Below are 72,089 nucleotides of genomic sequence, written 5' to 3'. Positions count from 1 at the left end.
ATAACACAGAAGTAGGGACTTATACTTTATAGCCACTGCTCAGGATAATCTCAGTGTTCAGGAAGCAGACATCCATCTAGAAATGTCAGTGAGTATCTTGACATTCTACCACTTCGCAAAAGAAATTTCTTGGATTAAATATGTTCTTAGATTAAACAGATAGTTGGTAAAATTGTGCTTAAGATAAATCCACTTCCTTTTGCTCACTGAATGGTTTTTAAATATGGATGAGGAGTGAGAGGTAGGTAATGTTTTCACAAGCTGAAATTTTATCAGGAAATACACAAAGACACTAAAATCACAACACCATATCAGAACGTGTGAAAAAAATACAGTATATACGAAATGTTTTAAAGTCAGACTTTTTTATATGCAAAGAAGACACACATTTTCTTTAGAAAATACACTTAAAGTTAACTGTATTTCTCAATGCCCAAATTTTATTTCTATAATTGGATTTATAGCTGGAAAAAAAAGGAATGTTCCTTAAAATGGTCCAACAGTAAACACTGCCAAAACCACTTTTATTTTATTTTATTTATTTATTTTAAAGATTTTATGTATTTATTTATTTGAGAGAGAGGGAAATAGAGAGCATGAGTCAGGGGAGAAATCTCAAGTAAACTACTCTGTGCTGAACGTGGAGCCTGACACAGGGCTCCATCCCGTGACCCCGAGAGCATGACCTGAGCCGAAACCAAGAGTTGGATGCTTAACCGATTGAGCCACCCAGGTGCCCCTTATTTTATTTTAATGTTATTGTTGTTATTCCCAAATGTTCTTCAAAATAAAAACCCTTATCTTATTATTTCTTCCACTAAATTTAGAGTGCTGTGTTTAACATATCTAACATAAAATACTTTACAAAATAAACATACATTGTATTTATCTAGTTGATCTGTACAACAATCTTTTGGAGCAAGTGTTATTAATATCCCCATTTTGCAAGTAAGAAAATCTGAGGCTCAAAAAAGGTTAAATGATATGCCTAAGATTATATAATCAATTGATGGTTTAAACTAGGCTACAGTTTGGTTCTTCAGATTCCATATCCTGCTGTTGTTTTGCATTTCCCCTCCTCCCAATGCACAATATCAGTTCAAATTTCATCCATTTTCCTTTTCCTTGAGACAGTAACTTTTCTATTAATAGGAGCTTTTTCGAGAAAATACACACCACCCTTGCCAAGATACTTACCCTTGCCCAGAGTGAAAGAACAATCAAAGGAAAGGAAGAGCTTGTCTGACTATGTCTTTGTCCCTCTTTCTCACCGACTTCCTTCTACCTTACCTTATCCCATCCAGATCTAGGTTAATGGCTGCTTTAAAGTTAATTCCAACATCTGAGTCATCTCAGATCTGACCTCTCTGGTTTGCCTTTCTCTTCAGAGTGACTGACATTTTTCTGGTTCTTTGTATGTCAACTAATTTTAGAATGTATCCTGGAGATTGTTGTAGAATGTTGTAGAGACGCTGGATTTTACTATATTTCTCTTAACAATGTTGCCAGTCTTGTTGTAGCAGGTAATGAATTTGGTTAGACTCAAGCTGCAAACTTCATCTCACCTGTGGGGGGTGGCAGCTCCAGTCTCAGTTCTGTTCTGTTCTTTTATCTTTAGCTGCACTGCTTGCAGTCTGACACCTTGCATAGTTTGGGAGTCAACGTGAGTCTTGGGCAAAATTTATACGCAAAAGTTGGGGCTCCTTTCTCTAGCTCTTCCCTTTTTGGGATTCCTCCCTCATGCTTTGTGTGCCCCCTATTGGCCCCAGACTTATTCTTCATATCAGAAAGATGGCTAGCTTTCTATTGGTGTTTCAGCTGCTCTGTGCCCTGAAATGACTATGGCCCGAACTCAGGGAAAAGCTGTAAATAAATAGGAAACAAGCTGACACAGTCTCTTCCTTCAAGTTTCAACTCTTATACAAAAACCTACTGCTTTTGTCCACTCTTGACAGGTAGTTGTTTTTTATATTTTTTTTCCAGAGTTTATAGTTGTCTGCAGGAGAGTTGATGCATTAGTTTGCTATGCTATACCAGAAGCATAATCCCCATATAGATCTCCATTTCAGTTATCTGTTGCATCAACCTAAAATTCAGTGGCTTAAAATGACAACTATTTGCTCACAAGTCTGCAACTTGGGCTGGACTTCACTCGGTGGCTCTTCTCCATGCAGTGTTGGATGCAGCCATCTGGAGGCTTGAATGGGGCTGAAAATCCAAAATAGCTCCACTCACATGCCTGACACCTCAGATGGAATGGCTAGAACAGCTTGGGGGCTGATCAGATGGCTCTCTTTCTGCTTTCTTTCTAGCAAGATAGCTGGACCTCTTTATGTTGTGGCTTAATGTTTCAAATGGAAGTATTCCAAGAGCAGAAGCCCCAATATACAAATATTTATAAAGCTTCTGTTTGCATTGTACTTGTTAATGTACCATTGGCCAAAACAAATCACATATCTAAGCTAAGAGTCAATGTGGGAAGGGACTACACAGGAATGGTATGGCCCATTGAAGCCACCAGTGTAATAGTCTAGCATAATCTCTCAGGCACCTTTCCTACGTTCCTACGTTCAAGGAGTTCAAACACTCCACTATCCCCCAAATTATTTCTCTTCTTGTGATCTCTCTCTTCATGGCCGACACCAGCAATGGCTCCAGTCAGATACCTGAGTATCCTTTTACCTCCCTTTTACCCACTCCTACCCCTATCCAACCAAGAGTGCTCCATCCCCAATTTGATCAACCACCAATGATCTCACTTGGATTTCTGCTAGACTCTTATCTGATTTCCCTGAATACACTGTCAGGCTTCCTGCCATACCCCATCCACATCCCAATCCCCCATGCACACATATACAAAAGCCGTTTATCACAGAAAATCCAGAATGATCTTTCTATGTGAAATCTATTCACTTGTTTTAAGTCCTCCAGCAGGTCCCCAACACCTGTAGAATAAAATCTCAACTCCTTACTTGGGTGACAAGTTCCTTACTGATCCGGCACCTACCACCAAGTTCCTTTTTTAGCTCTCTTCAACCTCCTCTCAAATCTCCCCCCTTCACTCATTTTCCCTCTGCTGTTTTTCCAATGACACACAGCCTCACCACCACCACCCCCCCACCCCGCCCCTGCACTGGAAATCCAACATGCTATCTCTAAAGTTAAACTAATTGGCTGTTCTGTCACTCACTTAGATGTGTGACTTTGAGCAATTTACGAGACCTCTCTGTGCTTCAGTTTCTTACCTGTAACATCAGAATAAGAATAGTATCTCCTTCATAAAACTGTTGTGAGTATAAACTGAGGTAATGTGTGCAAACTCCTTGGCATAGTGCCTAGCATGTAACAAACACTCTGTTAACACTATAGCTTTTATTCTTTTTCTCCAGCCACACTACTACTTGTAGTTCTTCAAACTGCCTATTCTTTTTTTTTTATTATGTTATGTTAATCACCCTACATTACATCATTAGTTTTTGATGTAGTGTTCCATGATTCATTGTTTGCGTATAACACCCAGTGCTCCATTCTTTCCCTTCCTTCTGAGCCATTTGTGGGCTGTTCCCTCAGCCTAGAACATTCTCCTTCCCCCCAACATTCCCCTGACAACCTCCGCCTCCACCACCGCCATCCTGTAACTACCCTTTGCCTGGCCAGTCCTTACTCATACTTCAAGTGTTAGTTTGGATATCTCTTTCCACTAGAAGACTCCCTTCCAAACCATTGTATTTCTTTCTGTTATAGTATTTATCACACTGAATCATCATCTTCTGTTTATTTCTTTGCATCTCACTAGATTGGAAATTCTGTATTTTTTCTTTCCCACTCTCTTCCTGTAATGGGCTGAATCATGTGCCCCCCAAAATACATATGTTTAAGTCCTAGCTCTCAATACCTCAGAATGTAATTGTATTTAAAGATAAGTTCTTTTTTAAAAAAGTAAGTAGAGGTGCTGGGTGGCTCAGTCAGTTAAGCATCTGCCTTCAGCTCAGGTCATGATACCAAGGTCCTGGGATGAGCCCAGGGAAAGGCTCCCTGCTCAGCAGGGAGTCTGCTTCTCCCTCTCCCTCTGCCCCTCCCCCCACTTGTGCTTTCTCTCTCTCGCTCTCTTTCCCTCTCTCAAATAAATAAAATATATATATTTTTTAAAAAGGTAATTAATCCAATATAACTGGTGTCCTTATAAGAAGAGAAAATTTGGACACAGAGACGTATGTGCACAAAAGAAAGATCATATGAAGACAGGGGAGAAGACAGCCATCTAAGTCATCTACCTTAAGGAGAAAGGCCTCAGAGATATCAACCCCGCCAACATCATGAATTTCTCCAGAACTGTGAGACAATAAGTTTCTATTGTTTAAACCACCCAGTCTGTGGTACTTTGTCAGCAAACTAATACATTTCCTCATGTAGCATCTAGCAATATGCCTTGCAAAAATAAGAGCCCAAAAATATTTGTTTCATGAAAACAAATCATCCCTTTTTCTCCAATCCTATTAGAAAATGCTCCCCTCCAAATCGGGCACCACCTCCTTCAGGGTGCATGAGACCATATTAAATTTTATTTGCTATTTCTTGAATTATTTTTCATTCAGTTATGTAAAATAAATTCTTTTTCTTCCCCCTCATCATTGCCATTAAGCCTTTAAAGTCTGAACAAATTGTAATGTGTCTATCTAGGAATTAGATTTGGCTGTGTTATGGTATGGATATCAATAGAAAGTCCACATGTTTCTGGTCCTTCTGTAAAATACAAAGAAAAGTGCTCTTAACATCCTTTGTAAAATTTTATTGTTAAATATATGTGTGCAATCAAAAAAAAAAAAAAAGGAAAAAGAAAAAAAGAAAATGCTCCCAATGTGGAATACTACTCAGCCATCAGAAAAATGAAATCTTGGCATTTGCAACAATGTGAATGGAACTAGAGGGTATTATGCTAAGCAAAATAAGTCAACCAGAGAAAGATAATTATCATATGATCTCACTCCTATGTGGATTTGAAGAAACAAAACAGAGGGTCATCGGGGAAGAGAAGAGAACATAAAACAAGACGAAATCAGAGAGGCAGACAAGCCATAAGAGAGTCTTAATCAGGGGTGCCTGGGTGGTTCAGTCGTTAAGCGTCTGCCTTCGGCTCAGGTCATGATCCCAGAGTCCTGGGATCGAGCCCCACATTGGGCTCCCTGCTCAGCGGGAAGCCTGCTTCTCCCTCTCCCATTCCCCCTGCTTGTGTTCCCTCTCTCACGGTGTCTCTCTCTGTCAAATAAATAAATAAAATCTTTTTTTAAAAAAAAAAGAGTCTTAATCATAGGAAACAAACTGAGGTTTGCTGGAGTGGAGGGGGTGGGGGTATGGGGTAACTGGGTGATGGACATTAAGGAGGGCATGTGATGTAATGAGCACTGGGTATTATAAGACTGATGAATCACAGATCTCTACCTCTGAAACCAATAATACATGATATGTTAATTAATTGAATTTAAATTAAAAAATAAAATTAAAAAAAAAGAAAAAGAAAATGCTCCCGATGAATTGGAATAACAGTAATGAGCTAAGCCTTCTTTTCCAGACCAAAGATACTACAGAAATGTGAGATTAAACCAAAATCTCAATCTAAACACCAAGTTTCAAACATTTGCAAATCACTTCCCTTTTCTTCCCCTTTCAGAAACAGAAGGTAGGAAATCTTAAAAGTTGTTTATAAACAGCTGAAGCAAAAGAGAATATTTACAATACCTACATTCCAAGCAACTTTGCTTTTGGTTGATTTCATCACTGTTATTTAGCTAATGGGGGTGTGTACTTGAAAAAGTCACCAAAAGTGCTAAGGTTGCCTGCAACAGTCATCAGATACCCCCAAGTCCTTCAGGTACCCAGAAGTAGCATGAAAATAGTGGGGAAAAAATAAATATTCTAATAGATTCTCTTGCTAGGAAACAACTTTCATCCCCTCCTTAACTTTCTCTTGATGGGCTAAGACAACCCAAAGCAGAGAATCAAATAAAATGATTCTTTTATTTTCAGTGTGCTGCTATGTTAGTATGTAAAGGTTATTTAATCTTTCTCTCAAGCAAAAAAATGAGGATCCCTAAAATTTACAGAGTCCATTTGAATATAATATCTGCTGGAAAATTACAGAATGAATGGGAACTCAAAATCTGCAATTAAACAGGTTTTTTAAAAGATTTTATTTATAAATTTATTTGAGAGAGAGAGAGAAAGCAGGGGGAGGGGCAGAGGGAGAGGGAGAGAATCTCCAGCAGACTCCATGCTGACCGCAGAGCCCGATGCAGGGCTTGACCTCATGACCCTGAGATCATGACCTGAACTGAAACCAAGAGTCTGGTGCCCGACCCAATGAAACACCCAGGAGCCCCACAATGAAACAGTTTTATATTGTTTTGCATTTAGTTTAAAATCCTCAATCATTTAAGATTTCTATAAAGGCAACATTAAAGAAAATGGTTTTAAAGAAAAGAATGTGTAACATTGATTTCTAGACAACACAGCAAACTTACTATTTCCTAATATTATAATTTTATTTATTTTTTTTAAAGATTTTATTTATTCATTTGAGACACAGAGATACAGAGAGAGAGAGCATGAGCAGGGAGAGAGGCAGAGGGAGAGGGAGAAGCAGGCTCCCCGCTGAGCCAGAGCCCGATGTGGGGCTCGATCCCAGGACCCTGGGATCATGACCTGAGCCGAAGGCAGCCGCTTAACCATCTGAGCCACCCAGGCGCCCCACCTAATATTATAATTTTAAAATAACTTCAGAAAATTGAAAACATTTTCTCTCATTAGAAACATTTGCCTTCCCTTTACTGTTGTTTTATGTGTATGTGTAGTGTGGGTATGACTTTGGTGTCACATACGCTTTAATTTATGCTTTGATGTAGCTGTGTGACTTGGTCAAGTAATATGGCTAATCTGGGCCTTCGTTTCCTTTTCTGAAAAATGAGCATACTTACCTCATAAGGTTATGAGCTTTAATGAGATAATCTTTATAAATAACAACCTAATACCTCTTATATATTGGATATTTAGTAAATATTCATCTCCTTTCCCGTTTTCCTTTTTTTTTTTTTTTTTAAAGATTTTATTTATTTATTTGTCAGAGAGAGAGAGAGAGCACAAGATGGGGGAGCATCAGGCAGAGGGAGAAGCAGGCTTCCCGCTGAGCGGGGAGCCCGATACGAGACTCGATCCCAGGATCCTGGGATCGTGACTTGAGCCGAAGGCAGACGCTTAACTGACTGAGCCACCCAGGCGCCCTCCCTGCTTTCCTTCTTGAGAAAGGAAAATGAAGGCACCCAGAATATCTCTTCTCCTACAGTCAGAGAAATTTGGTTATATTATCTGGCTTCCTGCTCCTGCAGCCTGCACAAAGAAGAGAGTATCATCTGCCACAGTTTAATATAGTAAGAGGCTGGCCTTGGTGATGATGATCATAGCTGAGGCCCATGAGTAAAGTCTCACACTTTAAAATTCCATCTTCAGATATTCAGGAATGTCAACCTCCTAACACAATGCTTGGTGCATACTAAGTGCTATTCAAATAATAGTTCACTTTACTTTTTCAGTATCCACTTAAGAGCCTCTTCATGCATGTCACTAAAAGGAAACAAATACCTATCTTTTTTTTAAGATTATTTATTTATTTGAGAGAAAGAGGGAGTGCGGGTGCGTGTTTGATAAAGAGAGAGAGAGCAGGGGGAGGGGCAGGCAGAGGGAGAAGCAGGTTCCCCGCTGAGCAGGGAGCCCAATGAGGGTCTCTATCCCAGGATCCTGGGGTCATGACCTGAGCCGAAGGCAGACCCTTAACCGACTGAGCCACCCAGATGCCCCCAAAAGTCTATCTTTAAGAGCTTAGCCAGAAACACTTTAAGTGCCTCGCCAGTCCCATTTGCTGAGGAAGATTATACTCCGTGGTCTCCACCTTACAAATAGAGGCACAGTGCTGCTCTGTGGGCTGGTTGAGAACTGCACCTCTAATTAAAGTGTGGTTTGAAAAGCGCTGTGAATTGTGTAAGACTGATGAATCACAGACCTGTACCTCTGAAACAAATAATACATTATATGTTAAAAAAAGAAGAAGAAGAAGAAGAAGAAGAAGATAGTAGGAACGGAAAAATGAAGGGGGGGAAATCGGAGGGGGAGACGAACCATGAGAATCTATGGACTCTGAAAAACAAACTGAAGGTTCTAGAGGGGGGGGGTTGGGGGGATGGGTTAGCCTGGTGACGGGTATTAAAGAGGGCACGTTCTGCATGGAGCACTGGGTGTTATACGCAAACAATGAATCATGGAAACACTACATCAAAAACTAATGATGTAATGTATGGTGACTAACATAACATAATAAAATTAAATTAAAAAATAAAAAAGAAACTTCCACTTGTTTTGGTATAGTATCAAAAAGGAATGACCCAATCATCTGAAAAGGCTTCTAAAATACATCTCCCTTTTCTAACTACAAAAAAAAAGAAAAAAGAAAAGTTTACAACCATATTTTTTTAGCTATTATGAAGCAAGTCAGTTTCTTAAAGTTTCTGGATAGTTTGCAGTCCTAAAAGCATTGGGATGGACATATCATCCTGCCCCAACCTTATTGCTTACTCCTGGGGAGCAGCTCCAGAGCAGTGTAGGGGATGTGGTGTGGAGCTGAAGAGGAAGGAGGAAGGGGTGATGAAATGGAAATTTCATACCACAGAATCTATCCCAGGGAGAGCTCTAAGTTTGTTGGGAAGAAATTCTTTGATAAGCTACTTGGAGAGGAGGATAGGGCATCAAGATCCTGCTCAGGCAACACAAGATGTAAGCTAAGTGGATATGCATGAAGCAAGAAAAAATATTTTTTGCTCCTGAAAAGGAGGAAAAAGCAGAAAAGAGGAAAAGGACTGAACCAGGACAGCAGAAAGCCCTACCTTCCCCAAATCCTCAGAAAATCCCATAGAATCCACAAGCACCTGGTGTAAATTGGTTTCCTGTAGTGATCAGTGAAGGCAGAAGGGCAAGGAGACCCCAGCTAATATCTGGGTTCCTTTTTTTTTTTTTTAAGATTTTATTTATTTATTTGACAGAGAGAGAGACATCGAGAGAGGGAACACAAGCAGGGGGAGTAGGAGAGGGAGAAGCAGGCTTCCCACCAAGCAGGGAGCCCGATGAGGGGCTTGATCCCAGGACTCTGGGATCATGACCTGAGCCGAAGGCAGACATTTAACGACTGAGCCACCCAGGCACCACTATCTGGGTTCCTTTTGAAAGCCACATCTCTTCCTGACTTTGGAGGGGTGGGTGACGGTAACAAGAGATAAACCACTTCCTCAGTCTCTCTGACTAGTCCCCATCTTCCCAATCTCTTTGCCTCCATGTTTGGTAATTACGTTATTGACCAGAAGGCAGGCCCTCAACTTCTAGACAGCGACTGTCCAGTGACAGAGAAACAGAGTTGTGAGACAGGTGTGAGAATGATCATCCCATCTCGGGGAGAAATGAAGTATCATTATGCGATTTGCCAAAACAACACTCTGAATTTATCATTGGTGCCATCTGAATTTCTGCCAAGGAAAAACATCTAATCAGGGTGATTGCGCAAAGTGTTTCTCACCCGCTATGATGCTGCTGAACTTAATCAAAAAGCATTTATTAAGTACTTAATTGCATGCAGTGCTGTGCTGGATACCCACAGAGAGAACGATGTGCACTGACCCCTCCTCCCCAGCAATTTAGATATGGAGAATTGCAGGGGATAGGGAAGGAGACGGGAAGGAAGCAAAAATGTCTTGAGTTCCTCATATGCACCAAGTCCCATGTACAGATTCAACATGTGCTTTACTCCTGTCACTTTGTCCATCCTGTAGATAAGGAAAATGAGACTCACGGGGGTCCACTGTAGAGGTGGAATTCAAACGGAGTTTTCGGGCTGGAAGGCTCTCTCTCCACACCACATTGCCCAGGGGAGGAGGGGCAGGCTGACATGGGAAAGGGTGCTCAGAATAAGAGGACTCCTTAGAACAGTAAGATGACTTCTAAGCATGTAGGGGTGGAAGGCAGAGATGTGTATGCTACATGTAATTTGTGATCAAAGAAAACATGCCCTGTAGACACTTTGTTTCAGGCTCTAAAATTTGAGATGAAAACATTTTGTTCATTATCTCAGGCTTGAGGTGCGCTGTAGGGCAGTGGTCTGAGAAATAGCTGCGCCTCTCTCTCCTACCCCTCCCCACCCGCCCCCAGGCTATTTAAGAGATTCTGACAATGCCTTTGGGGTTTAATGCTTATACTCTGGCCAGTGAATCTGCCCCAGGTGCAGGGGCATCCTGGGAGTAAAGGTTACGGCAGGATCCACAGCAAACCTGGCCAAACGAGAAATTCACTGCTGTTGGTAGCCCAACAATGTGCCAGGATGCCTGGCCAAGGATCCTTCCACCCACATAGCCTTTTGCTTACTGCCTGGCATCAGTTTGCTGCTCACTGTCAGCATGTAATGTTTGAGTGTGTGTTTGGGGTTCCCACTGCTCTGCCTCAGACACCTGACACTATTTACCTACCCGGTTCCCCCACCAGCCCTTTGGGTGTTTCACATAGATCTTATTATCCATATATTGATCTAATTAATGAAGAGCATGGGTGACTCCCCGGTTCAATGCCTTTCCATACCTCTTCTCTTCATCCCTACAGGCACTCCTTTCTCTTCTTCTACTGGTCCTCTCATCTCTGCTCCTCCTTTCCACATCTCTCCTTCTGGCCCATCCTCCTTGCTCTATTTCTCCCACTCCCTACATTCTTTTGGATATTATTTTTACGCCTTGCCCCTCGTTTCTCCTTGAGTGAGGTCAGTTCGGCCACCATCTGTTGCATATTTAGTCCTGGGCTGTGTGTGATGGATTCTGCCATAGGATGTCTGAGGCTTAGTAGGGGTGGGGGTGGGGGGAGTAAGGCATAACTATGAAACTTTTAGTGATTTCAGGAAATAATTATTATTGGGAGTCAGACAGGAGCGCCTGACTGTCTCAGTTGGTAGAGGATGTGATTCTTGATCTTGGGGTTGTGAGTTTAAGCCCCATGTTGGCCATAGAGGTTACTTAAATAAGTAAAATAGGGGCACCTGGGTAGCTCAGTCGGTTAAGTGTCCAACTTTTGGTTAAGATTCTCTCTCTCCCTCTCCCTCTGACCGTACCCCCTGCGCGTGCATGCTCTAAATAAATAAATAAATAAATAATATTGGGAGTCAGAAAAATGATATGTACTAGTATCTAAAGAGATGAGAAAGATTTTTGTCTTCTTTTTAGCCCTCTAAAGTCTGAATACCTGGCTTAAAATTTGTTCCTTTCTCACTCACTAAAGGATAAAGGTCAATTAAAAATGTGAGAAGAAAGAAAATGATACTTTAAAAAAAAATTCAGGGTTATTACTTTTAAGTGGCTGGAGAAAGGTTGTGTTAGGGAAGGAAGGGGGAGTGACATGTTGCCACCTCCTGAGAGTGTGTTGAGTGGATAGACATTATTTCCGATAAACCAGAGATGACTCTTGGTTTCAGCTCAGGTCATGATCTCATGCGTCCTGAGATCCAGCCCCCCCCCCCCCGCCCCTCCCCCATGGGCTCTGTGCTCAGCAGAGTCCGCTTGAAGATTCTCTCTCTGCCCCTCCCCTGACTTGCATGCCCATGCACACTCTCTCTCTCAAATAAATAAATCTTTATATATACATATATACATAATATATAAAATTCAAAAACTGACACTGTTTCAGACATATGGACTATGAGGCGGGTTTTTAACTCATTTTTCTCCCATTTTATTTCTCTTGGCTACTTTGCAATGACACACAAAAAGACACCTTAATCTTTTAAATATATATCCTATTTATATTGTTGGATATTTTTGTCTAAAAGAAATTTTTCTACTTATTTTCCAAAGCATGAGTCTTTTCTAAACTATTTTTAATTGGAAAAATATCATACCTGTTGGAGAAATATACCCATGGCACAGGTGTACATACAAAAAGAAGTAGAAGAATGTTCATTTACAGCATTTTTTGAAATAACAAATACCTGAAAGCAAACTAAATATCCATTATTTATAGACTGGTTAATAGACAATGGTATTCATAACTAAAACACTACTCAGCAATTTTTAAAAATGAAGTAGATCTATATACGTTATAAAAACAACAACCCAGTTATATAATGTAGGAAAAAATAGTTAAAATATAATTTTATTCCTGGAAAAAATGTATGGACTAGAAAAACCAAATATGTTTGTGTGTGTGTGTGTGTGTGTGGTTTGTTTTTGTTGTTGTTTTGTTTTGTTTTAAGTAGGCTCCATGCCCATTGTGGAGTCCAACACTGGGCTTGAACTCACAACCCTGAGAGTAAGACCTGAGCTGAGATCAAGAGTCAGATGCTTAACCAACTAAGCCACCCAGGTACCCCCAAAAACAAATGTTTTAATAAGAAAATATATGCTATAAAAGTATACAGAAAAACATCTGGAGAAATATACACACAAAGATGCTCATGTTAGGCATGAATTACCTGTTTAAAAATTTAGAACTTAAGTTTTTGAAAAGTCATACATAGTAAAAATTTCAGAGTGCAGAAAAATTTAAACTGGAAACAAAACATTTCTCTACATCCTCAGTCCTACTCCACAGAGGTAACTGAATGATTCTTGTATATTCTTATAGAACATTTTCATAAGTATACAAAGGCAAATATATGAATAGCTATTTTGTCTCAAGTTGGATATACTTATATATAATTGCAAATTGAATTCTTTTTTACTTAATATATCATTCTGCAGCACATATTTATCAATGCATATAGATCTACTCCTATACTTTTTTTTTAAAGATTTTATTTATTTTTTTGAGAGAGAGAATGAGATGGAGAGAGAGAGCATGAGAGGGGGGCAGCGTCAGAGGGCAAAGCAGGCTCCCCGCCGAGCAGGGAGCCTGATGCGGGACTCGATCCCGGGACTCCAGGATCATGACCTGAGCCGAAGGCAGTCGCTTAACCAGCTGAGCCACCCAGGCGCCTCTACTCCTATACTTTTTAATGGCAAGTTTCATCAGTACAGTAATGTATTTAACTAGTCCTCTATTTTTATTATTTTTTTAATTTTTTATTGTTATGTTAATCCCCATACATCATTAGTTTTTGATGTAGTGTTCCATGATTCATTGTTTGTGTATAGCACCCAGTGCTCCATGCAGAGCGTGCCCTCTTTAATACCCATCACCAGGCTAACTCATCCTCCCACCCTAACTAGTCCTCTATTGCTGGATATTTAGATTGTTACTGTTTTTAATAGAGGATGTTCCAGAAACAATGTTGCGACAAATGTCCATAAACAAATATCTTTCTTATTTTTCCTAGCATAACTATAGGAAAAGTTTAACTACAGTCAAAGGATAAATGTTTATTTTATTTTTAATTTTTTTAGGATAAATATTTAAAACTTGGATAAATGTTGATTTGGTAAGTTCAACACACTTGGCCAAATTGTTCTCAAAATGTCGCAGTAATTCACAAGGTTTCTAACAGTGTGCAAATGTTTCCCACATTCTCACCAATATTTTTCATCTTTGTCAATCTGATAAATAAAATGGCATCTTTGGTTGCTTTAATTTGCATTTTAAAAATTATGAGTGGGGGCGCCTGGGTGGCTCAGCCGGTTAAGCGGCTGCCTTCGGCTCAGGTCATGATCCCAGGGTCCTGGGATCGAGCCCCGCATCGGGCTCCCTGCTCAGCGGGGAGCCTGCTTCTCCCTCTCCCTCTGCCTGTCTCTCTGCCTACTTGTTCTCTCTCTCTCTCTGTCAGATAAATAAATAAAATCTTAAAAAAAAAAAAATTATGAGTGAAGCTGAACATACTTAACGCTGTTTACATTTCTATTTCTGTGAACTACTTGTTCTTATCATTTGCCCATTTTTTTAAACTTTTTTGTTTAACAATTAACTTGAAGTGCTTTTTGCATAATAAAAAATTTGCCCTTTATCATGTGAATTAGAGTTAGGATCATGCAATGATTCATAATTACACAGTAAACAATTTTTTGTGTGTATTGCAGACTTTTTAAAAACTATTATTTTTAGGGGCTCCTGGGTGGCTCAGTCATTAAGCATCTGCCTTCGGCTCAGGTCCTGTTCCCAGGGTCCTGGGATCAAGCCCCGTATCAGGCTCCCTGCTCTGCGGGAAGCCTGCTTCTCCCTCTCCCGCTCCCCCTGCTTGTGTTCCCTTTCTGGCTGTCTCTCTCTGTGTCAAATAAATAAAATTAAAAAAAAAAAAAACTATTATTTTTATTGTGGTAAAATATTTATAACATATCATTTGCCATGTTAACCATTTTTTAAGTGTACAATTCAGTGGCATTAATTACATTTATAATATTATGCAACAATCACCACTATTTATTTCCAAAAATTTTCATCATCCCAAACAGAAATCTTTAGCCATTACAGAATAATTCCCACTCCTGCCTTTCCCCAGTCCCCGGTAACCTCTAATCTACTTCCAGTTTCTTCTAGATATTTCATAGATGTGGAATCAAATAATATTTGTTCTTTTGGATCTCACTTATTTCACTTAGCAAAATATTTTCAAGGTTCATCCACATTGTAGCAAGTATCAGAACTTCATTCCTTTTTTTTTGGTTAATTAATTTTTTTTTTTTGATGTAGTGTTCCATGATTCATTGTTTGCGTATAACACCCAGTGCTCCATTCAATCCTTTTTATGGCTGGATAATATTCCATTGTATGTATACACTACATTTTGTTTCTCCATTCATCTGTTGGTGGACACTCAGGTTGTTTCCACCTTCTGTCTATTGTGAACGATGCTGTAATGGACATGAATGTACAAGTACCTGCGTGAGTGCCTGCTTTCAGTTTCTTTTTTTTTTTAATTTTATTTTTTTATTATGTTATGTTAACCACCATACATTACATCATTAGTTTTTGATGTAGTGTTCCATGATTCATTGTTTGCATATAACACCCAGTGCTCCATGCAGTACGTGCCCTCTTTAATACCCATCACCAGGCTAACCCATCCTCCCACCCCCCTCCCCTCTAGAACCCTCAGTTTGTTTCTCAGAGTCCATAGTCTCTCATGGTTCATCTCCCCCTCCGATTTCCCCCCCTTCATTCTTCCCCTCCTGCTATCTTCTTCTTCTTCTTTTTTTTTTTTAACATATAATGTATTATTTGTTTCAGAGGTACAGGTCTGTGATTCAACAGTCTTGCACAATTCACAGCGCTCACCATAGCACATATCCTCCCCAATGTCTATCACCCAGCCACTGCTTTCAGTTTCTTTGGCTATACATCTAGGAGTGAAATTCTCTTACGGTAACTTTATGTTTAGCATTTTGAAGAACTGCCAAACTATTTTGGCTGCATCACTTAATTCCCATCAGCAATGTACAAGAGTTCTAATTTTTCTGCATCATCACCAACGTTTGTTATCTTCCTTTTTTCTAAGTATAGTCATTTTAGTAGGTGTGAAGTACTATCTCATTGTAGTTTGACTTGCATTTCCTTAATGACTAATGATGTTGAGCGTCTATTCATGTGCTTATTGGCCATTTAGAGATCTTATTTGGAAAAAATGCTTGTTCAAGTTCTTTGCCCCTTATTTTAATTGGGTAGCTTGGTTTTGTTATTATTGTTGGTGTTGGTGTTATTACTGCTTTTGAGTTGTAGGAGTTCTTTCTATATCCCTTCTCAGATATAGGACTCACAAATATCTCCTCATTCTGTGGATTATCTTTTCACTTTCTTGATAGCATATTTTGATACACAAAAGTTTTTAATTTTAAGGCAGTCCAATTTATCTATTTTTACTTTTGGTGTCATATTTTAAAACCATTGCTAAATTCAACCAAGGTCATACAAATTTGCTTTTATATTTTAACCATTTTATAGCATTAGCTCTTAAATTTATATCTTTTTAAAAATCTTATTTATTGGGGTACCTGGGTGGCTCAGTTGGTTAAGTGACTGCCTTCGGCTCAGGTCATGATCCTGGGGTCCTGGGATCAAGCCCCGCATCGGGCTCCCTGCTCAGCCGGAAGCCTGCTTCTCCCTCTCCCACTCCCCCTACTTGTGTTCCCCCTCATGCTGTCTCTCTCTCTCTCTCTGTCAATTAAATAAATAAATAAAATCTTTATAAAAAAAAGATCTTAAAAATCTTATTTATTTATTTATTTGAGAGAAGAGAGAGAGAGCGCATGAGTGGGGCAGAGGGAGAAGCAGGCTCCATGCCGAGCAGGGAGCCCGATGTGGGGCTCAATCCTGGGACTCCAGGATCATGACCTGAGCCAAAGGCAGACACTTAACTGACTGAGCCACCCAGGCACCCCTTAAATTTATATCTTTAATCCATTTTGTGCAATTTTTTTTATGGTGTGGATATTCAGTTTTTCCAGCACAATGTGTTAAAGAAACCATCTTTCCCCCATGAATGATCTTGGCATCCTTGTTGAAAATCAATTGACCAAGATGTGTGGGTTTATTTCTCAGATATCAGTTCTATTCCACTGGTCTGTACGTCTAACTTTATGCTAGTACCACACTGTTTTGATTACTATAGCTCTGTAGAACGTTTTGAAATAGGAAGTGTGAGTCTTCCAAATTTGCTTTTCTTTTTCAAGATTATTTTGGCTATGCTGGGTCCCTTGAAAGTCCATGTGATTTTTAAAATGGGTTCCATTTCTGAAAAAAATATAATTAAGATTTTCCTAGTGATTGCATTGAATCTATATATCACTTTGGATAGTATTGTGATCTTAACAATATTAATTCTTGCAATATTAATTCTATGAACATGGCATGTCTTTCCATTTATTTAGGCCTTTAATTTTTTTCAGCAGTATTTCTTAGTTTTCAGTGTACAAGTCTTGAACCTCCTTGGTTAAATTTCTTCCTACGTGTTTTGTCTTGGTTTCAGCTCTGGTCATGATCTCAGGGTCACGAGATCAAGCTCTGCATCAGACTCTACACTCAGTGTGGAGCCTGCTTAAGACTCTTCCTCTCCCTCTGCCCCTCCCTCTGTGTGCACTCTCTTTCTATAAATAAATAAATAAATAAATAAATAAATATTCCTAAGTGTTTTATTCTTTCTGATGCTGTTGTAAATGGAATTATTTTTCTTAACTCTTCTTTTTGTAGTGTTTGTTGCTAGTATATAGAAATGCAACTCATTTTTTGAGTTGACTTTGTATCCTGAAACTTCCATGAATTTGCTTTATAATTCTAACAGTATTTTTGTGGATTCTTTAAAGTTTTCTAGATATAACATCATGTCTTCTAAGAATAGAGGTAGTTTTATTTTTTTCTTTCCAGTTTAAATGCCCTTTTTTTTCTTTTTCTTGCCTAATTTCTCTAGTTCTGTATACTTTCATAGCATATATTTGCATATCAAAATATTTCTTTTTTTGGCATTATATGTGTATTCCTTTTTCATTAAAAAATATAGCATGGGGTGGCTAGGTGGTGGACATTGGAGAGGGTGTGTGTTGCGGTGAGTGCTGTGTATTGTATAAGACTGATGAATCACAGATCTGTACCCCTGAAATAAATAATACATTATAGGGCACCTGGGTGGCTCAGTTGGTTGGGCGACTGCCTTCAGCTCAGGTCATGATCCTGGAGTTCCAGGATCGAGTCCCGCATCGGGCTCCCTGCTCAGCAGGGAGTCTGCTTCTCCCTCTGACTCTCCCCCCTCTCATGTGCTCTCTCTCTCAAATAAATAAAATCTTTTAAATAAATAAATAAATAAATAATACATTATAGTTTAATAATAATAAAAAATTTAAAAATATATAGCATGACTATTATTTTGCAACCTACTTTTATGACACACTATATTACAAAGCCTCTTTTTGCCAACATATATAGATCTACCTCATTTTAAAAATTGTTGGACAATACCAAAGGGGCACCTTCACCCCAGTGTTTATAGCAGCTATGTCCACAATAGCCAAACTATCGAAAGAGCCCAGATATTCATCAACAGATGAATAGATAAAGAAGATGTGGTAAATATATACAATGGAATATTACTCAGCCATCAAAAAAGTTAAATCTTGCCATTTGCAATGGCTTGGATGGAATTAGAGGGTATTATGCTAAGCTAAATAAGTCAATCAGAGAAAGACAATCATCATATGATCTCACTCATATGTAGAATTTAAGAAACAAAACAAATAAGCAAAGGGGAAAAAAAGAGGTAAACCAAGAAACAGACTCTTAACTATAGAGAACAAACTGATGGTTAGAAGAGGGAAGGTGGGTGTGGGGATGGGTGAAATAGTTGATGGGGATTAAGGAGTGCACTTGTGATGAGCACAAGTTGAGGTATGGAAGTGTTGAATCACTATGTTGTACATCTGAAACTAATATCACACTGTAACTAACTGGGACTTAAATAAAAACTTAAAAAAATAAAAATAAAAATTGTTGGATAATATCTAAGTATGGATACATAATTTACTTAACTATTCCACAAACAATAAATATTTGGGTTGTTTCCAGTTACTTGGCATTTGGCATTTCTATTTTAATTTTAAGTTGTCTTCTTCTTTCTCATACAGAAGTTTGAAAATTTTTATGTGGTCAAATTTATTGCACTTTTTTCTTTAGTGCTTCTGGGTTTAGGGTCATGCATGGAAATTCTTTCTTTTCTTGTAGACTATGTTAAAATATGTTTTTCTTTAGAACTTTTAATTTATCTTTATGCTTAAGTCTTTGAACTATTAGGAATTTATATTGGCTTAAGAAATATTGGAGTGATCCTGGGCGCCTGGGTGGCTCAGTTGGTTAAGCGACTGCCTTCGGCTCAGGTCATGATCCTGGAGTCCCAGGATCGAGTCCCACATCAGGCTCCCTGCTCAGCAGGGAGTCTGCTTCTCCCTCTGACCCTCCTCCCTCTCATGCTCTCTGTCTCTCATTGTCTCTCTCGCAAATAAATAAAATCTAAAAAAAAAGAAATATTGAAGTGATCCAGCTTTATTTTCTTCCAAATGGCTAGTTGCTTTCCCCAACATCATTCACTAAATAATCCATCAACTGGGGAATACTTATAAAAGAAATACAAAGTTCAAGTTGAAAAAGGAGTAGGGCAGGGGTACCTCAATGGCTCAGTTGGTTAAGTATCTGCCTTCAGCTCAGGTCATGATCCCAGGGTCCTGGGATAGAGCCCCGCATCGGGCTCCTTGCTTAGTGGGGAGCCTGCTTCTCCCTCTGCCCCTCCCTCTCCACTCGTGCTCTCTCTCTCTCAAATAAATAAATAAAATCTTAAAAAAAAAAGAAAAGGCAGTAGGACCTTTTTACTCCCACAAGGGTTATATAGGCAAAGACAGTCTCTGAGAGTAAGTTTCCTAAAAGAGAGTGAAGACTGCTTATCTCTCAGAACTGAATCAGAGCCAAATTAGGGAGCTACTGCTCAGCTCAGTTACAAGACTATAGCTTCTTTACTCATGGCCTTCGGTCCAAGTAATCCTCCCTTTCTAGTTTTCTCTGTGAAAGCCAACTCAGTTGCCACTTTGTCCATAAAGAAATTATTTCTTCGTTCTCCAAAAGTTTGTTTTTGGTCCTGCCCTACTTCAAACCCACATCAGAATGTCCAGGAATCCCTTTCAACTGTTGGGTCTAAGAATAGAAAAGGAAATGGAAAAGGGTTGACAGGAGATACCAGAGAATTGGACTGACGCTGGAGACCAGAACATAGTAATAGAGCATAGTTAGGAGAAAGCTGAGGCCCAATGGGAACTTGTGAGTATAATTTACTCAGTCCATGTGGAGGTTCATTCTAAAGACAAGAGGCTACGCAAATCCGAGATCAGCATTTACAAAGACTAGCCAGGAAGCAAGGAATAGAAAAGGAAACATAGAATCTACTGATTTTTTTAGTTTCCTACAGGGCCTACCAGTGTCCCATATTGGAGGCCTTTAATAAGTATTTATTGATGAATGAATAAATGAATAAGTGAGTAGCAAACATAAAATCAAACTCCAATTTTCTCTATTATTAACAAGTGACCTTAGACAAGTCATTTAAATTCTCTTACCAATTTTCTCAAATGTAAAATGCAAGTAGTAATATTACACAACCCCAGCTCTGAGGACTATCATAAGGACCAAAACAGTATGTCGTTTTCAAATGAAAATTTTTGAAAATTTTGTACATTGTCATGCCCATATAAACACTGCACCTAGGATGCTTCTTAAGGAAAGGCAGGGCATACACACACCCATGTACAAATTTACATATTATTTGTTTTTGTCTTTTGTTTTGTCTCCTTTTTAACACTTTAAGTAACTTGATTTTCATTTACTTTAAAGAATAAATCCACGTCTTATATTAACAAAGGTGTTGTAAACAACAAATCATTGTATATCCTAGCTTATTTCACCTTGGTCCAAACAACTTCAGACAATTGGAAGTTATAAGGTTTTCTAAGTATTGGAAAATCACCATAATTATTTTATAAGTTATTGGGGGACACTTTCTTTTTTTTTTTTTTAAGATTTTTATTTATTTATTTGACAGAGAGAGACAGAGCGAGAGAGGGAACACAAGCAGGGGGAGTGAGAGAGGGAGAAGCAGGCTTCCCGCTGAGCAGGGAGCCTGATGTGGGGCTCAATCCCAGGACCCCAGGATCATGACCTGAGCCGAAGGCAGCCGCTTAACGACTGAGCCACCCAGGCGCCCCCGGGGGACACTTTCAAATGTGCTTCAAACTTCAGCACACAGAATTATGAATTGTACTTTAAAACAAAAATTTTACTTCTTACATGTCTAGAACTTAATTAAATGAGACATCACTGAAAAAAACTTAAAGCCCCATCTTCTAGTTATTCTGAAATAAGGAAATCCTCCCATGAAAATGCTGTAACCTAACTTGGCTGGATTACAGAATCTGGCACTTAGCATTAGAGTAGAATCAGAAGAGAGCAGAGATCAGATGAGATTAGCTCAAGAATTACTAAGTAGGAGCCTTGATTTTCATGAAGGTTACAAAATTCATTTTCATCCTAAGTTTCCATAAATGTTTTTCTTAAAACTTTATTTTTTAAAAGATTTTATTTATTTGAGAGAGAGAGCGAGAGAGCATGGGGGGAGGGGCAGAGGGAGAAGGAGAAGCAGATTTCCCGCTGAGCAAGGGAGCCCAATGCAGGGCTTGATCCCAGGACCCTGGGATCATGACCTCAGCTGAAGGCAGACGCTTAACTGACTGAGCCACCAAGAACCCCTGTTTTTCTAAAACTTTAAAAGAAAACAATTTTTTTTGGTCTAAAACTTCACATATTTGGTACCTATCCAAAGATAAATTATTTTTGGAAGTTTTAGCAAATTTGTTCTCCCACTCCCGAATTAGTCAGTGAAACTAAAATAAATTTTTCTGCCTTCAGAAACAAGTGTGTTTTTAAATGTCAGTACAAGGGCTTTAGGAGAATACAAACCAATAATGTGGGAGGAGGTGATGGGTAGCAAGTCTGAAATTTCATAAGTTCTGAGGACATCTAATACACTTTTTCATCCAAATTTGAAGTGTTTGGTTACAATTGGATTCTATTTGAGGGACCTGGTGCTCTCAAAGGCCCAAATATTTATGGAACTAATAAATGGAAACCGCAGAGTATTTCCAATTGCTCACAATATCCTTAAATTTCTTTCTAGAAAAAAAATTTCTAGGAAAAGTATATAAGCCAAACTAATTTGATATACTAAAATAACTGTTGACTTACTTTTCTGTCTGTTCATTGAAAGGGAAATTGTCAGCAGCATCTCTCTGGGTATCTAAGAGAGACTTAGCTACAAAACATTATCCAAAGCCAGAGTTTGGGATAAGTGCATTCCTGACAGAGGTACAGATAAGCTTAAGAGAATTGTAGAAAAGTCTAGCTAGGATTGACTCAATCTAAAATTTGATTTAAAAGCCAAGTTAAAATCAGTATTAGTAGCTAATGAGATCTCACTTTAAAATCAATAATAAATATTAATTAAGCACCTACTGTTTACATGATAGATGATACTATGGTAGGATGAGTAATGGAAGTGGTGTTAGTAACATTATAAAGTGATTTAAGGACACATCTTATACTGATGTTAAAAAAAACAATGAGATATTAACATTTCAATATCTGTGATCGGGCTAAGCACTGTACTCGAAATAATGTTGATGGTGATAACACTTATAGGAAAGATAGAGCTTCAGACCCAAATGTAAAGGTGAACTGTTTGGCAGAGAAATGGGTTCTTTCTGTCTTATTCCTCAAGGTGAACAAACGCAAGAACTTACACTAAAAATATTTCAATCATGCAGCAGTGAAATGTCACATACCTTTATAAATATAATTTCTTTACAGGGCTTTGCTTATTTGAATTGCTTTGACCAACACTAGAACATTATATGGACATGTTAATAATCTTTCCTAATGATGACTAAGTTTTCAATACCCATACGTATCATCTCTGCCTGAGTTCTACAAAAATTCCTCTTGGAATTTTTGGAGAGAGTTCCACAGATCTGTATTCCTGCACCTAACCCATTGATTGTTTCCATTTATATTCCCTGAGTATGAATATCAATGACATTTAGTGGCAATCATATATTTTTCTTTATTTCTAACTTTTTACCTAGACGTAGCAAACATAACTATGATTTCATGGCTAGGCCTAAAGAAAATGCTGAGGCAAAGATAAATCTTTTTCTTCCTTCTAAATAGTCACGCTTGCCTTTCCATAGGGCAACCTTTTCTCCCGCTCTTTCTAATCTCTGGAGGTCACAGCCTCCTACTGAAGCGCAGCTCCTAGCCTGACAACCTCTCTCCTCTACCAACCCACTCCTATAAAATTTTGCACAGTTCAGAATTCTATTTCCTGACACCATTGCTCCCTTCTGGTTTATAGAGGGTAATCAGATTATTCCTACCCTAAAGCCTTTTAGCAAACCAAGTGCACCATCATCCTCCCCCCCACCACTATTTTTATTTTGAAAAATTTCAACCTCCAGAAAAAAAGATTTACTGAACTATTTGAATAATTTAATATTTTAATGTACTATTAAAACAGTGACTATATATGTTAATAATGCTTCAATAAACCTGACTTACACAAAAAAGTGACTAACATTTTGAGTGCCCAGAGACAACACTGTGCCAAGAGCATTAAATGCATTATTTCATTTAATAAAAAATCCCTCCAAAATTGGATCTAGTCACAGTTCCATTTTTACAGATGAGGAAACTGACTCCTAGAAAATTTAAGTAAGGTGCCCAAGATCATACCCCTAGTAAGATGCAGAATTCAAATCTTCATGACTAATTCCAGAGCCTTGGTCTTAACCAGTATAATGTACTTATTAAAGTGTACCAGCGCACCTGGGTGGCTCAGTCGGTTAGGCATCTGCCTTCAGCTTGGGTCATGATCCCGGGGTCCTGGGATTGAACCCCACATCAGGCTCCTAGCTCAGCAGGGAGCCTGTTTCTCCCTCTCCCTCTGCTGTTCCCCCTGCTTGTGTGCTCTCTGTCAAATAAGTAAATAAAATATTTTAAAAAATAATAAAGTATACCTCTTGACATAGTAACTAAATGCAATGTGTGAACCTTGATTGAATTTTGGATGATGAAAAAGAACAACTAAAAAAGATATCTTGAGGAGCACCTGGGTGGCTCAGTTGGTTGAGCTTCCAACTCTTGATTTCGGCTCAGGTCATGATCTCCACCTCCTAAGATGAAGCCACAGGAAGAGAAGCGAGGGGAATCACCTTGAGAGTCTCTCTCGCTCTCCCTCAGCCCCTCCCCCTGCTTGTGCTCACTCTCTCTCTCGCTCTCTAAAATAAATAAGTCTTGGGGCACCTGGGTGGCTCAGTCAGTTAAGCATCTGTCTTCGGCTCAGGTCATGATCCCAGGGTCCTGGGATTGAGCCCCACATCAGGCTCCTTGCTCAGACGCCCTCTCCCACTCCCCCTAGCTTGTGTTCCCTCTCTCGCTGTCTCTCTCTCTCTGTCAAATAAATAAATAAAATCTTTTCAAAATAATAAAATAAATAAAATAAATAAGTCTTTTAAAAAGATTTTAAAAATTAAAAAAATATTTTGGGGAAATTTTGGAAAATTTTTGCCATGGATTGGAGCTACTATTTGTTTCTTAGTTGTGATATATTGTGCTTAAGGAGAAAAATGTCCTTACTTTCAGTCAATGAAGTATTTGGAATGAAGTTTCATAATGTCCTCTATTTTCAAATGGTTCGCTTAAAAACATGTAGGTGAATATTTGCGTGCACGCGCACGCGCAGGCACACACACACACACACACACACACACAGCAACTGTGGCGTAATAGGAACTGATGAATCGATGTGAGGGTCACATGGATGTTCACTGTACTAGTCTTTCAACATTCCCCTAGGTTTTGAAAAATTTCAAGATAAAATGTTGAAGGGAAATGAATGCCTAGAAAAGGCTCTTGAAAAATAGTTTATAGAATCTCAGGAAATTTTAAAATTTCCTGAGATTTTAAAGATCAGGTGGAGTCTTATATCATCTTTTCCTTGGCCGATTTTTGGATAATTTCATCAATGGCACAAACAGGATTACACCATACACAATGCACCAATAAGCATTAGAAAGCATGAAATGTGTATATCCTCAGTAGTAGCAGGGTTAGATCAGGGAACTGATGTTAAAATTTTTTACTTTGGGGCGCCTGGGTGGTTCAGTCCTTGAGCGTCTGCTTCCGCTGGGGTCATGATCCCAGGGTCCTGGGATGGAGCCCTACATCGAGCTCCCTGCTCAGCGGGAAGCCTGCTTCTCCCTCTCCCACTTCCCCTGCTTGTGTTCCCTCTCTGGCTTTCTCTCTCTGTCAAATAAATAAATAAAATCTTTATTTTTTTTTACTTTCTTTACATTTTTACAACGATCATGGATTTTCAGAAAAGTTTTGTTTTATTTATTACATTAAAAAAGAAACAAAAGCCCTAAAAATTCCGAACTACTTCATTTCCCATTAGTGCAATCTGTAAATATGTCATGTAAATTAGAATCTTTATTCTGTTCGGCGTATCACTCTACTGGTGGAGTTTCGAGTTATAAATGGCAGCGCTAGGATTCTATAGCTGGTTCTACTTATGCATGGAGCCGTGCTTGCAAACAAAAACTAAGGAAGACCGGAAAAAGTTAATGTTTTAAAAAGAAGCAAGTGGCGGCAAAAATAGTTAAATTCTTGGATTCGGAACGCAACATTTAACGCCCAAGTCTCTGGCCAATAGCAGACCTGAGCGGAGATTGCTGGAATCCCCGGAAACCAGGAGGCGGGTGCAGTCCTTGCGGCCCACGGACCGGGTTTCAGGGCGGGACACGCCCCCACACCTAGGCCAATCGGGAGTGAGGAGGCGGGGTTCGGGGCCAGCCGGAGGCGGGGCGGGAGCAGGAGGGGTGTGTCTGAAGTGGGGGAGGCTAAGTCCTAGAAGGTGGCAATTTTCCTGGGCCGGCGGCGCGGGGAGAAGGTGGAAAGGTCTGCCTGGCCGGCCGGGGCTTCGGCCTCAGGCTCCGGGAAATGGCTTCGAGGGGCAGGATGGAGGACGTGAGTGCGCGGAAGTGGAGGGAGGCTGGCCCCGGAACCCCTTTCTTCCCTTGCTGGGCGCGCGGGGCGGAGACTGCCGGGGGAAGCCACCCTTAACCGGTGCGGCCGCGGCCGGAGGCGGCGCTTCCTGCGCGGGGCTGGCCAGGGGCGCGGGGTCCTGGGACAAGATACCCAGGAGGCAGTGGGGTCCGCGACGCGCCGGCTCTGGGCTTATTTTCCCGGGTGGAGGCCGGGTGGGCTGCTGGGCGGTGGATGCGCGGATGCGGGGGTCCCTGGCGGGCGCCCAGCTCACGTGCGGCGCGCGTCTTTGATCCCGGAACTGGGAGCTTCACGTGATGCGCGTCTGGCCTGACAGCCCTCGCTCGGGGCGCTTCTCTGAGCCGGGCCGCTTGGCTCCGCTCACACGTCCGGGGGCGCAGGGGGCCAGTCTCCCTCGTCGTGGCTTTAGAGGGCTTTGGATCCGGAGCAGCTGCGACATGCAGACCGGCCGCCGGCGTCCCACGGGCGGACCTGTCGCTATCATTGCCTAGAAGCCCGCATTGGAGAAAAACAGTGTCGTGATACTTTGAATTTAAGCGTGATAGGCATGGAAGGATTTTTAAATCGCCTTACTTAATGGATCCAAACCAGATTGCTAAAAACAAAACAAAAACAAAGGCCTAGTTTACAATCTATATAGTACAGAGTGAAATCTTTGCTTTAGCATATTAAAACATTTTTAGGGGAAACGTGTAATTGTGCCCAGAATTAACTGGTTTGCCTCATTGACAGGTAATAAAATTTACCCTTGAGAAATGCAAGTTGATAGTTAACGTTAAAGCACTAATTTGGATTAATACATTAATAGGAATATTACTGTGATCCTGTCACTGAATTAGGGGCATCAGGCAAGACACTTTAACAGTCCCAGCCCTACAAGACCTTAGATTTTGGTGTAAGTAGCAACCCCAGTTAAAGTATCTTAACTAAGAACCAAACAATTTCTAATGATAAGACTAAAACTTTCCATTTTTTTTCAGTTGAGAAAATGGAAAACTACCTGTAAGACATGAAAGTAGATTTGACATTCATATACATTTGAAGAAAAAAAATCATTGTTTCTGAATTTTTAAGGGTGAGATTCATAAGCTGAAATGTATGGGGAAATCTGAGGAAAATGAGAAACTCTTAGGAAAATGTGTGCAGTAAATGCTTCTTGGTTGATGCTAAGTTGCCCCAGGTTCTTGAATCTGTAGCTTTTACCTTTAGGATGAGTACAATTCTAGAAATCTGTTACACCAAACAATTGGAGATTAATGTTTCACCAACAGTTACATACCTAAATCACTTTAGATCCGAGCAAGTTGCCTGTATTGGGTACTTTGTGGATATGATTTCTACCATTCAGTAAAAACCTGAACATATGGTGTATGCCGTAGACCTAGATGCTTAAAAGAGCTAACAGAGGCAAAGGCTTTTCAGTTAGAGTTCATTGTTTGCAAGCTGTGAAACCAACTCTAGCTGATTTAAGGAAGAAAGGAATTTCTTTGAAATGATACAGGGTGGATGAACACCTACACCTCTGAAAGGAGTCCAAACAAGGGCGGCTCAAGGGAGCTAAGTGACAGGGGTCCTTTCAGAGTCTGCCCTGGAATGGTCTCCCTTTGGTTTGTTACTCACAGAAAGAATTGAATTGTCCAGCCCACTGAGGTTCCACGAGAGGCCAGAGGTTCCACCTTGTCAGAGGAGGGTGAAAAGTATTGAAGGATGTTCCTTCCCATTGAGACTTAATGCAGAGGTAGACAGTGAGTCTCCAGAGGAGATGGATTTATTGTCACAAAAGAAGAGGAAAGAGATCCATGTGGGCAAAACTACGGATATCTTGTACAGGCTTGATGTAGTTATTAACAGTGTAAGTGAAGAAATTATTTGGATTCAGGAGTTGTCTTTTACCTTTCACATGGAGATGGTGAGTTGCCATCTGAGAGTGATGAGGCGTTGTTTGTATGGTTATACTACATTTCCTATGGAATATACTGGACAGTGTATTTAATACAGCCACCAAATACACTGTATTTACTGAACAGCTAATAAGTGACATAGAGAAGAAACCATATTACAGTCTCCAACCCCTTCAGTGTAGTCAGGAGAAATAAAAGGTATGTACATTAAAAAGGAAAAAAACAAGATAGCATAAGAAATATTCCAAATTAGGGGCGCCTTGGTGGCTCAGTGGGTTAAGCGTCTGCCTTCGGCTCAGGTCATGGTCCCAGGGTCCTGGGATCGAGCCCCACATGGAGCTCCCTGCTCAGCGGGGAGTCTGTTTCTCCCTCTCCCTCTGCCCCTCCACCCCTGCACATGCTCTCTTGGTCACTCTTGCTCACTCTTGCTTCCTCTCTCAAGTAAATAAATAAAATCTTAAAAAAAAAAAAAAAACTATTCCAAATTAATATTATGAGCAGTACATTTTATAGCAGTTTTAAAGTAGAAAGAAAATAGTTGGCAGGACAAGTTGGTTTTTTTGGTTTTGTTTTTGTTTTTTTAGAGAGGGTGGGGGAGAGAGGGAGAATCTTAAGCTGGCTCCACACCCAGCACGGAGCGGACTGGGGCTTCATCTCAACCCTGAGATCGTGACCTGAGGCGAAATCAAGAGTCTGACGCTTAACCGACTGAATCACCCAGGCGCCCCGGCAGGACAAGTTTTATAGAGAACTTAAGTCTTGTGTGGATTCTGAAAAATATAAGAAGGATATTTATGGGGCACTCCAGAAAGGTCATTTAGGCTAGGGGAGGGGTGCATGGAAGGGAGGTAAATGGGAGACAAATTGACAGTAGTCTTACAGTTAAGGTTTCAAGGCCAGCTTTGTTTAGATTCTCAGGCCCCACAAGAAGTTGGGCGGTCTTTCATTCACTCCACACACACATTGAGCACCTACTCTGTGTTGGTGCTAAAGGTATAAGGAATATACAGAACAGTCTCTGCCCTTGTGAAGCACACTCTTCCAACCACTTTGTTACCTTGTGGTTAGTATTGGAGGTTGTAACAGAGACACATGTGAGAGTGCGGTAGGGACTTCTATTCCTAGCTGGCACCATGTAGCAGGGACTGGATTCATCCTTCTGCCTGAAGTAACCAAAAACTACATACAGTATATGAAACAACACTTTCTGAGCTGTTGAACATCGGGCAGTGAAGGACAGTGCTTTCCGAGAGCAGGGAGACAGTCAGATGGTTGCCCCCCAGCTGACCACCCTGAGAGAGTCTGCGGGCTGTGACAGGAAAGGGTGCCCCGGCAGAGGTCAGCAGGCTCCCTGAGTTGAGGAGATGGAGCTGAGAGTCTGGGGAGACTGAGGCAACTGGAGTTCACATGGCAGTACCTGGAGAGGAGAGAGGCACAGAGGGAGAAGTGAAAATGTGCAGAGTCCCCCTCGGAGTCAGCAGAGTCCTGCTTGGTCCGACCGGGCCTGTGAGGATGTTGCCCATGGCCTGGAAAGGAACCACCTGAAATGATTAGAGGAGGCAGTACTTAGTGCTCACACAGGGCTGGGCATAGTGCCTAGTCCACCAGCCCGACTGGAAACTCCATAATTCACAGGGTACGAGGTGCTCACAGAAGTCTTACCTTCATAGTGGGGGAGAAATTAGCCTTAGGCTAAACATGGCTGTGGTCCCACCTAATAATAAGTCTTAAAAGCAAGACCAAAAAGATCACACTGTTTCCAAGTAACTTAACTGCATTCCAGAAAAAAAGCTCAAGAATATTTATAAGAATGCAAAACTGGGGGCGCCTGGGTGGCTCAGTTGGTTAAGCGACTGCCTTCGGCTCAGGTCATGATCCTGGAGTCCCGGGATCGAGTCCCGCATCGGGCTCCCTGCTCAGCAGGGAGTCTGCTTCTCCCTCTGACCCTCCTCCCTCTCATGCTCTCTGTCTCTCATTCTCTCTCTCTCAAATAAATAAATAAAATCTTTAAAAAAAAAAAAAAGAATGCAAAACTGTCCAGCACCCAAAGAGATAAATCGGGAAGTCTTGCATCCAATCCAAAATTACCAGGCATTGATGATTATGTGACATGGTAAAGGTGTGTATCAAATTAACTCATGGTGCACTTTAAACTTACACAAAGCTATATGTCGACTATCTTTTTTTTTTCTTTTATTATGTTATGTTAATCACCATGCATTACATTATTAGTTTTTTTTTTTTTTTAAGATTTTATTTATTCATTCGAGACACAGAGATACAGAGAGAGAAAAAGCACGAGCAGGGGGAGAGGCAGAGGGAGAAGCAGGCTCCCCGCTGAGCCAGGAGCCGGACGTGGGGCTCGATCCCAGGACCCCAGGATCATGACCTGAGCTGAAGGCAGACGCTTAACCATCTGAGCCACCCAGGCGCCCCGGTTTGTTTGGTTTTTTTTTTAAAGATTTATTTATTTATTTATTTATTTGACAGAGAGAGAGACAGCGAGAGAGGGAACACAAGCAGGGGGAGTGGGAGAGGGAGAAGCAGGCTTCCTGCCGAGCAGGGAGCCCGATGCAGGGCTCGATCCCAGGACCCTGGGATCATGACCTGAGCCGAAGGCAGACGCTTAACGACTGAGCCACCCAGGCGCCCCCATCGACTGTATCTCGATGAAGTTGAAAAAAATTATCAAGCATGCAAAAGGCAGGGAAGTATGACATATAAGTCAGTTGAAACTGATTCAGAAATGACACGCTAGAAATAGCAGACAGGAACATTAAAAAACTACAACCACTTTCTGTATATTCCAAAGGGTAAAAAGACATACGGGAGATATAAAATAGACCCAAGTCAAACTTGGGGACATGAAAAGTGCAGTGTTGGATGCAAAGGGCAGTAGGAACAGTGTTGAGGCATCAGAGAAGCCAATGTTTTTGCTAAGACAAGCACTGACACGTGGGCAGAAGGAAGTAAGGCACAGGGACTGAGAGTTTTGTGAGAGACGGGCGCATCAGCAGTCAGCATCAGGAAGAAGAGAGAAATAACGAGAGGCAAGTCCCAAAAAGTAGCTTGGGAATGGATTGTAAAACAGAGCACCAGACTAAGAATTTGAACTTTGTCCCGAGGCTAATGGGGAGGGACTCAAGTTTTGGGGGAGAGAAACGTGAATGTTCATGTTAGAAGGCATCCGACTGCAGTAAGAGGTTGCTAAGGTCTGGAGACTGGAGGGGGGAGGCCATGAGAAGTGATGGGGCCTGGGCTGAAGAGTGAGAATAGAGAGGCAGGAACAGATCGAGGAGTCAGAGTGGTAAGGCATTTTATGTGGGGAGCAAGGGAAGACAAGTGTTCGAGACAATAGGGCTAAAACTTACTGACTGCCATGTCTGTACCAGGCAGTGTTCTGGCACTTTTATGAATAGTAACTTATTTAATCTTCCCACCAAAGCTATGAAACAGGTGCTATTAGAACTCTGTTTCCTGAGATGCCGAAACAGGCATGGAGATGAAGTTACTTGCTCACCGCTAGGAAGCAGGAGAACTTGTGTCTGAACCCAGGCAGTTTGCCCTAGGAGCTTGCCTGTAACCACAGTACTTACTGCCTTTCTGTCTGGTCAGAGCTGATTCTCCCCACAGCTCCCGAGAATCTCTCCTAATTAGCCCAGGTCTTTGACGAAACCCTAACTGAGTTAGGAACACTGCCGAGATAGGTTTGGAACCGTCATTCGTTCATCATCTGTTCCCTGGGTGCCAACCCTGAGTCACTATTGGGTGCTAGGATTACAAAGACAAATAAGTGATGGGGAGTTTGTGAGTCTCATGAAATCTACTGGGGAGGATAGGTAAGAAATAAGACCATCACAGGATAGTATGATAGTATGAGCACCAAATGTGTGGGAAGGCCTGGAGGTGTGGCATGATCCAGATGCTTGGATGCCCAGGGAGGCTACCTGTGGGAACTGCCCCCGCGGGGCCTGGAAGGATGCACAGATGGTAGCCAAGGGAAGCGCCGTGGAGACTGGGACATCTGCTGCCTGAGAGAGAGCTAGAGGCAGAGGAGTCTTGAAAAGAACAGAAATAATCAGAATCATACCGTAAGTTACGGCAAACTAAACAGGAAGCTATATGTAGGCATTGAATGAAAAAAAAATTGTAGAGCAGCACTGAAAGCCTGAGTTTGGAGACTGAGAAGGCCGCCCCAGATCTGAGTTAGGCTCCAGATTATTATTTTTTATCTTTGTAATCTGGTGCCCAGAAACCATCCCTATACCATTTGTCTCACTCTACCCCTTCCAAAGAGGCTTTATCCTCTCTTTCCAAATGCTATTCTCAGGCTTCCCTTTTTCTGATGAAATCTTTATTTCCATATTATTTTTGTCCAGTTAGCTCACTTATAATATTATTTCATCCTGTATGCCTTTATCCCTAGCCTCCCCAATGAAAATGTAATCTTTTGGATTACATTTTGTATTTTTTTATCTTCTAGTACCTTATATATAATAGTTTTCAGCAAGGGTCTGAGATTAAGAGATGGTTATACGTACCAGAGACCTGATAGTACTGTTCCTGTCGAGACAATACCTTTAAGTAAGACAAACTGAATTTTTAGGTTTCAGCTCAACCCCATCAGCTACGTCAGGGACTTTGCAACTGGTTGTTTTCATTGAGAACCTGTATCTATAAACTAAAGTCTCCTTGAGGATCTATCAGGGTGTTCTGTTTCCTTCTCTAAAACATTTCTATCATAACTGAAAGTTTAATAAAGCCTCCACCAACTTTCCAAACATCAAGATGTAGTTTAAGAATTGCAACCATATGTAATTATTTCATCAATAATCTAATGTTAGATAAATCAAATCTAAGTTTTGAGAACTTAAAGAAAAAATTGTTTGCCTTAATCTCATTATATATTACCTCATTTGAAGATAACTGAAGTAAGATTTCCTCTACCCATTTTAATACTTGTTTTCACCAATTTGTATACAGTAGTTACCTAGAAGTTTATGATATTTTTAAATTGGCTTCAGGTAGGGAGTGTATTTTTCTTGCCTCTAACTTGTGTAATGGTTTTTAATGCTTTAGAGTTTAATAGATTTGTCTTAGAAACATAATCTAGAAAGTGGTGATTATAGTTTGCTTCTGTTTTTCTGTACCTCAGGGTTCCTTGGATCTCACCCAAAGTATTGAAGATGACCCCCTTCTGGACACCCAGCATCTCCCACATCATTCATTACATGCCCAGTTTAGACCCAGATTCCATCCTCTTCCTACAGTCATCATAGCAAATCTTCTCTTATTAATACATGTAAGTTGGCTGGGACAAAGTAATCCATACAGAGGTAATGTTCTTAAAAATATATATAAGCTCTGCAGAGGGCAGTTTGGCCACATCTATCAACATTTAAAATGTGCATACTTTTTTACTTATCTCTCTACGTCAAAGAATTTACTGTCGATATATTTGCACACATGTAAGGATATTGTATTTTTTTTTTTTTTAAGATTTTATTTATTTATTTGACAGAGAGACATCGAGAGAGGGAACACAAGCAGGGGGAGTGGGAGAGGGAGAAGCAGGCTCCCCGCTGAGCAGGGAGCCTGATGCGGGGCTCGATCCCAGGACCCTGGGGTCATGACCTGAGCCAAAGGCAGACGCTTAACCGACTGAGCCACCCAGGCACCCCAAGGATATTGTTGATAATAGTAATGTTGTCTGTAATATCAAGATATTGCAACAACCACCATTCAGATGACACTGATGTCCCATCCATATGAAGGAATGCTCTGCACCTGTTGAAAATGAAACAGGGTGGATATGTATCTATTGATTTAGACCAGTCTTCACACTTACGTTGTTGAGTGTTCACAAACACAGGTATACGTTCAGGATTGCGCAGAATGTTCCTATTTGCACATTTTAAAAGGTGATTGCAGGGTGGCTGGGTGGCTCAGTCGGTTAAGCGTCTGAGATGTCTAAAGGGCATCTCACACTTAAAATATCCAAAAAGAGAATTCTTAATTTTCTATCCTTCTCCATGGATTTCTCCATATTATTGACTAGAAAGACTCCTTTCAGTCTGTTTTTAAGGCCAATAAACTCCCCCTCCCCCTGCTCGTGCTTGCTCTCTCTCTCTCTCAAACAGATAAAATTTTTTAAAAAAATAAAAGATAATTGAGAGGGCTGGTGTACATGTATATTCCTGTGTATAAACAGAAGATTTCTAGAAGCATTCACAAGTTCCTTTTAATACTAGTTCCCACTGAGGTAGAGGACTGAGGGCCTCAATAGAAGGCACAGCTGATAGATTTTTAGTATTTGCCTTTTGTACTATTTGAGGTTTTTTTTTTTTTTGCCATATGCATGTATTACTTTTTCAGTTACTAAAACAAAAAAAAGATGTAGATAAATCTTTGTATGTTGACACAGAAATTTACCAATTTATCTACACTTAGGAAATAATGTCAAGCAGAGAAATCAAGTTGCAGCAGAACAATACGTATTGTTGCACCGTATTTTAAACTATGATAAAATTATAAATGTCTGGGGACTTTTTTTTTTGAGAGAGAGCATGAGTGGGGACGGGGGACAGCGGAAGAGGGAGAAAGAGTCCTAAGCAGGCTCCATCCTCAGTGTGTAGCCCGACACGAGGCTTGATCCCACGACCCTGAGACCATGACCTGAGCTGAAATCAAGAGTTGGATGCTCAACCGACTGAGCCACCCAGGCTCCCCAAATGTCTGGGGATTTTTAAAAACACATGTGTTGCAACTAGTAGATAAATCAGTCCTAGAGATAAATGATAGTGACTACAGTCAACCATATTGTATGTATTATAAACTTCAGTGTTGCCAAGAAATTAGATATCTTAATTGTTCTTACCACAAAAAGGAAGCCGTAATTATGTGAAGTGATAGAGGTGTTAGCTAATGCTGGGAAGGTAATTATATTGCAATATATAAATGTATCAAATCAACAAGTTGTAGGGGCCTCTGGCTGGCTCAGTTGGAGAAGGGTGTGACTCTTGATCTCAGGGTGGTGGGTTTGAGCCCCACATTGGGTGTAGAGATTACTAAAATAAGATAAAAAGTTAACAACAACAAAAAACACAAACAAAAAGCCAAGTTGTACTCCTTAAACTTACACAATGTTATAGGTCAGTTATAGCAATAAAAATAAATAAGTCAGTAAATTCAACATCACATACAAAAAGAAACCCCTAAATGGAAAAACAAACAAAAAACCTATGTGTGAATGGTCTTGGTGTAGGCTTATTGATGGCTCTGCAGCTAGTCTGTTAGTCATCTCCATTTTGGTTATTGAGATCTGAAGCACTAGGGGATGTAGTTATTCTTTGCTACAATGTGAAAAAGCAAGAGCGCATATTCTTAGCAATCCCACATGTTCATGAGGAGAATAAATGTGGTTCATTGACTCGTTCAGCAGCTGCTCCAGTAACGCACACTGTATAGACTTGAATTCAGAACTGAATGCCCTGAGGAGAGAGGTGCATCCTGTTTCCTTGTGTAGTTGTAGTAAGTGTGGCGTGGGTCCCCCACGGCTTCCCGATCCCCAGATTATCAGCTGAAGAGGTAGCCTCCTGGTCCCTGGATTATGGCCTGTTTTTCTTCTTACTTTTTTTTTTAATAACATTTCTTTAATTTGTGTAACATACTCTATATGTACTTATACCCCCCGCATACACACAAACATACACACATATGACTTTGAAAAACCTTTTTATATTAAATTGCCTGCCTATGATACTATGGGATCAATTGCCCTAATTTTAGGACTAAGAAAATCTTGTGTTAAAAAACAAGAAAAAGGGACGCCTGGGTGACTCAGTCGGTTAAGCAGCTGCCTTTGGCTCAAGTCATGATCTCAGGGTCCTGGGATCGAGTCCCGCATCGGGCTCCCTGCTCAGTGGGGGGAGCTTGCTTCTCCCTCTCCCTCTGCTTGTGTTCTGTCAAATAAATAAAATCTTTAAAGATAAATAAATAAATAAATAAATAATATATATATTTCTTTAAAAAAAAAGAAAAAAGAAAAATACCAGCATTACCCTGATACCCAAACCAGATAAAGACACCACAACAAAGAACTACAGTCCAATATCTCTAATGAACATAGATGCAAAAATCCTCAACAAAATACTAGCAAACCAAATCCAACAATACATTTAAAAAGTCCTTCACCGGGGCACCTGGGTGGCTCAGTCGTTAAGCGTCTGCCTTCGGCTCAGGTCATGATCCCAGGGTCCTGGGATCGAGCCCCGCATCAGGCTCCCTGCTCGGCGGGAAGCCCGCTTCTCCTTCTCCCACTCCCCCTGCTTGTGTTCCCTCTCTCACTGTGTCTCTCTGTCAAATAAATAAATAAAATCTTAAAAAAAAAAAACAAAAAAACTTCACCACGATCAAGTAGGATTCATTCCTGGGTTGCAGAGGTGGTTCAATACTCCTAAATCAATCAACATGATACATCACATTAATTTTTAAAAAAAGAATAAGAACCATATAATCATTTCAATAGATCAGAAAAAACATTTGACAGAGTACAACATCGATTCGTGATTAAAAAAACCCTCAACAAAATAGGCCTAGAAGAAACATACTTCAACATAATAAAGGCCATCTGAAAAACCCACAGTTAACATCATCCTAAATGGGAAAAACCTGAGGTTTTCTTTACGGCCAAGAACAAGATAAGGATGTCCACTCTCACCACTTTTATTCAACATAGTACTGGAAGTCCTAGCCTCAGCAATCAGACAACAAAAAGAAAGAAGAGGCATCCAAATCAGCAAGGAAGAAGTAAAACTTTCACTATTTGCACATGACATGATAGTCTATGTAGAAAACCTGAAAAACTCCACCAAAATAAACGAATTCGATAGGATACAAAATCAATGTGCAGAAATCTGTTGCATTTCTATACACCAATTATGAAGCCGCAGAAAGAGAAATCAAGGAATCAATGCCATTTACAATTGCACCAAAACCCATAAGATACCTAGGACTAAACCTAACCAAAGAGGTGAAAGACCTATACTCTGAAAACTATAAAACACTGATGAAAAATTGGAAGATGACATAAAGAAATGGAAAGGCATTCCATGCTCATGGATTGGAAGAACAAATACTGTTAAAGTGTCTATACTACCCAAAGCAAACTACACATTTAATGCAATCCCTATCAAAATACCAACAGCATTTTTCACAGAGCTGGAACAAGCAATCGTAGAATTTGTATGGAACCACAGAAGACCCCGAATAGCCAGAGCAATCTTGAAAAAGCAAAGCAAAGCAGGAGGCATCACAATACCGGACTTCAAGCTCTATTACAAAGCTGTAGTGAACAAGACAGTATGGTACTGGCACAAAAATAGACACAGAGATCAGTGGAACAGAATAGAAAACCCAGAAATGAACCCGCAATTATATGGTCAATTAATCTTCGACAAAGCAGGAAAGAATATTGAATGGGAAAAAGACAGTCTCTTCAACAAATGGTGTTGGGAAAACTGGACAGCAACATACAAAAGAATGAAACTGCGTCATTCTCTTTCACCATACACAAAAATAAACTCAAAGTGGATGAAAGACCTAAATGTGAGACCTGAAACCATAAAACTCTGAAGAGAGCACAGGCAGTAATTTCTCTGCCATCGGCCATAGCAACTTTTTTCTAGATAAGTCTTCTGAGGCAGGAGAAACAGAAGTTAAACTATTGAGACTACATCAAAATAAAACACTTCTGCACAGCAAAAGAAACAACAAAACTAAAAGGCAACCTACAGAATGGGAGAAGATATTTGCCAGTGACATACCTGATAAAGGGTTAGTATCCAAAATACATAAAGAACTTAGAAAACTCAACACCCCCAAAAAAAATCCAATTAAAAAAATGGGCAGGAAGACATGAACAGACATTTCTCCAAAGAAAACATCCAGATGACCAACAGACACATGAAAATATGCCTCGCATCACTTATCAGAGAAATACAAATCGGAACTACAGTGACCTGTCACCTCACACCTATCAGAATGGCTAAAATCAGTAACACAGGAAACAACAGCTGTTGGCGAGGATGCGGAGAAAAAGGAACCCACCTACATTGTTGGTAGGAATGCAAACTGGTGTAGCCACTGTGGAAAACAGTATGGAGGTTCCTCAAAAAGTTAAAAATAGAACTACCCTATGATCCAGCAATTGCACTACTGGGTGTTTACCCAAAGAATACAAAAACACTAATTCAAAGGGATACATGTACCCTGATGTTTATTGCAGCATTATTTACAATAACCAAATTATGAAAACAGCCCAAGTGTCCCTCAGTTGTTAAATGGATAAAAAAGAGAATATTTTATGGCTGGGAATATGACCCAGCCATAAAAAAGAATGAAATCTTGTCATTTGCAACGACATGGATGGAGCTAGAGAGTATTATGCTAAGCAAAATAGAGAAGGACAAATGCCAATGTGATTTCACGCATGTGGAATTTAAGCAAGAAAACAAATGAGCAAAGGGGAAAAAAGAGAGAGAGACAAACCAAGAAAGAGACTCTTAATTATAGAGAACAAACTGATGGTTCCCGGGGAAGGGGCGAGGATGCGTGAACTAGGTGAGGGGGATTAAGGAGTGCACTTGTGATGAGCACCGGGTGGTGTATGGAATTGTTGAATTACTATATTGTACACCTGAAACTAATATTACCTTATATGTTAACTGAAATTTAAGTAAAAACTTAAAAAAACAAGAAAAATATCTGTATGCTACTTTTTATATAAAATGGATCAGTTTGGTTCAATGTACAGTGTTTTCCAGTATAAGGAATTTGTTGACCTTTCAAATTTTCCTTTATGCTAATAGGCATCTTGAGTTGCCATAGCAAATATGACTGCTCTTGGCAAATTGCTCAGACAAATCACATATATTTTAAATAGATTTATTATATGCTAGGATTGCCTGCTATTGAATGTTTTGTGATGAATACTAATGCTATATTTTTCTTTATTTGATTTTTTAAATTACAAAATAACTTCCTTATTGTTACAAGTAAAACATTACCAAAGTGTACAAAGATAAAATCGTATCTTCCCTTTTCTCTGCTTCAGCCCTTCTCCCCAAGTTAATAAATGGGTGTATCTCAGTGCCTTTCATTCAATTCGTACAAATATATACAAAAAGAGGGGCACCTGGGTGACTCAGTCAGTTAAGTGACCAACTGTTGATCTCAGCTCAGGTCTTAATCTCAGGGTCTTGAGTTCAGCCCCGTGTTGGGCTCTGTGCTGGGCATATATTATACCTTTATATATATCATACATATATTTTGTATACATATATATGCATACATATATATGTATATATACACAAAAAGATTAGTACATATATAAAGGGATTTCCCCCATTTCCTCTCCCCATCCCCCAATGGGATAATCTGTATTTATTATTCTGCAGAGGTGTTTCTCGTACTTCAGCATGCGACAGACTCCCTGGCAGGCTTATTAAACTAGATAGCTCGGTGACACCCCCAGAGATTTTTGATTCTGCTGGTTTGGGGTGGGATCTGAGAATTTGCCTTTCTAACTAGTTCCCTTGTGATGCTCATTGTGCTGGTCTGTAAACCACACTTTGAACTACTACTCTACAACTTCTTTTAATCTTAACATACAGACATCCATCCAAATTACAGGGAGATTTAGTTAATTCTTTTATAGCCAAATAATATTCTGTTATACAAGTAGATCTATCTTTTTAAAAAAAAAATTTTTTTTTTAAGATTTTATTTATTTATTTGACAGAGGGAGACAGGGAGAGAGGGAACACAAGCAGGGGGAGTGGGAGAGAGAGACGCAGGCTTCCTGCGGAATAGGGAGCCCAATGTGGGGCTCGATCCCAGGACCCTGGGACCATGACTGGAGCCGAAGGCAGACGCTTAACGACTGAGCCACCCAGGTGCCCCACAAGTAGATGTGTCGTAATTTATTCAGGCATTCTGCTAGGAATGAACACATATCCTTGGGGCAATTTTCAGTTTTTTGCAAATATAGAGAATCCTGCAGTAAATATTCGTATCCATAGAACCCTCTATACTGGTGCTTTTACTTCTGATGGGTAGAGTCCTTAAGACAGGATTACTGAGTCAAGATGCTTCCAAATTCTTTTTCCACATCTATTCCCAGACCAGTAGCAATATATGAGAATGTCTGTTTGCCTGTATTATGGCACCAGTCTTTTAATTTTTTGTCAATCCAACTGGATAGTTATTTTTGTTCTCTTAAAACTGAAACTAGAAATAAAGTTTTTTAAACTGTGATTTTTATTAGTTACCTCTGAAGCACTAAATTAACTGTTTTTACTCTTCAATAAAAGAAGTGGGCAAGAAATTGTTTAACATTAAGTACTCATCTCTGTTAGATTGGATTTAGGGTGACTTTTCTTATTTGTGATTTGTTTCCAAATTTTCTGCAAAGTTTTCTCCAAATTTTCTGTTTAAAACGTTTGTAAAATGGCAAAAAAAGTTATTTTTAAATTCATTTATAAAAATAGGATAGCAAAAGTCATAGGTATGAGTATGTGCTGGGATGGTGATCATCATTTTTTAATTCCAAATATTGAATATTAATCCTACTGCTTTCCTTTCCGCCAGGTTGTATTTGTCATTTTAGCATTTTTAACAGGTGTACTTTGCTCTTACCCTAATCCAATTGAGGACAAGTGCCCAGGAAACTATATCAACCCATTGAAAGTTCAGACAGTCATAATCCTTGGAAAAGTTATTTTGTGGATTCTGCATTTCCTTCTTGAACGCTACATCCAGTACCACCACAACAGAGTCAGAAACCGAGGCTATAACACGATCTACCTATCCACCAGGCATCTTAAAGGACTTGCACTGATGATACACTCAACCGGTGAGTCTGGCTCAGCTTGTCTGTGGCTTGCTTGCGTGGCAGAAATGCCAGCAGAAAGAAAATGTGAGGTTTGACTTTATAATCAAATACATTCTCTCATGTTTGTCAGAGTGATGTGTGTTGTGGCCACTAAAATTTGGATCACCTTAATGGCTTGAAGGGACAGTATCGTAGCCAATGAGGTTTACCCGAGGTGCACTGATTGCTAATTGAAAACTTTTCCCAATAATACAGTCTTAATTTTCTTTTTTTTAAAAAGATTTTATTTATTTGAGAGAGAGAGAACACAGCAGGGCATGGGAAGATGGAGAGGGAGAAGCAGTCTCCCCGCTGAGCAGGGAGCCCAATGCGGGCCTTGATCCCAGGACTCTGGGATCATGACCTGAGCCAAAAGCAGACGCTTAACTGACTGAGCCACCCAGGCGCCCCAATATAGTCTTAATATTCCTTTGACATCTGTGTTTGTCATCATAGGGGAGGGGAAAAAAATGTCCATCTACCCTTCTAGGTAGATTTTTGGCTGAGACTGCACTGTAATAAAAGCTTAACGGGAAAAATAAATAGAAGTTTAGTAACATGCATACCTCCTGTGTACATGGGAGAGACCCAAGAAAACTGAGTAACTCTCCAAAATGGGCCACGCCACCACCTTAAATACCATCTCTAGCCCAAGAGACCAGAGATGTGGTGAGGCGGTTGGAGGAGTTATGGGAGGTTACCAGGAAAGCTCTGTAAACAACGGTGAGATTGTTACACAGATTTAAGTCTGTGCCTTCTCTGTGGATAATTGTTTCTAGAAATGTACAATCTTCCTTCTCTTCCTGGACAGAGAGGACAGGCCTGTAGTTTTCCCTTGTACCTGTCTCTTACAAAAGGGTAAATTCTACTCAGCTTTCAGAGCTCCACCTGTGTCCGCTGTTTCTTAAAAATAATCAGCTTAAAATAATCCTGACGCCTAGAAAGTGTATTTTGGGGTGGCATTTTCTGCCCCCCATCATTGTGAACATGTTGTCCACGTATCTGCCTGTGTGTAATGTAGACCCCCCGCTTTGGTATGAGCCATCTTAATCCTCTCAAGACGATACAAATGCTGTTGCTATTTGATACTTGGAGGATAAGAGGAAGGAATTGCTTTACTTTAAATGAAGTTCAGTGTTTTTCTTTCAGTGAGAGACTGTGATATAATAAAATGCATTATCCAAAATGGAAAACTTGAAAAACACTTTATGAAGGCAAGGTCAGAAAGTCCGTACAGGACTTAGCTGCATTAGTACCCACTTTGTTTATTGTTGCAAACATTTTAAAGGCTGAATGGAATTAAATTGAACTTCTTTAGGTATTTTTGCCTTGGTGTTCAAAGTTCCTACCTTTTTAAAAGACCCTCTTTTTCGGGCGCCTGGGTGGCTCAGAGGGTTAAGCGTCTGCCTTCGGCTCAGGTTATGATCCCAGGGTCCTGGGATCGAGTCCCTCATCGGGCTCTCTGCTCCTTGGGAGCCTGCTTCTCCCTCTGCCTCTCTCTCTCTCTGTCTCTCATGAATAAATAAATAAAATCTTAAAAAAAAAAAAAAAGACCCTCTTTTTCAGTTTGAGTCCGGAATAAGTACTTTTAGACATTTTGAAACCAGATTTGAAATTAATTTTTTTCCCAGAAAAACAGCTTTACAGAATTTAAAGGGCAAGCTGCGAGTTCATCCGCTCAGTGATGTTCTCAGTGGAAGCTGCAGGGCCCCGCGATAACAGAGAAGCATTTTATAGAGTTGGCTGATTTTGACTCTTCACGAAGGGGGGACATTTTTACTGCTCCCTGAGGAAGACCTTGGCTTGTATCTTCAGTGGCTGTTGTGTAGTACTTGTTTTTGGCCAGGAGATGTCACTATAACCTTTCCTCCCACCCACAAAGATAAAAGCCAAAACCCTTTTTTTTTTTTTAAGATTTTATTTATTTATTTGACAGAGAGACACAGCAAGAGAGGGAATACAAGCAGTGGGAGTGGGAGAGGGAGAAGCAGGCTTCCCAACGAGCAGGGAGCCCGATGCGGGGCTCGATCCCGGGACCTGGAATCATGACCTGAGCCGAAGGCAGACGCTTAACGACTGAGCCAGCCAGGCGCCCCAACCAAAACCCATTTTTAACTTAAAGACCTTATATGCATTATGACCAAAATAATGTTCAGTCTCTCAAGTGAGCGGTCTGGAAATAGTATTTTTTTTTTTTTAATTTTATTTATTTATTTGACAGAGAGAGAGAGACACAGCGAGAGAGGGAACACAAGCAGGGGCAGTGGGAGAGGGAGAAGCAGGCCTCCTGCGGAGCCGGGAGCCCAATGCAGGGCTCGATCTCAGGACCCTGGGACCATGACCTGAGCCGAAGGCAGACGCTCAACGACTGAGCCACCCAGATGCCCCTGGAAATAGTATTTTTGAGGCCCACCAAGGGATTGTCTGATCTTTACCTTTCCGCTCACTTTGAAATTTTTTTTTTCTTTTTTAATATTTTATTTATTTATTTGACAGAGAGAGAGAGAGTGAAAGCAGGAACACAAGCAAGGGGAGTGGGAGAGGGAGAAGCAGGCTCCTGGCTGAGCAGGGGGCCCAATGCAGGGCTCGATCCCAGGACTCTGGGATCATGACCTGAGCCGAAGGCAGATACTTAACAACTGAGCCACCCCAGCGCCCTCACTTTGAAATTCTTGCTAACATATGACACTTAATGTTTCTAAGCAATTGGACCCTTATTTTAATCACAGATGGCATCACTTTTATGTTGCTTATATAAGGACCCAGAAAACCAAAGAGATTGGGGCAGGTATTAACCGTGTTTCTATTTTTTTTAAGTATTTTTTTCTTATATGAAGAATAAAAAGGTAAATCTATGAAGACATAGAACGTCCAGCTAATCAGATGAGTGTAACCATTGTTTCAATGGCAGGTGATAGTATTGTCAGATAGTGATTAGCTTTAGCCTGACATCTTCTCTGTATAAAATTGGGGAAATAGTATTTCTCACACAAACTCTGTTGTAGGAAGAAGTGAACTAACAGTGCCTAGTAGGTATTCAATAAATGGTAGGTATCATCAGCATTATTATAATAATTTTGGTTTCGGGGCACCTGGGTGGCTCAGTCGGTTAAGCATCTGCCTTCAGCTCAGGTCATGATCCCAGGGTCCTGGGATCGAGCCCCACATCGGGCTCCTTGCTCAGCGGGGAGCCTGCTTCTCCCTCTGCCTGCCATTCCCCCACTTGTGCTCTTTCTCTCTCTCTCTGACAAATAAATACATAAAATCTTTACATAATAATAATAATTTTTGCTTCGTGTAATCTTTCACAATCCCAGGCACACCGCCGTACAACCCTTCCTCCAAGCAGGTCCCTGTGGCAGACTCAGTCATACCCTACACGATGGCAAGACCCAGCCTCTTTGCTCCAGAATTTTATTTTTCTCTTATGCTGTATTTTTCAAAATAAAAGTACAGAACAAGGCTAATGGTCTTCAAAACCAAATAATAGATATGCTAAGTGTGTGTGTGTGTGGGGGGGGACAGTTCATATTTATCAAATAGTTGCCAAGCACCATTCTAAGTATTTTTCACATATTAACTCATTTATTCCTCACAAGAGCACTGTGAGGAAGGTACTGCCATTCCCATTTTTCAGACAAGTTGAGGAGCAGAGGTGTCAGGTCATTTGTCCACAGTCAGCAGCGTGTCCCAGATGTCCACCCAGGCGGTCCCCATAACTGCAACATTCTTAACCTCCGTGCAGTTCTCTGTTGTTACATTATGTGACCAGAATGGGCCATGAGGGTCCTCAAGTGCCTCTGGATTCTGAAGAACTGGGATAATGCAAATTTCTAAAAACTGCATCCCTATTTGTTTATTTATTTGAGAGAGAGAGAGAGCAGGGGGAGGAGCAGAGGGAGAAGGACAAGCAGACTCCATGCTGAGCGTGAAGCCCGACAAGGGGGGGCTTGATCCCATGACCCTGAGATCATGACCTGAGCCAAAATCAAGAGTCGAATGCTTAACCGACTGAGCCGCCCAGGAGCCCCTGCATCCCTTTTTAAATGCACATGGGACTCCACACAATGCCATTGTTAATCATTTTATAGAGCAAAAAATTTCTTAGTTTTTAAGAAAATCCAGATTCTTACGTAATTGTATTTTGGAGGCATCATTAACTCTTAGATGTGTTGGGGTTTTTCCCTCAAGAGAGCAGCAGGTTGGGGTTTTTACCTTAGCTTCCTTCGCTGCTCAGTAGAGAAGGGCCTGGGTGCGCGCCTGCCCCTGCTGTGTGGGCCCCCACGGGCCTCTGCTAACCCTGCGCTTCTTTCTCCTCCTCAGGCAGCACGGCTCTCCTCCTCGTGCTGTGCGTGCAGCACTCCTTCCCGGAGCCCAGCAGGTTGTATCTTGACCTCATCCTGGCCATCCTGGCCCTGGAACTCATCTGTTCCCTGACGTGTCTGCTCGTTTACACAGGTGAGAATTACAAGGAGACTGTTGGGCTAAAGACCTCTGACTGCTTGTTTCATCCCTGATAATGGGAAGCGTGGCCATTATCGTCGTGGCAAGGCTTCTCTAGCAGCTGCGAGCCTGTTTAGCCCCTGTACCTTTCATTACTGACCACATCCAAACTTCCTCAGTTTCAAACCAACAGCAAGATACCAGTGAGTGATGCTCCTAAATTTGTGTCATCAACTAATTTTTGTCAAGTCAAGTGACACCTTATCATTAAAAAAAACAAAAAAATTAAAAAGGCCCACAAACATCTGCTTCTTCAAAGGCAACTGAGATGTAAGTCTGGCGTTTAAATTTGAAATGACGAAATACAAAATAAGTAAATAAATAAATAATGCATGCAAAACTGCATTTATCCCGGACTTGCTTTAGGATAAACCATTTATGAACTCATTTTCTAAATTTAGAGCTGTCTAAGGGTTGGTCTGTTTGTCTGTCTCTCTCTGTCTTTCTGTCTCTCTCTCTCAGAACTCTCATTGGTAAAATTAAAGTAAGCTTTACTTTAGAGGGGCACCTGGGTGGCTCAGTTGGTTAAGTGGCTGATTTTTGAATTCGGGTCAGGTCATGATCTCAGGATCCTGGGATCGAGCCCCACATCAGGCTCTGTGCTCAGCGGGGAGTCTGCTTGAGGAATCTCTCTCTCCCTCTAAAATAAACAATCTTTTCAAAAAATAAAGTAAGCTTTAGGGGCGCCTGGGTGGCTCAGATGGTTAAGCGTCTGCCTTCAGCTCGGGTCCTGATCCCGGGGTCCTAGGATCGAGCCCCGCATCAGGCTCCTGGCTCAGTGGGAGGCCTGCGTCTCCCTCTGCCTCTCCCGCTGCTCATACTCTCTCTCTCTCTCTCTGTATCTCTGTGTCTCAAGTGAATAAATAAAATCTTAAAAAAAAATAAAAATAAAGTAAACTTTAGATATGTTAACATGAAAAATAGATGGAAGGATACTTTTAACAGAAAAAAATTCAAGCCCTGGAAAAATCTAGATTTCATTCCTGTTGCGATATTGACATGCAGTAAAACCTGTCCAAAATAGTAGCTAATTTTCTGGCACTGCATAACAGTTATTTTGTGACAATAAAATATCTCGTGTATCCATTTTGAAAGAGGTCATTTCTTTTTGTTATGAAGGACAAAGTCACATGGGTCTCAGCTTATGTTTCATTTTACTGATTTTTTTTTTTCTGTGCATCTCCTTAGGCCTACAGAAGAGTGTTTAGAATATGAACGGGGTGACTAGTTTGTAAATGTGAATGTCACATTATTGATTGATCTTTGTAAATTTTTCTGTAGTTATCAGCTAACGATGAGCCAAATTATGGAGAGGATTACATTTTGTACCTCACTTTAAAAAAATAAATGTATATCACCCACTTAACTTCCTAGAAAAGAATGAGACTAGTTTTAAAGTAAGGTTAATTTTTCAGTATATAAGAAACAGCTTGCTATTTCCATAAAGTGATCCATATGACAAATGAATATTGAATTAACCTTGTTGATTGAGATCAGTTCCAATCTACAACATGTCTGTCAAATGCTGTAAATGAGGTCATAGTTGAGATCTGAATATAGAATTCACTTAGCCTGTTATTTTAGTACTCTACAACTTTCATTTACTACAAGGGGTGCAAGCCTTCTTGTAGTATTTTCTGTAATACCTATAGAATGCTCTGTGACATAGAAGGAGGTGACAATATTCCGAAGATCATGTGAATGTCATCATGTAAATAAGGGGAAATTAATACTGTTAAAATGTAGTCCAAGATTTATTTCTCTAGGACTTACTGTACTTTTTAAAGGATTTGCTGTAGCATTTATAATTAATTATAAATAAGACAGCTTGGGGCACCTGGGTGGCTCAGTTGTTAAGCGGCTGCCTTCGGCTCAGGTCATGATCCCAGGGTCCTGGGATCGAGCCCCACATCGGGCTCCCTGCTCAGAGGGAAGCCTGCTTCTCCCTCTCCCACTCCCCCTGCTTGTGTTCCCTCTCTCGCTGTGTCTCTCTCTGTCAAATAAATAAAAATTTTAAAAAATATATATATATATAAATAAGACAGCTAATGTTAGAAACAAAAAGACAAAACCCTGAGAGTGTATAAGAGGCAAAGGAAACAGGTATTGCAAGAATCCTGACAGGAACTCATTTTTACAGTTGGACACAAATAGTTACATGACACCTAAACTTAAATAAAAAGGGTTTTCTTTCATTTTACTCTTTTCCACTTATTTTAGTATATTGTCTTCCTAATTAAAAAGAATTGCTTTATTCTATACTCAAAGACTTAGTAGCATATTTCATCTTTATTTACATTAATTTTTAAATTTTTATCTGAATAAAAACACCATTAAAAACTGTGTTGTTAAATCTCAAATGAATATGCTTCCTACTGTAAGAAAACCTGATAATTGGTATTCAGACTCACAAAGTAAATAGATGGTTTACATAGGACAGGTTTATAATAATTATAATTATAAACTTAGGGTTTCTGCAAATACTGAATTTCTTCAGAAGATTCAAGTATGACTGTCTAATCTCCACATCCTCAAGAGTAAGCTTAACTTATTAAATTATAATGTTCCTTTAAATGTACTGTAGGTTCTGACAGGAGAGATTTAGGGAGTAGCATCTAGAGACAAATGTTGCTTTTGTTCAGTGTCATAGAAAATTTAAGGTTGGTTTCCTGATGTATGGATTTTTCTTGTTTCTCTATACTGAAATGATTTTAAAAGATAGTGGATTTGGTAACATTGATAGTGACTCTTGAGGACGTGATTCTTTGATGTACTAATCCTAACCTAACCTTGACTAGTTTATTTGCATTTTAAGTAGTTAATCTCTAGAAACCAAGATGGACCCTTCTCATTGAACACTAATTTGCTTTACTAGGAAAATAAAGCCTGAAACAGTTTTGAGATACTAAATTTGATTAGCTCTCCATTCATTTAAAAAAATAAGCAAAAGAGTCAAGTAATGGCACTCAGTTACCAGCCTTGTATCAGCCAGTATCACGGCTCTGAAGCTGTAAGAGGTTCAGTATAGACAGAAAGAAAATGTAAGTGGTGAACAAGTGCACCTGTCGTTTTTAGTGTTTTGATGTCCTAGTGTGCTGCCCGCTGTCCTTGGCTCGTGATGGAAGGAGTGGTTGGAATTGGTGTTACTGCCTGACGTGTGACCTGTAAAATGCTGCTCTGTTTTAAAGACCACGGAGACCTTTCTATTTTGTCAGACTGTGGTGTCTTTTATTTCTGTCCCCTGACTTTTACTTTAATACTGTATAGCCCTTATTTCCTGTCCCCCGGTTCAAGAAACTTACACTTGTTCCAAGCTTCTTCCTTTGTTCAGGAGTTATTATGGGGAAGATCCCATTTCCAAGAACTACGATGTGAACATCGAACAACTCGGATTCACTGGCAGCTGTCGCATAAGTCTCGATTCTTGGCCTTCATCTTTACTGGATGACTTTGGACTCAGCTTACCTCCTGGCAGTGTACCCCTCACTTGCTCCGGGCCTCTGGCTTTCCTGGTTTCCTGCCTGCCTCACTGGGGCCCCATAGTCTCCTTTGTCGAGCGCTCTCCCTGAGGGAGCCCCGGGGCTCTCAGTCTGTGACCTCTAACCTGTGAGCTGTAGCACCTCAGGTTTTGTGCCTGTGCCATTCAAAGCCATAAGGTGCTTCTCATTTCCCACTTTCTTGCCATACCTGAAAGTCAAGGGCATCTAGGTGCAGGGCACGCTTGGTTCTTTTGGCATCATACTGTCTGCTTCCTCCTGTTCCTTCCTGCCGGACCCTCTGCACATCTCCCACCTTTCTCACTTTCAACCTCTTCACTTCAGCTTCTTGAGCCCAGTTCTCAGCTGAGAGCGCACATTAGAATCATATGTGGAGCCTGGCAGTTCCACAAAAGGAGAAACAGAGAGTGTCACGTGACTCCGCGTATATATCCAAGACATCGCCACGAAAACATGTACACGATTGTTCAAGGAAGCGCTGTTTATAATAGCCCAAAGGGAAACCATCTAATTGATGTCAGGATAAACTGATGAAGAGATAAACAAAATGTGTTTGATCGATACGATAGAATATTTTTCAGTCCTAAAAAGGAATGAATACATGGACTGATGTACTGATATGTGCTACAATGTGGATGAGCCTTGAAAACGTTATGCTAAGTGGAAGCAGCCATTACGGACGGTCTATTGTATGAGTCCGTGGATACGAAATGCCCAGAACAGGCACACGTATAGAGAGAGGAAATAGATTAGCGGTTGCCTAGAGCTGGGGTTGGGGGCAGGAGGCAAATGAAGAATGACCGCTGATGGATACCGGGTTCCTTTCTGGGGTGATGAACATGTTCCAAAATCGACTGTGGAGGTGGTTGCACAATTTGAAATACTGAACCATTGAATTGTATACTTTAGACGGGTGAATGCATGATACGTGAATTATATCTGAAAAGTTGTTATAAAAAGGGAAAGAATGGCATGTGGAGCTTTTAAAAAATGTGGTGCCGGAGTCTAACCCGTTTCCCCTCCCCCTCATCATGAGGCCCGGCGCATACAGTTCTCGTGTTCAGTCCAGGTTGACAGTCCCAGCCTCCAGCCTGGCTTTCTCCCCCCTTGTAGCCACTCTGGTGGAAACTGACTACTCATTCCAGCCCCGTCCCAGAGTTATTATTCAGGCAGGGCAAAGCCCCAGCCCAGTTAACGATTATCCAGAGGTGCGAATTGTCCTGGCCTGTTGTCACCCCTGAGAGGTGGGGAACAGCGGCCTTCACTGTGTCTGCTCTCTGCCTCTTTGCCACGCCCCCCCCCCCCCCCAATTGCAGTCATCTGCTGCGGCCGCCACAGTGCAGTACCTGGACTGGGTGACTAAAAGCACACAGATTCATTTTCTCACAGTTCTGGAGGCTGCCAGTCCAAGGTCAAGGTGTGGTCAAGCTTGGTTTCTCTGGAGGCCTCTCTTCTCGAGCTGCCTTCTGGCTGTGTCTTCACGCGGCCTTGTGCTCTGTGCAAGCACATCCTGGTATCTCTTTTGTCAGAGCAGGGCCCCACCCTTAGTACTTCATTTAATGCTGATTACCTCACCGAAGGCCCTATCCCCAAAGACAGTCACATCAGGGATGAGGCTTCAACATGTCAATTTTCGGGGAACAGAGTTCAGTCCATAACATCACTTATCCCCACAAACGGCCAAGTTCATCGGTGGCCTTCAAACTGCCACATCCCCTGGGTCCTCTCCATGTCTTCACCTTTCTGGCAGTGAACACCGACTGCTCTTTCCCGGTTCTCCTCCTTCCTCTCTGGAGATTCATTTCCATTCCCTTTTAACAGATTTTTCCCCACCTCTTTAATACTGGCAGGTTTCAGCGTTCCCACGTCCTTTTTCTCTACATACTAAAAGTTACGCATCTACACACTAGGGGGCAGCCCTCAGATGAACAGAGCCACCCAAACCTTTATAGTCACCTGCTTGGTGATCATTTCCATCCAGGCGTTACAGTGTAGCAAGACAGAAGGGACCTGGACATCCTTCTCTTCTTCCAAACCTTCCCCCATCCTGTCCCTCCTCCCCTAGCTCAGCTAACAGTGCCAGCCCACAGCTCTTGCTCAATCTGACCTTTTTGTCGTCCTGGATTCTTCCTTCCACCTCACTCTCCCTCCCTCAGTTATCAGTCCTGTTCAGTCTGCCTGCCTCCCACATGTGTCTCCTCTCCTCTGTCATTCCACTGCCTCGATCAGACGCTCCTCACATCCTGCGTGGATGATTCCAGCAGGCACGTTACTGGTGTCCCTTCCTCTGTCCTCTTAATTCGTATTCCTTCCTCCTGCCAGTGTAATTGTATTCAGAGATAACTCTGATCATTAACAACTTCCCTGTTCAGAGTTTTCCTAAAGGCCTAAGGAAGAAAATCTGAAATCTTGGTGTGGCATAAAAGGCTCTCCATGAGCTGGCCCTACTCAGCCCTGCCCTTCAGGGATGATGGTGAGCTAGTGACTCCCATTTACCCTCAGGACAAAATCTGAATGCCTTGACATGGCAACACCAGTCACTCACGTCTTCCCTGCCTACCTTTCCACCCCCTCATACACACACACGCACGCACGCACGCACGCTCGCACCCACACCACTCCTCAAGGTCCTAAGTGTTTGTTCAGGCTCTTCCTGTACCTAAAACATCCTTCTTCTCTCTTCCCCTAGTTTGTGCGATTAGTTCTCGTGTTTCCCTCAAGGCTGGACTCAACGCCCTACCATCCTCCTTCTCCAGGATTTTCCCTCCCATCCCACTCCTGCTTAGTTAAGGGGCTGCTTTCCAGGGCTGTCACAGCTCCTTGTGCAAGCTTTGATTTTGGTTCTTTTCATATTGTCTTGGAATGTAGAGTTATCATCTATATTTTTCCCTGGACCAGTAGCGCTTTTTATAGGGTAGTATCAACAATGGAGGCTTCAAAGTCATGATTCCTGGATTGGAAACCCGGCTACGTATTTAACTCTCCTGGGCTTCACTTTATTGTAGAAAGTATGCGTAATAAGGGCATCTACTTCAGGGGGTGATTCTGAGAACTGGATGAGGCCGTCCATGCACAAGAGTTCACCTGTGCCTTCTTCTGTGTTTTAAATTCACAAAAAAATCATAGCTGTTATTATCATCAACAATAATGATACTCTCTGTGTTCCCAGTGTTTAGTTCAGGCCTGGCACATAGACTTTCAAAGGCTTGAGTGCCTCAATATTCAAACCTGTTTATTCACTTTATGAAGCATTTTTATCCGCATTAACTTACTTGAAAAGCATAGCCAATTAATATAATTTGAAAAAATAGAAGTAAAAGTTTTTTCATAATTAGATAACCTGACAATAATGACTTTATTATTTTAGTGAAAATTCGAAAATTTAATAAAGCCAAACCACAGCCTGATGTACTTGAAGAGGAAAAAATCTATGCTTACCCCAGCAATATTACCTCGGAGACTGGATTCAGGTAAGCTTTGGGTGGGGAATGAAAGACTACAGAAAGAGAATTATAAGGTTCCTCCCCCCCGCCCCGGATATCTAGAAAACATTCTTACGCTTGGAGTTTATGATTATGCATATGTGCCTTTAGAATTAAGTTTGATTTGCTTACTCCCATTCAGCTGGATAAAACCAAGTCTAATGAAAGAATCTCATTTTGGAATATTACCTTGGCTTACAACATCTTAAGAAAAAGTCACAACTACAGTATGCTGTACTGAAAACTGGGAGGGGACCCATTTGCAAAGAGAGGAATGAGTATTGGTGAATATGTTGATTCTTCGCAGGACTATTTCAAGCCTAGAAGACATCGTTGAAAAGCAAGGAGACATAATCGCCTACCTGAAGCGACACAATGCCCTGCTGAGTAAGCGCTTGTTGACTTTCACTTCCTCTGACCTCGACTCTCCGCCTAGTCGCGCGTGAGAGGCTCAAGGTCAGGACAGCAGTTGCAGAGGAATGCAGAGGAATCTAAGACTGACTGGATGACCTGACAAGCTGTCCTCGGGAATGGCAGTTTTGGCCAGATAACATTTGACAGTTTTTGTTGGAAGCCTGAATTTCGCTCTCACCTGTGTGGCTGTTTAGTAGGTGGGACTTGTGGGTCACTTGAAAGGTACTTCGTAGAGCCCGGATAACTCGAGGAAAACACATGTGTTTGCACATTTTGAAGTTGTTTAACTGTCTGGTTTATCCTAAGATCAAAGGTATAGTTTAAACATCTTCTTGCCCAACATTAGAACCCGGTAATAATTTGGCTATTTATAGGGAGGAAATCTGATATGATGATCCGGTTGAAACAAGGGTTTGATCAAATAAGTTCTTTCCACTCTTAAAGTGATGACAGAAGTCAGTAGTTTTTATGGTTAATGTTGTTTTCCCCTGCAGAGCCTCCTCATGTACTGGACATGCTTGTGTGGTGTGGGATTACAGTTTGGCCCATGTAGCTCTTATGGAGAATTTCCTCTTTGTAAGACCAGTCTCACTAGGTGATTTACTATGCAAACTCCTACAGTTTTCCATTCTCCAGAAATAAGATAATCAAGATTACTTGGACCAGTGTTAGACTGACCAGTGTTGCTCGTTACATCAGCAGCACCTTCCACTGGCAACAGCTGAAATACTTTGGAGAAAACTTGAGAATGTTCCCTTTATTTTAATCCTTCTTCAAAAAGTTGCCATGTGTTTCAGTATTGACTATACCTTGATTAGATCAAGAAAGGTATGTTCTGTGGCTTTACATTGGTCTAAAAAGAACCTTTTTTAGCCTTGAATTACACTTTCTTAAGTTTTATTTATTTAAGTAATCTCTACACCCAATGTGAGGCTTGAACTCAGAACCCAGAGATCAAGAGTCACAGGCTCTTCCAACTGAGCCAGCCAGGCCCCCCTTGGAGTATACTTTTAAATTATGAGAATAAGGTGTCATATAAACTTGCATATAGATATTAATCATATCTAATTCTCCAGGGGAAATGAAGCATTTTGATGAGTAAAGGGCATTATTTCCCCAGTTTTCCTAGTTTGCCCCTTTAATTTATCCATTTGCATTAGCACCTTTATATACTGCCCTAGAAAGCTTAATAGGATGGGAGGGGACATTTGTGATCATGTGTGTTGGTCATTAGCCGAATAATCAAGACCTCATTTGAAAACCCGTAAGCTATACACAACTATTTGGCAGGGGATGTATTGATTTGGTCACATCCAGGTACTTAGGAAGGCAAACACCAGTTTCCTTTAGATCTAGTCATTGATGGGACATTCTAAAAGCTTTCTACCAAGGTAAAAGTGTTGGTATGTCACCTGTAGGGAATCTCCTTGAGGCCTCAAAATGACAATGTTCACAAACTAAAGCCAAAATTATATTTTTTAAAATTCAGATTGTATCCAAGTTTCCTGACTTATCTTCTCTCCCTTCTTTTTTTTTCTTTTTTTCTTTCTTTCTTTTTAATAAGTCTATCTCAAAGCCATTGCCTTCTCTGGAAATCTGTCTCTGTGTTCTGGAAGAAGCTATAAACTGCCTTTGTTGGTCTGCAGCCTCCTCAGGAGCTTCCTGGGTATAATCTGAAACTGGCCCTTGTACATGGAGGGCTGGGAGAGAACAAAGAAAGAGGCAGACCCCTCCAGACTGGTAGGTAGGGGCTTTAATAAACAAGGGAACTTACTTGTTACAAGGCTTGTCTTGGGTGCCTACAGGGTGAGCAGATCCCTGCATCCGCCTGCCAGAATCATGAAAGTTTATAAAGAGGCCTTAACTGGGGGTGCCTGGGTGGCTCAGTCGTTAAGCGTCTGCCTTCGGCTCAGGTCATGATCCCAGGGTCCTGGGATCGAGCCCCGCATCGGGCTCCCTGCTCCGCGGGAAGCCTGCTTCTCCCTCTCCCACTCCCCATGCTTGTGTTCCTGCTCTCGCTGTGTCTCTGTCAAATAAATAAATAAAATCTTTAAAAAAAAAAAAGAGGGCTTAACTGGGTTCAGTCACATATACCATCCAGATCTCTCAACAGCACTCTGCTTTCTCAAAGGTATGTCCTTGGACCAGCTCCCACTGTGCGAACGGTGGGCAGAATATACATTCCAAGGACAGGGGAGGGGGTGAGCAGCCTCTGAAGGCCCAAGTCCAGCTCATGGATGAACTAGCAGTCATGTCCTCTCGATGACCTCCTCCCAACAGCCTTCAGCTATTTTCCTTTTCAAAAGGAAAACACCAGTGGGAGATGGTTCTTATTTAGTTTTAAATGCAATTGGGGTCTATAGTCAGTTTCTAAGGTTTATAGGATGAACTTTGGCTTACAGAGAAAGATACAGTTAAAAAGTTAGGATACTCAGATTCTAATGTACGTCTGTAGAACCACAGAGAATTTTCTAAACTCAATAATGAACATATCAAACAATAAGAAAAATGAAACAAAGTATCAGAACTAGGAGAACGCGGTAATGAAAAAGCACTTTAAATGTTAAGCATTCTATTCACCAGGCAGGTGGTGTGCTAGCACCGCAGATACAAAAGTTAAGAAGAGCCTGGTTTGTAAGGAGGAAGAGGACTAGGATTTCTAGGCTCTGTGCTAAGTGAAATAATGGCCTGTAAGCCCAAGGAACTGTAGGAACTTCAGGTCAGGGTGCCCTGGCAGGGAAGGGGCTGTAGGAATTCCAGGCAAATTAAAGAGTAAAGCAAGGCAGCTACAAAGGTCACAGGCACTGTGTCGAGTCTGAACCAAAAGTGTGAGGGAGGACAGGGAGGAGAGCTGGAGAGCGTCAGATCTGGGAGGGTGCCCTGATGTTGCCTGTGTGAGGGATCCCCTGGAATGGGATCCACTAAAGAGTTTCAAGCAAGGAAGCGACAGAGTCCGTTTTATTTTCAGGAGGATCCGATTACAGTGCAATGTGGAGGAAAGCTAGGTGGCAGAAAGAGTTGGCCCTGAACTAGGGCAGGCATAGTAACGTTTTATTGAAAAGTCTGTATGCATATATGGGTAATATGTATTTCTATAATTAGGGGATTTTATTTCAGATGACAACAGCATCATGACTTAGAAGTTAAAAGCTCATTTTTTAGAAGAGCAATGTTGAAAAATAGAAGGAAAAAAATCATTTGAAATCCCACTGCCAAGGAATTGTACCAATACTGCTTGCTGTCCCGTACTCTCACCCACTGTGGGTGTCATCAGTCTATTTCATTGTAGCCCATCTGATGGATTAAAAAAAAAATGCATCATTGTTTCACATTGCATTTCTTTGACTACTAATGAAGTTGAGCATTTTCCTCCATATTCTTTGGCCTTTTGTCAGTCTTTTGGAATGTGTATGGGTCAGGTCTTTTGCTTATTTTTCTCCTGGGATGTTCTTTTTCTTAACAAACATAATATTCTTTTATATATAAGGAGAGTCCTCAGTTTCTATTTGTTGGAAATATTTCATTGCTTTGTGTTCTTCTGCAGACACTGCAGCGTAGACTTCCTCTGCTGCAGCACTAGTGAAAAAGCTCCCACCAGTTCATCGCTAAAAGCCACATTAGATGTATTCTTGTGTTGAGAGTCAGCAGTGTCTTGACTGAATTTTAAGACACCCAAAGGGTATATTAAAAGGGCTGGAGGCCCTTTTCTTCTTCCAGGGACTCAAACCCAAGTCTTACATGAATCAAGCTAATTCTTTCTCCTCTTTCCTCTAAGGCAGCATTCCCCAACCTTGGTACTACTGATATTTCAGGTTGGATTATCTTTGCTGTGAGCGGCTCTCCTGTGAATTGTAGGATGCTTAATTAGTATTTCTGGCTCCAGGATACCTCTGCATACCCCCCAGTTGTTACAGCCAAAAATGCCTCCATAACACGTGTTTGATTTTATTTAACACTTAGCATTTAATTACTGCCCATGTGCCGGAGTGTATATTCTAGGTGCTGGGAACTCAGGGGTCAGTAAGACAGAAAAGGTTCCTGTTCTCGTGGAGTCTACATTCTAATGATGGTATCAGGGTGGGAGTAGAGGGAAGGTGGAAGTTAACACAATAAACAAGTAAACCGATCATTGGGTTTGATGAGTTTGATTATTCATCTGTAAATCAGACCTCGTGGAGCACTCTTATGTTAATATAACTTATAGAGGGGGTGCCTGGGTGGCTCAGTCCGTTAAGCGCCGCCTTCAGTTCAGGTCATGATCTCAAGAGTCCTGGATCAAGCCCTGCATCGGGCTCCCTGCTCGGCAGAGAGTTTGCTTCTCCCTCTCCCTCTGCCCCTACCCTCCACTCATGCTTGTGCTCTCTCTTTCTATCTCTCTCTCAAATAAATAAATAAAATCTTTTTTTTTAAATGTGACTTATAGAGAAAATTTACCTTCTGTGTACTGTAACCATTCAGAAAATCAAATGGCAGATGAAATGAACTTTATGTTCTTTCCCCATCCATTTTACAGAAAAGACTTATTTTAGTGACTTCACAACCTGACCAGAGATGGTTTTGTAAGTCTTAAATTTTTAAGGAAACAAACCTTGAATATATGACAATCACAAATCACAAAAATCTCAAAACTTGCCCTAGGTTTCCTAAGGAAAACGGTTTCATTTGTAAACCAAGGAAGCCTGTCTCTAATTCTTCTCTGCATTCTAATTCAGTCTCACTTTTCACCCTACTACTCCACTGAAACGGTTCTTTTCAAGGTTACCAAGAATGCCCTTCTGTGTTGCTTGAGCTAGGGATGAGTGCATAGGTCTCCTCTTCCTTAGCCTGTCAGCAGTCATAGACTCAGCTGAGCACTCCCTCCATGATTCATCTTCTTCATTTTGGCTTTCAAGACCCTGCAAACTCCTGGTTGTCTTCCAACCTCATTGGCTTCTTGTTCTGTGTCCTTTGCAGGTTCCTTTTCTTCTCCTTGCACTCCAGAGCTCAATCCCTAGGCCTCTTTCTTCTCCATCAGTACTTACTCTCTTGGTAATCTTGTGGCTTTAATACAGTCTACAAGCTGGCAACTCACAAATGTGTACCTCCAGCCAGGTCTTCTTGAACTCCAGACTCATGTACCCAACTGCCTCATCTAGAGCTCTACTTTAATGTCCAGGACATCTCAAACATAACATGTCCAAGGCAGGGCTGTGCTCCAGAGCTGTTCTCTGTCTCCATGGTGATGGTTCCTCACAGCCCACATACAGTCTCTCAGCAAATCCTGCTGACTTTTCCTTTAAAACAGATCCAGAATCTATCTTCTTCACATGGATTATTGTAATAGTCTCTTAAGTGTCTTTTAGCTTTTAACTGCCACAATCCACCCCCTACACACACACACACACACACACACACACACACACACACACTCCCAAAACATCAGTATTTAATACAATAGCAAAGAAGTTCTTCTAAAACATCCATCAGATGTTGTTACTCTAATGGCTCCCTATCTCAGTAAAACCAAAGCCTGAGGGGCACCTGGGTGGCTCAGTCGTTAAGCATCTGCCTCCGGCTCAGGTCATGATCCCAGGGTCCTGGGATTGAGCCCCGCGTTGGGCTCCCTGCTTGGCGGGAAGCCTGCTTCTCCCTCTGCCTTCTCCCCCTGCTTGCGTTTCCTCTCTCACTGTGTCTCTCTCTGACAAATAAACAAAATCTTTCAAAAAAACGAAAAAAAAACAAAGCCTGACAGTGACCTCCAGGGCTCTAGAAAATCTGCCCCACCTCCCACCCTTAACTCATCTCTTCCTACTCTTCCGTTGCTTACTGTTTCAGCTACGTTGTGGTTTTTGGATTGTGAGGCCCAAACCCACCTCAGACCTTTGCAGTTGCTGTTCCGTCTACTTGGAATGATCAATTCCCATATACCCTTCATCCTTCAAGTCTCTGTTAAATGTTACTTTCTCAGTGAGGCCTGCTCTGGACCACTGTTTAAAACTACAGCTTTCCCCACACTCAGCACTTTCTATCTCCCTTACCCTTATAGGGGTTTATATTCTGTCACCCTAAAATATGCCACTTTGGCTTATTGATTATTTTGAATTAGAGATACTTGAGAAACAGCGAATGCAAGGACTTTCTGACCCGCCTCTGTCTCCATGAGAGGAGATGATAAATTTCCCATGTGAAAGGTGTCCTCCCTGTCCCAGGAGGGTAGGAGACATCCATATGACCAGAGATGGGATTTAGGGCTAGAAACTATATAAACAAACCTTGTTACTTCCTTACCAATTCACTATCCCCAAGCCCAAACCCCATTGTCTTGTCAGTTTTTCCTAAATGTGTTGTTTCTTTGTCTAAAAGGCTTAAAGGCCTCCTGCTTTGGTCACTTCTTTGAGTCTCACCTTTTCATTGGGCTCTTGTATGTATGCAATTAAATTTGTTTTTCTCTTGTTAATCTGTCTTATGTCCATTTTATTATTAGACCACCAAAGAATCTAGAAGGGAAGAAAGGAAATTTTTTCTTCCCCTATACCCTGTTTGAATTGTTTTCCACTGTACTTATCACCTACAATATTATATAATTTCCTCATTCACTTTATTTCTCCTGACTACAATGTCATCATACCAATTTTGGAAATAGCAAAGATTTAGAAGAAAAAAATAAAATCATTATCCTGCATAAATGTTCATTTGAAAGGAACACAACAGAAAACAAAGGAAATATCAGACATGTATGGAGTAACATCAGAAATAGGACAAAAACATCCACACTTGTTTCTGTAGGTTCTAACAAAATATGTATATAAGAAAAAGGGTATGAAGCTATATAATTTGAAAAGGGAGTGCTAAAATTACCATTATTTGCAGAAATATGATTGAAGATGCAGAAATCTCCAAAGAACCTACTGGGAAAACTATTACAAAAAATACAGAAATAAGAGAATTCAGTAAGGTGGCTGGGAGCAAAGTTAATATGTACAAATCTATTGCTTTATGGACGCCTGGGTGGCTGAGTGGTTAAGCATCTACCTTTGGCTCAGGTCATGATCCCAGGGTCCTGGGACTGAGTCCCACATTGGGCTCCTTGCTCAGTGAGGAGCCTGCTTCTCCCTCTGCCTGCCGCTCCCCCCTGCTTTGTGCTCTCTCTCTCTCTCTTTGACAAATAAATAAATAAAATCTTTTAAAAAAATCTATTGCTTTATATAACAAGTACCAACTAGAAGATGCAATTCAAAAAAAGGCCACATTTATAATAACCAAAAAAAAAAAAAAAATTAAATACCCAGATCTTTTTGAAGAAAACTTAAGAACATGACTGAAAGCTGTAAGACATGAAAAGGCATGACACGGGCACCTGGGTGACTCAATCGATCTATGAGGACTAGTGCTAAGATATCAGCCATATTATAATAACAATAATAATTAAAACAATGAGCTACTGTCCACAAATAATCAGATCAATGTACCAAAAAAGGAAATGTAGAAAGAAACCAAAGTGTATATGGGAATTTAGGATATAAAGGTGACACTTCAAATCACCACCAAAAAGTTAGCTCATTCAGTAAATGGTATTGAGACAAGGTAAACCATCAAGGGAAAACACAGGTTTGTGAAAGGATTTCCTTCCATCTAAAATGGAACTGGAGGATATGAAATGGAGAACCTCACATGTGCCTTTAGAAGCATGGAATTTAAGAACTGAGAGTGATTTCCCATAAATGCGTGATTTACAGAAGATAGACTTACCTCCTAACCAATGAACATCCACCAAGAATCTCTCCCCATCCTCAAGCCAATTAATTTATTGTTTGAACTCTAGCTGGATACCCCCCCACACACTGTATTCCTTGCCCATAAATATAGCCTGCCCCAAATCCTTAACAAACTTGCCTGTAGCTTGCTAGAGTATGCATTCCCTGAATTGCAGTTCCTCTGCTATTCCCAGATAAACTCAATTTCTGGTAATTTGAGCTTGCTTCAGTTTACCCCTTTATTTAACAGATTATTATATCTCTACCTTAGAATTCATATCTAATAAATTCTAGCTGATTCAAAGATTTCACTGTTTGAAATGAAACTATGAAAGTACCATAAATAATGGGAGAGGTCTTTCAAATCATCTCAGAGTAAGGTAACTTTTTCTAAGATTGGCAAAAAGCCTGATATATTTAACTACATAAAAATTTAAATTTCCAGTTCCATCCACGTCGTTGCAAATGGCAAGATCTCGTTCCTTTTGATGGCTGCATAATATTCCATTGTATATATATACCACACCTTCTTTATCCATTCATCTGTTGATGGACATCTTGGCTCTTTCCACAGTTTGGCTATTGTGGACATTGCTGCTATAAACATCGGGTGCACGTACCCCTTCGGATCCTTACATTTGTATCTTTGGGGTAAATACCCAGTAGTGCAATTGCTGGATCATATGGTAGCTCTATTTTCAACTTTTTGAGGAACCTCCATACTGTTTTCCAGAGTGGTTGCACCAGCTTGCATTCCCACCAACAGTGTAGAAGGGTTCCCCTTTCTCCGCATCCTCGCCAACATCTGTCATTTCCTGACTTGTTAATTTTAGCCATTCTGACTGGTGTGAGGTGGTATCTCATTGAGGTTTTGATTTGGATTTCCCTAATGCCGAGCGATGTTGAGCACTTTTTCATGTGTCTGTTGGCCATTTGGATGTCTTCTTTGGAAAAATGTCTGTTCATGTCTTCTGCCCATTTCTTGATTGGATCATTTCTTCTTTGGGTGTTGAGGTTAAGAAGCTCTTTATAGATTTTGGATACTAGCCCTTTATCTGATATGTCGTTTGCAAATATCTTCTCCCATTCTGTCGGTTGTCTTTTGGTTTTGTTGACTGTTTCTTTTGCTGTGCAAAAGCTTTTTATCTTGATGAAATCCCAATAGTTCATTTTTGCCCTTGCTTCCCTTGCCTTTGGTGATGTTTCTAGGAAGAAGTTGCGGAGGGTGTTATGCTGAGTGAAATAAGTCAATCAGAGAAAGACATGTATCATATGACCTCACTGATACGAGGAATTCTTAATCTCAGGAAACAAACTGAGGGTTGCTGGAGTGGTGGGGGGGGGGGGGGGGTGGGGGTGGCTGGGTGATAGACACTGGGGAGGGTATGGGCTATGGTGAGCGCTGTGAATTGTGCAAGACTGTTGAATCACAGATCTGTACCTCTGAAACAAATAATGCAATATATGTTAAGAAAAAAAAAAGAAGATAGCAGGAGGGGAAGAATGAAGGGGGGAATCAGAGGGGGAGACGAACCATGAGAGACTATGGACTCTGAAAAACAAACTGAGGGTTCTAGAGGGGAGGGGGGTGGGAGGATGGGTTAGCCTGGTGATGGGTATTAAAGAGGGCACGTTCTGCATGGAGCACTGGGTGTTATGCACAAACAATGAATCATGGAACACTACATCAAAAACTAATGATGTATGGTGATTAACATAACAATAAAATTTTTAAAAAAAATTTAAATTTCCCCTTGGCAAAAACTCTTATGAGATGAATAAACCAAAAGAAGACAAATAAAAAACTGAATAAAAAAATATTTACAGGGACACCTGGGTGGCTCAGTTGGTTAAGCGTCTGCCTTTGGCTCAGGTCATGATCCCAGGGTCCTGGGATTGAGTCCACATGAGCTCCCTGCTCAGCGGGGAGCCTGTTTCTCCCTGTCTGCTGCTCACTCTGCATGTGTGCCTTCCCTCTCTCTCTCTCTGACAAATAAAATCTTTAAAAATATATATTTATAATTAATGTCACAGATTGTAGTTTATGATTTATAAAAGGGAAATGTATATTTGGCATAGAGCTCCTAAAACCCTTGAAATTTCCTAAGAGCTCTAGGAACATCTTTTGTTAAAATGGTTGGTCTTTCAGCGGGTTTCTGAATAGTTCCAGAGCCATAAAAGTGAAAGGAGTGTCTTGTTACTCATAACAAGCCCCTTTCAACCACACCTGACTTTATGTTATTGAGGTGACTTTTGGAAATCCCCTAAGGAAAAGGGCTGGTTGTCTGGAAGACCAATCACATGACTTAGAGAGTTGGAACTTCTTTATCTTTTTAAGATTTTATTTATTTATTTAACAGAACAAGAAAGCAGGAGAGCACAAGCAGGGGGGCGGCAGAGGGAGCGGGAGAAGCAGCCCCCAGCTGAGCAGGGAGCCCGATACAGGGCTCAATCCCAGGACCCTGGGATCATGACCTGAGCCGAAGGCAGTCACTTAACCAACTGAGCCACCCAGGCGTCCCGAGAGTTGGAACTTACAGTCCACCTCTGCCAACCTGTGGTGGGGGAAACTGGGTAGCTAGGAGATGAGTGGGAGTGAGACTTCATTGTATAATCCCTTCTATCTTTTGAATTTTGAAACTTGATTTTTATACCTATTCAAATATTACATTTAAGATTTTTTAAAAAGATTATTTATTTATTTGTTTATTTATTTATTTATTAGAGAGAGAGAGTGGGGTAAGGAGCAGAGGGAGAGGGACTAGCGGACTCAGCGTGGGAGGGGCCTTGCGGGGGAGGGGGAAGGGTGGGCGGACCTTGATCCCAGGACACTGAGATCACGACCTGAACCGAAACCAAGACTCCGTTGCTTAACCAAACTGAACCGTCAGGTGACCCTACATTTAAGATTTTAAAAAAGCAAAGCAAAGAACATGCAGCTCACAGATCAAACATAGTGGCCAAAAATCATGTGAAAAAATGTTCCACCTTATTACCTATTTGGGAAATAGAAGTTAAACAGGGTATATTGCCAGAGAGGGAGACAAACCATAAGAGACTCTTATTTTTTTTTTTTTTTAAGATTTTATTTATTTATTTGAGAGAGAGAGAGAGAGAGGGAGAGAGAGCACATGAGAGGGGGAGGGTCAGAGGGAGAAGCAGACTCCCTGCCAAGCAGGGAGCCTGATGCGGGGCTCGATTCCAGGACTCTAGGATCATGACCTGAGCCGAAGGCAGTCGCTCAACCAACTGAGCCACCCAGGCGCCCCTCATAAGAGACTCTTAACTAGAGGTTCATATATGTTGACCATGTTGGATTCAGCTGTCTCCCCTTTCATAACTCCCCTATATGTTCCCCGGGTGACCAATACTGACCCATAGGTAGGGACATCTCTACACCCCTATTCAGCAGGAAGACGTTACAGAAGATGAGACCTTCCACTTTCAACAACCTTAAAGATTTAAGGATCAAAATTGTTCAGGGGGGAAATGATGAGGGAGCAGAAGGCTAGCTGAAGACAAAGCATAAGCTTACACCCTGCAACCTCCACCCCCCCACCCCCGCCCAGGGGAATATGTGTGACATTCTTCCAGAATCTCCCAACTATCTTAATGTTAATACCTTGCTAGAGGGGAAAACAACCTTACCTTGACAATAGCAAGGCCTCTGGTATCTTGTAGGTCCTCTAGCATATGAAAGTTCTTTTGAAAACCTCCCTTTTCCTTACTTCCCCCAACTCCCAAGTATATAATCACCACTCCTGAAGACCCCAGTGCAGCAGCTTTTTCTGCCCCCGGGTCCTGTCCTTGTGCTTTAATAAACCACCATTTTGCACCAAAAAAAAAAAAAAAGAGAGAGAGAGAGACTCTTAACTCTAGGAAAGAAACTGAGGGTTGGGGCTACTGGGGTGATGGACATTAAGGAGGGCATGTGATGTAATGAGCACTGGGTATTATACACAACTGATGAATCACCGAACTCAACCTCTGAAACTAATAATACATTATATGTTAATTAATTGAATTTAAATTTAAAAAGTAGAGTAGCAAGAGTGAGATTAGTCATACCCAATTTTGGCATAAGTGTGCACAAATGGATATATCAATAATGGTCAAATAAGTGGAAAAGCATTCTTAGTGGTAGCTTGACCTAATAATTTTTACCCCAACCATCTTTCCTACAAAAGTATTCGTGTGTGAAAAGTTATATGAGTGAAGGTTTACGTCATTATTTTCTCTTTTCTTTTTTTACAGATTTTATTTATTTATTTGGGAGAGAGAGCATGGTGGGGGGAGTAGAGGGAGAAGGAGAAGCAGAACCCTCAGCTCAGTGGGGAACGCGATGTGGGACTCAATCCCAGGACCCCAGGATCATGACCTGAGCCAAAGGCGGATGCTTAACCAACTGAGCCACCCAGGTGCCCCTACTTCATTATTTTCATATTGAGTATATGAAATGAAATAGATTCAGTAGGTGAATCCTTAAAGAAGTTATGATAGATTCATGGCACGAAACACTCAGCAACATTAAGAAAAATATATGCATATACACATATGAGCATGAAATAATGCCTCTAATATATTGTTAAGTGAAAAAAGCATGTTGTTCAACATATTTGTATAATGTTCTGACATTCCACTTAGGTTAAAAATTGTGTGTGTGTGTGTGTCCGATAGAGAGAGAGAGAATCAAGACAGAAGTAGGCCCAGAAGGATATAAAACAAACTTAATAGTTCACGCTGTAAAGAGTATGTAACTAGGGAACGGGAGAATGAAAGGTAGGAGAGTTAAAGAAGAATAAAATAAAAGTAAAGGATTTTTGTCTTTTTATTCTACTTCTGTATCATTCAAAATTTTTACAGTGACTATTATTTTCTAATTAATAAAGAAATGTTCAATATATAGTAAATAAAAAATGTAAGTTACAACTCAGTATATTTAGTACAACTGCTTTTTAAGTAATAGTGCATGCTATACATACAAAGAAAACCTGGTACTTGAAAGAAAAGATGGTGTGGAATACACAAATTTCCTACTGTTTCTCCCTGAACCGCCCTAAAATGACAGTAAAGAATTTGTTAAGCATAAACTCAGAATGACTGAAGAATAGAGGAGGAAACAATTTTTTTTTTTTTTTACTGTAAAGCCTCAAAACACCTCCCGAGTGTTGCTAGTTCTGCTCCAGGTATGGGCTCTGGTCTGCTGCTGGCACCTGCAACCCGCCCATCAGAAGAGGAGGCTGGAGAGCCAGGAGGTAAATCAACTCTGTCACTAAGCATTAAAAGCAGAGGACTTTTTTTTTTCCATAGCTAGATTTCTGAATACTGGAAGCAGTGTGTTGGTTTAAATTCCAGTGCATACTCCTTATCTCCTAGAGGACCAGTAACTATCTGTTAATGGTTCAAGGACTGGCTAATTGAGTGGCACTGGTCTTTATTAACTGTCTTTACTTCTTCACTTCTCTCTTGAACCCACATTCTGTCTGGCTTTTGCTTCCACTGCTCCCCAGAAACTACGGTTGTCAAGTAGTTGACTAGGGGCTTCCATGTTGCTCGATCAGTACTCACCCTTCACTGTCCTGGATCTGAGTTCATCATGGCCTCCCTGATATACTTTCTTTACTCAGCTTCCAGGTCACCACAAACTTTTAGTTTCTTCTCACCTTACCGGTGATTTCTTCTCAGTCTCCTTTGCTGTTTCCCCGTTTTCTAGACCCAGTTTTCACATTTATATACAGCAAAATTCACTGTTGGTATGAAGTTCTGTGTCTTTTGCAAAAAGTACAGATAAAGTTGTATGACCAATACCACAATAGTAGTAAGTTGAAACTCTGGGGAGGTTGAGATGAGATGAAGGTGGGGGTGGGGTGGTTCCTCTTTGTTGTTGATTTTTTTAAGATTATTTGTCAGAGAGAGAGAGCACAAGCAGGGGGAGTGGCAGAGGGAGAGGGAGAAGCAGGCTCCCCACTGAGCAGGGAGCCCCATGCGGGACTCGATTCCAGGACCCTGGGATCATGACCTGAGCCGAAGGCAGCTGCCTAACCGACTGAGCCACCCATCCCTCTTTGTTGTTTTTTTTAAATTTGTAAGTAAAGTCTACACCCAATGCGGGGCTTGAACTCAAGACCCCAAGATCAAGAGTCACATGCTCTACCAACTGAGCCAGCCAGACACCCCTGGGTGAATGTGTTTTGCATGTGGGACACATGGGAATCTTTGGGGGCCAGAGAGTGGGCTGTAGTGGACAAGATAATGGCCCCTCTCCAGAGATGTTCATGTCTTAATTCCAAGAACCTGTATGTTAACTTATATGGCAAAAGGGGCTTTGCAGGTGTAATGAAATGAAGTATCATGAATGATGGAGAGGTTATCTCAAAATGCTTGTGTTGGTCCAGTGTAATCACTAGGGTCCTTATAGTAAGGGAAAGAAGAGAGCAGGAGAATAAGAGTCAGTGAAGATGTGACAAAGGAAGCAGAAGTCAGAGATGTGATGTTACACTGCTGGCCTCGCAGAGGGAGGAATGGGCCATGAGCCAACGACGGCAGGTGGCCTCAAGAAGCTGGAAAAGGCAGGGAGGAAATAATCCCTTTCTTTCCTAGAGCCTCCAGAAGGAATGCAGCCCTGCCCACAGCTTGGTTTTAGGACTGTGGACTTCCAAACTAGAAGACAATAGGTTTGTGTGGTTTTAAGCCACAGAGGTGTGACTCATGTGACAGCAGCAATAGAAAACTACTACAACAATCCAGATAAATAACTTCATCAGCGCTTCCCCCCAAAATATCGAATTCTCTATTCCCTTTGTAATTAAACCCTCCCCTGACTATTAACCACTGATAAGGATTGACCTGTTTTTTCTATCTGTATAGTTTTGTCATTTCCAGAATGTCATATGAATGGAAACATATGGTATGTAGCCAGTTAGGTCCGTCTTCTTTCACTTAGCTAGTACATTTGAGATCCATCCATGTTATGATTATCAATAGTTCATTTCTTTTTATTGCCAAATAGTATTCCATGAGCATACCAGTTTACCCTTTTCTCAGTTGAGACATTTGGGTTGCTCCCGCTTTGAAGCTCCTATGAATAAATCTGCGCTAAACATTTGCACTAATGTTTTTGTGTGAACTTCATTTAAGTGATGTCTTCATTTCATTTGGGTAAATACCTATGAGTGGGACTGTCGAGTAATACAGGAGGTATACCATTTTTATAAGAAATTGCCAAGCTATTTTCCAAAATAACTGTATCATTTTGCATTCCTAGCAGCACCATAATAAAAATTCCAGCTTCTCTGCATACTTGCCAGTGCTTGACATTATCACTTTTGAAAAATCTTAGCTATTCTAATAGGTGTATCATAGTATCTTACTGTGTTCTTTATTTTCATTTAACCAGTGGCTCTGATCTTGAGCATCTTTTCGTGTCTTATTGGTCGTCTGCTTGGGTTCTTTGATAAAATATTCTAAACATTTATCCATTTTTTACTGGGTTGCTTGCTTTCTTAGTGTTGATTCTTAATTCTTTTTATATTTTATCTGCCCCTTGTGTGAGCCCCTCAGTTGTCTGGGACTTCGTAGGGGTTTACATCGTAGTGCATTTCTCAAAGCATTTGCTTTGCTTCTTTGGTTGTTCCCTTATGCTCAGCTATGGGGTGAGCCTGGAAATAGTCACAGAAAGGGAATTCCCTTCTCCGGTTTTCTCTTTTCCTCCCCACTCTCTGACTCCCTTTTCCAATGACCTGTGGCCAGATAGATGGGGTTTTCTTGCAAATTTAACTTCTATGCAATTGTGCCATTCTGCACAAATGGGCCTGCACTATGAACAAAGCAAGAAAGTAACAGGAGGATCCTACACTACTCCTTGCAAGTAAGGGTCCTCTTTCCTGGTCCCCATTGCCTGGGAGTGCAGATCCCCAGTTGGAGTTAGGTCTGGCTTCTGGGCAGAGCTAGGAGAGAGGAAAAAAAAGAAAGAAAGAAAAAAATCACATTCCCAGGGACCTTTTTTCTGGTCCTCTCACAAGATGGATTACTCTCTGAGTTTTTGCTGTCTTTGATTCATTATCTCACTCAGATCAAAGCTGGGAAATAAAAAGGGAAAAGGCCCAGGAAAGTCACTACCACCTTACAGGTTGCTCTTCAAGTGTGTCCATGAACCCAGTCTGTCTGCTACTATTTACTTTTTGGAGTCCTCAGATAATTGCTTTTATATTTCGTCCAGGTTTTTAGTTGAAATCAGGAGAGAGAGACGTTACCGCAGGCAATCTGGTTGACATCCGGTTTCTCTACCTGGATTTTCAAGGTTGTAGAGCCCACGGGTTCAGTCCTGGGCCCTCTTCTCATCTCTGTCTACACACACTCCCTTTCTGATTTCCTCCAGTGTCATTGCCTAAATGATTCTCCAAATTTATATTGCCAGTCTTTCTCCTGAACTCCAGAACTGCTGGTCCAGTTGTATGGTTGACACTTGGATATCTTTTAAACATTTCAAAATCAGGGGCGCCTGGGTGGCTCAGTCGTTAAGCGTCTGCCTTCGGCTCAGGTCATGATCCCAGGGTCCTGGGATCGAGCCCCGCATCGGGCTCCCTGCTCGGCGGGAAGCCTGCTTCTCCCTCTCCCACTCCCCCTGCTTGTGTTCCCTCTCTCGCTGTGTCTCTCTCTGTCAAATAAATAAATAAAATCTTTAAAAAAAAAAAAAAAAAAATTTCAAAATCAGTATTTTCAATCAGGGAACGCCTGATTTCCCCTATCCCAAACCTGCTCCACCCAGCTTCCCCATTTCAGTAAATGGCAAAACCATCCTTGCCTTTGTTCAGGGCAAAAAAAATGCATGTCATCCTTAATGTTTGAGAGACATAGAGAATCAGCACTTTGTGCATTAACAAGTAGTAATAGGGGCGCCTGGGTGGCTCCGTCGTTAAGCATCTGCCTTCAGCTCAGGTCATGATCCCAGGGTCCTGGGATCGAGCCCTGCATCGGGCTTCCTGCTCCGCGGGAAGCCTGCTTCCCACTCCCCCTGCTTGTGTTCCCTCTCTCTCGCTGTGTCTCTCTGTCAAATAAATAAATAAAATCTTTAAAAAAATAAAAAACAAGTAGTAATAAATAATACATAGCACACTAAGCTCAAAGGGAAGAAGATTAACTTGAGAAAAAGTATCGTGAGTAATAAAGGAAAAATGATCAGAGAAGAAAAAAGTGACCAGAGCATTCACTGTCATAACTTAAACACTGACTATTAACAAAGGTTATAATAAAAGTAAATGGGAGATTTGAGGAAAAAAGACTGCATGTATGTGGTTGGGATGGAGAGGTAGGTTGGTAGACAGCAAGAAGCAATAGAAGAATGTTATTAAGAAATATGGAGATAAATACCAAAAGATAATCTGAAGACCTGAAAGTAGTTATCTCTGAGAGGAGTTGGGGACACTAGAGATTGCGGTTTTTTATAAGTTGTGGAGAACTTTTTGGCTTTTGAAGAATATGCATGTATAACTTTTATAAAATAAAAATGGTGGAAGATACATACCAAATTCTGTTAGATGGTAACAAGGGTTCTATTGTGAACTTAGTCTTTCATTTACTAAATTATATATTCCTATTATACTTGAATTTTCTTAAGGAGCATATATTTATTATATTGTTCTATTTTTTTTTTTATTTTTTTAAAGATTTTATTTATTTATTTGACAGAGAGAGACACAGTGAGAGAGGGAACACAAGCAGGGGCAATGGGAGAGGGAGAAGCAGGCTTCCCGCTGAGCAGGGAGCCCGATGTGGGGCTCGATCCCAGGACCCTGGGATCATGACCTGAGCCGAAGGCAGACGCTTAATGACTGAGCCACCCAGGCGCCCCTATATTGTTCTATTTTAAAAAACATCAAGTATATTAGGGATCTTCAGAGAAGCAGATATCTTGTTATATAGATATCTAACATCTAACAGAAGAGAGGTATCTCCTGTGTCTCTGAAGATCCCTAATATACTTGATGCTTTTTAAAATAGTATATATTATGTATGATATATATTATCAATATATTTTATATAGAGAGGAGATATTACATAGAGCAAAAAAAAATATATATATATATATAGAGAGAGAGAGAGGCCATATATATTATGAGAAACTGGCTTGTGATCATGGAGGCTGAGAAGTCTGGTGATGGGCCATTTACAAACAGAAACTTAGGAAAGCCAGTGGTGTGATTCAGTCTGAATCCAAGGGTAGAGGAGAGGTGTGGCAGTTCAAATAGGCAGGAAAAAAAAAGAGTGAATTCCTCCTTCCTCTGCCTTTTTTATTCTATTCAAGCCCTCAACAGATTGGATGATGCTCACCCACATAGGGGAGGGCAATCTTCTAGTATCCACTGATTCAAATGCTAATCTCCTCTGGACACACCCTCACAGTCAACCCAGAAATGTTTAATCTGGGCACCCCATGTCCAATCAAGTTGACATATAAAATTAACCTTAATATAAAGATGTAAGAAAATATTGGATACCAAAATTTACAATCTTGGTATAGGCATAACTTTCTAAGCATGACCTGAAACCAGAACCCACAAAATTTAAAATGTCTTAGAGTAATTATTACCAAGAAAAAGATTTTTTTTTTTTAAAGATTTTATTTATTTATTTGACAAAGAGAGACATAGTGAGAGAGGGAACACAAGCAGGGGGAGTGGGAGAGGGAGAAGCAGGCTTCCCGCCGAGCAGGAAGCCCGATGCGGGGCTCGATCCCTGGACCCCGGGATCATGACCTGAGCCAAAGGCAGACGCTTAACCGACTGAGCCACCCAGGTGCCCCAAGAAAAAGATTTCTAAATAAATATATAGATAAAATGTAAATATGTAGGTTAAAAAAAAATAGAGCCTATCAGATGGAAATCCCTCAACCTCTAATAGACCCAAATCTCATCCCATCTGTAGAGGCCGATTTTAGGCAAACAGGCTTGGGCAGAAATGCAGAAATGGCCCACAGTGACCCAACTGGCTGAATACAGGCAGGCCCATCAGGTGACCCACCTCAAAATAGCCACAATGGGCTGACCTGGCCAATGGGCTACTTAAAACTAGGCAGTTACCAAAAAAGGGAAGATTCCATTCCTTTCCCACCCCCCACCTCTTCATCTTCCCCTTTATTTTTTTTTTTAAAGATTTTATTTATTTGACAGAGACAGAGATAGCGAGAGCAGGAACACAAGCAGCAGGAGTGGGAGAGGGAGAGCAGGCTTCCTGCAGAGGACAGAGCCGATGGAGGGCTCCATCCCAGCGCCGGAATCACGACCTGAGCCGAAGGCAGACGCTTAACGGCTGAGCCACCCAGGCGCCCGGTTCATCTTCTTTAAAAACAGCCCCACCCACGGCCTCGTTGCAGACGTCTCTTCTCTGCTGCCCTGCCTGCCACTCCCTAGCAGTGCAGTCAGTCATCTATCTCCTTTGTTCTGCCTCAGGTGAATCCTTTCACCGCCCGTCACCAACTTGCCCCACATTTGGGGGCCCCCATCTGATCGAGACACCCCATTTAGACATACCATCCATCCTCTTTACCTTTTTGGGGTTTTTTTAAAGATTTTTATTTATTTATTTGACAGAGATATCGAGAGCAGGAACACAAGCAGGGGGAGTGGGAGAGGGAGAAGCAGGCTTCCTGCCGAGCAGGGAGCCCGACGCGGGGCTCCATCCCAGGACCTGGAATCATGACCTGAGCTGAAGGCAGACGCTTAATGACTGAGCCACCCAGGCGCCCCCTTTCTCAAAGTTTTCTTACCTACTCCCAGTGCTTGTTTCTAAGCATTTACTGAGAACTCCTAAATTTAGATCTTCAGCTCACACCACTAATCTGAATGTCAGTGATATAGCCAGTGAGATTGAAATCTGACTGCATTCAGTTACCTGCTTCAAGCCCCTCAATGGCTTCCCATTGTGCTTAAATTCCTAATATATTTGCAAGACTCCTTTCGGTCTGCTTTCTTCCAATCTTTGTCCCTAATATTGGC

The 72,089-nt window shown here is 41.1% G+C and overlaps 1 protein-coding gene and 1 pseudogene across 3 annotated transcripts; both read left to right on the top strand.

The window, feature by feature from the left end:
* The first annotated feature begins 25,460 nt into the window (after positions 1-25,460).
* On the top strand, positions 25,461-54,288 carry TMEM192 (transmembrane protein 192). 3 transcript variants are annotated; one of them, XM_032413137.1, is made up of 7 exons: positions 25,461-25,596; positions 32,692-32,838; positions 40,185-40,449; positions 44,791-44,925; positions 51,835-51,937; positions 52,257-52,336; positions 53,928-54,288. In XM_032413137.1, exons 1-7 carry the CDS (start codon positions 25,570-25,572, stop codon positions 54,038-54,040), a joined length of 870 nt encoding a protein of 289 aa, XP_032269028.1. In that variant the 5' UTR covers positions 25,461-25,569; the 3' UTR covers positions 54,041-54,288. The 3 variants fall into 3 exon arrangements, with proteins under 3 accessions (XP_032269028.1, XP_032269029.1, XP_032269030.1); XM_032413138.1 differs by having other exon boundaries at positions 52,257-54,021; XM_032413139.1 differs by lacking the exons at positions 52,257-52,336; positions 53,928-54,288 and adding an exon at positions 52,092-52,250.
* LOC116637649 lies at positions 40,593-40,707 on the top strand (annotated as a pseudogene).
* Positions 54,289-72,089: the final 17,801 nt, after the last annotated feature.

This window comes from Phoca vitulina, unplaced genomic scaffold (assembly GCF_004348235.1).
Source record: "Phoca vitulina isolate PV1807 unplaced genomic scaffold, GSC_HSeal_1.0 scaffold14, whole genome shotgun sequence".
Lineage (NCBI taxonomy): Eukaryota > Metazoa > Chordata > Mammalia > Carnivora > Phocidae > Phoca > Phoca vitulina.
This window is presented reverse-complemented; position numbering and strand designations above follow the sequence as displayed.

Bases quoted from the DNA above. Each gene is read 5' to 3' on its own strand.
- TMEM192 (XM_032413137.1), top strand. From the start codon at position 25,570: ATGGCTTCGAGGGGCAGGATGGAGGAC. The intron at 40,450-44,790 runs GTGAGTCTGGCT...TCTCCTCCTCAG, and splicing joins ACTGATGATACACTCAACCG to GCAGCACGGCTCTCCTCCTC. The intron at 44,926-51,834 runs GTGAGAATTACA...TTATTATTTTAG, and splicing joins GTGTCTGCTCGTTTACACAG to TGAAAATTCGAAAATTTAAT.